General features: G+C 36.3%; 5 protein-coding genes and 1 long non-coding RNA gene across 7 annotated transcripts in view; 3 read left to right on the plus strand and 3 right to left on the minus strand.

The window, feature by feature from the left end:
- Positions 1 to 10,226: 10,226 nt before the first annotated feature.
- LOC129740136 (uncharacterized) lies at positions 10,227 to 11,637 on the minus strand. The gene is made up of 2 exons (XR_008736120.1): positions 10,438 to 11,637; positions 10,227 to 10,365 (listed from the first exon to the last, which is right to left on the minus strand). It is a non-coding gene; the product is annotated as an uncharacterized LOC129740136 (long non-coding RNA).
- Positions 11,638 to 12,514: 877 nt separating this feature from the next.
- On the plus strand, positions 12,515 to 18,969 carry LOC129737894 (uncharacterized). The gene is made up of 4 exons (XM_055729060.1): positions 12,515 to 13,686; positions 17,654 to 18,773; positions 18,843 to 18,885; positions 18,963 to 18,969. The coding sequence occupies exons 1-4, from the start codon at positions 13,021 to 13,023 to the stop codon at positions 18,967 to 18,969; spliced, it is 1,836 nt and encodes a 611-aa protein (XP_055585035.1). The 5' UTR covers positions 12,515 to 13,020.
- Positions 18,970 to 23,012: 4,043 nt separating this feature from the next.
- LOC129739737 (protein abnormal spindle) lies at positions 23,013 to 31,106 on the plus strand. Its single transcript, XM_055731242.1, has 7 exons — positions 23,013 to 23,213; positions 23,288 to 23,470; positions 23,699 to 25,501; positions 26,095 to 27,575; positions 27,645 to 30,417; positions 30,487 to 30,606; positions 30,669 to 31,106. Exons 1-7 carry the CDS (start codon positions 23,199 to 23,201, stop codon positions 30,927 to 30,929), a joined length of 6,636 nt encoding a protein of 2,211 aa, XP_055587217.1. The 5' UTR covers positions 23,013 to 23,198; the 3' UTR covers positions 30,930 to 31,106.
- A 236-nt stretch (positions 31,107 to 31,342) lies between these two features.
- Positions 31,343 to 32,247, minus strand: LOC129739047 (UDP-N-acetylglucosamine transferase subunit ALG13 homolog). The gene is made up of 2 exons (XM_055730421.1): positions 32,034 to 32,247; positions 31,343 to 31,957 (listed from the first exon to the last, which is right to left on the minus strand). Exon 2 carries the CDS (start codon positions 31,949 to 31,951, stop codon positions 31,439 to 31,441), a length of 513 nt encoding a protein of 170 aa, XP_055586396.1. The 5' UTR covers positions 31,952 to 31,957; positions 32,034 to 32,247; the 3' UTR covers positions 31,343 to 31,438.
- An 11,742-nt stretch (positions 32,248 to 43,989) lies between these two features.
- LOC129739739 (60S ribosomal protein L13a) lies at positions 43,990 to 52,570 on the plus strand. The gene is made up of 3 exons (XM_055731244.1): positions 43,990 to 44,118; positions 44,319 to 44,828; positions 52,331 to 52,570. The coding sequence occupies exons 1-3, from the start codon at positions 44,098 to 44,100 to the stop codon at positions 52,508 to 52,510; spliced, it is 711 nt and encodes a 236-aa protein (XP_055587219.1). The 5' UTR covers positions 43,990 to 44,097; the 3' UTR covers positions 52,511 to 52,570.
- An 11,384-nt stretch (positions 52,571 to 63,954) lies between these two features.
- Positions 63,955 to 72,089, minus strand: part of LOC129739741 (gamma-aminobutyric acid type B receptor subunit 2) — a 56,857-nt gene continuing 48,722 nt past the window's right edge. Inside the window, exons 5-11 of one of the 2 annotated variants that reach the window (XM_055731247.1) lie at positions 72,047 to 72,089; positions 71,652 to 71,987; positions 71,278 to 71,581; positions 71,143 to 71,212; positions 70,710 to 71,085; positions 66,201 to 66,345; positions 63,955 to 66,135 (exon numbers count right to left, since the gene is read on the minus strand). The exon at positions 72,047 to 72,089 is cut by the window's right edge and continues 321 nt beyond it. In XM_055731247.1, the coding sequence (XP_055587222.1) occupies positions 65,390 to 66,135; positions 66,201 to 66,345; positions 70,710 to 71,085; positions 71,143 to 71,212; positions 71,278 to 71,581; positions 71,652 to 71,987; positions 72,047 to 72,089 (2,020 nt within the window). In that variant the 3' untranslated portion in view covers positions 63,955 to 65,389. Of the gene's footprint in view, positions 66,136 to 66,200; positions 66,346 to 70,709; positions 71,086 to 71,142; positions 71,216 to 71,277; positions 71,582 to 71,651; positions 71,988 to 72,046 lie in introns of both variants that reach the window. The other variant, XM_055731246.1, reaches the window with a different exon arrangement.

A 72,089-nucleotide genomic window follows, 5' to 3' on the forward strand; every position in this document is an offset into this window, starting at 1 on the left:
CTCATCGTCAAGACTGTACAACGGCAACGATCCTCCTTTTGAGGAAGACAACAGCCCCTGGGAGATTGCTTCACTTGAAGCAAATGTTGTTGGATTTCTAACACACACCGAGATAGCGGAAGAAACTGCCAAAGACGAGACACTGCAACTCTTAATACAAGCCCTAAAATCAGGAAATTGGCCTTCACATCTCCGCCAGTTTCAAAAACTTGAAAACGATCTTAGTAATCGCGATGGCGTTGTTGTTAAAACCGGATGCGTGGTTGTCCCAGAGCACCTTAGAAAGAAAGCTCTCGAAGTAGCTCACAAAGGTCATCCATCAGCAGCAAAAATGAAATCCATCCTGCGACAGCGTGTTTGGTGGCCTAAAATGGCTACAGAAGCTGAAAAATGGGTAGAAACCTGCGAAACCTGTGCTGTAAATGGACGTCCTGAGAAACCTACTCCAATGAGGCGCATATTCGCCCCCAAAACTGTTTGGGAGTCCATCGCGTTAGATTTTAATGGGCCATACATACAATTCGGAGGTATTTCTATCATCGTGGTAGTAGACTATCGATCGCGATACTTAATTGCCAAGCCGGTGAAATCAACTAGTTTTCATCACACGAAACCGGTACTAGAAACGATTTTTGAACGCGAGGGTTTCCCTGCAAATATCAGGACTGATAACGGCCCACCGTTTAACGGTAACGAATATAAGAGTTACTGTCTTGAACGAGGCATTAAAACAATCTACACGACCCCACTGTTCCCTCAGCAAAACGGCCTTGTGGAAGGTTACATGAAAGTAATCAACAAGGCAATGTCATCGGCTGCATCAAATAAAACTAACTTTGTTGAGGAGCTTCGTGAAGCTGTTGATGCTCACAATTCAGCGATCCATCGTGTCACAAATATAGCACCTGAGGAGATCATGACTGGACGAAAGATTAAACGGAACCTCCCACTCATGCAGCACGAAAATATCAGCATCGATAACGAATTATTGGACCAACGAGACCGCGAAGCAAAATTAGAAGCTAAGGAACGTGAAGATACGCGACGAAATGCACGGAAAAGCCGTGTTGGGCCTGGTGATGTGGTGATCGTTGAACGGGCATCTCGAGCAAAAGGAGAAACCCGATTTTCCCCAACACGTTATACGGTAGTCGAAGAACATAACGGTAACTTGACAATATCCAATGATACAGGCATAATCCGAAAACGACACATTTCGCAAACGAAAAAAGTCCATCCGTGGCGCAAAGCAGACGATGAGCAAAACTCAGAACATCAGCACTGTCATCAGCAAAACCAAAACATACAACACCAGCTGCGACCAATGAGAGAACGGAACAAGCCGGAATACCTAAAAGATTACGTAGAAGTAGTTGAAATCGAAAATTCCAAATAAAGTAACCTAATTCTAATTAATTACCTGTAACAGAATCTACGCCAATAAAATTTGAACTCAGAATGGTTGAATTCGTGTTTGTTTACATTTTTATTCTAAATTGGTTGATGTGCTGAGAGTTGCACGCTCATTTTCTCTTAACCGTTTATGTCTGTTTTTAAACTATCATGATCAGTTGAATCCATGGGATCAGTAACTCACTTATATATGCCCTGTCGCATTGTTTTAAACCAGGTGAAGGATTAAAGTTGTTATTCTCCTATCGCTATTTTCCGAAGTTATTTCTCGTTTCTTTTTAGGTAGGAAAACTTATCGAGATGGCAATAAAAAATATAAACTAGATTTTCCTTACACTTTGATAAACACTTTTTGAAATTCAAACATTCTAGAGAGGAGGGAAGATGTGAGATATAGAAAGACCCCTCGTCAAGAAGTAGCTCAATTAGATAGTAGGTCATATATCAATTGGCAAACTGGCAACACGTCGTGACATTGGCGAGAATACAGCTGTCAATGATTCGTCCTCTTTCGATCGCTGGCTGACCTCAAGGTAAGACGTGCTTTCCCGATGTGCTGAGTGATTCCCGTGTTGAGTCTAGTGCGCACAGCTTGTACGTCTGTTCTCTGTGATAATACCTTCACATTTACATAATTTGAATGGAAATTCTGAAATAATTTTTATATTTCTTAAATTTTCGGATTTCATAGGACTTAACAGAAACGTCAGGTTGCGGCACCTTGGAAAACTCTAGTTTAATAGAAGTGCCTTTGCCTAGAAGTAAATTTTCGGCAACATATTTCATAAATAAGTCCGATAAAGCCAAACAAGTTATCGATGCGTATCGCAAGACGAAGTATCTCCCAAAGGATCATAAAAAAATTATCACGCACATCGTGGTAGATGAATTCAAAGATAAATTTGGAAAACTAACTAGGCAGGAGCTAGCGGATCGCTCTTTGGAGCTCTACAAAATATTTCCAACTGAGCCTAAGGTATGTCATTTAAAAATTTTGATTGGAATCTTTAATACCAAATCAGAATATGAGACCAAAACTCCGTCTCACAATTTTCCCTTTTTCTTAAACTGCAATTTGCAACGATAAATATTAATTTCATTCTGATAAATTAAACATCTGACAAGCATGTTAAGTTGGAAACCCTCTAATATCGAACATTTTCAAGTTTTTGCTTAGCTAGTGTGAATTTTTCAAAATTTAGAAAATCAACTCAAATGATAAACATTAAGCCAGTATGAAGCTCCGATCTCTGGGACTTTCCAATTGCTCCAAAAAGTTTTACTAAACGTCTCCGGACAGCAAAAGAAGTTTAAAAAAAAGTAAAATCGAGCTTTGAGACCAAGAGTGATAGCTGAAAATAACCAAACGGAATTTTAAATGATTATTACCGAAACCGATAGCGAGCTGCTTTTGCTGTTCAGTACTTCCTCGTTAATCGGACGTTTTTAATAGGACATGCCCGGCAATCGTAGGTTTTTTTCGACGTTTTTTGAATACATTACTTTTATTGGAATATTCTTAATTCTTATAAGTAAATGCAATACAATTAATAGGCAATATATTGCTAGGATGAAAGTCCTCAATACCGGTTTTGACACAAACAATATACCGAATACCGGTATTACCATCCCTAGCCAAGTTCTCTAGCGTTGAACAAGTTGGATCATATGTTTTGGTAAATAATTAACAAAAAGTTTGAAGTTTTTGTATTTTGTTGTTCAATGTTGGAACAGGTTTTGTGTTGCTTGTGTGCCGAAAGAATAATATGGACAAACTATTAGGTGAGTAGTCTTAAATGTATATTTATATTGATTGTGAAAATTAATTTTGTGTAACTCCTGCAATAGGCTGTACATGAACTCATCTGGGCCGTTTAAACGCACAAAATAGGTGAACTCCGACTGGATTACATTTTCCATGCTCGCGTATTTTGGAAAGAAGGCGACATGTCGTGTACTTAATCAAGGACCTCTTGTTTATTGTGTAGCTGAATATGTGCATGGTTCAGAATGCACTGTACTCTAAAAAGCAGATCGACGAAGGTGCATCGAAGAGATTTTCGCTGTAAGTTTTACTTTATTTAAATTTACTCAGTTAAAATATTTTCATGATAAGGTTGTATCACGTTAACCAGAATACCATTTTCCGGATGCATGATATTCCGGACTGCCAAAGGAGGGTTGCCACTAGCAACATGGATTTGCGAAACTTATTTGATTTGGATTTGAAAAACAGATTTGTGTCGCTCCCTGCATTCTCGATATTTGTTAATAGCTTGTCGTCCGGTTAGTCGTTCACTCCCGATAATGGCACCCCCGTAAATTAAAATCTTGTTCAATTTGGTAATTTTAAATATCATAGTTTGTCGGAAAATGGAATTCCGACGAACGTGGCACAACCTCATAAAAAGATTCCCTTTATAAGTTTGAATTACTTTTCAGGTTTTCGGAAAGGTCAGTGAAGCATGAAGGTTCAGTCTTAGGATCGGCAAGATGTTCATATGAGACGGCCACTAGCAATACATAAGCCAGGATTATGGCGAAATTTTGTCGATAAGATGATTCCTCAAATTCAACTCACTGATATTGACAGTATGAGGTAATGCAAAGTTTCCCCCGAAGCAAAACAAGACATCAATTTTGAAAACCCGGTTACCGGAAACGCCACAGTGGGGAAAGTGTGAAAAATAGCCATTTGAAAATCATTCGCATGCATAAACTTGTTTAACGTCGGTGTGTTTGTAATCAAATTCAGAGTTGTTTCAACAATTTAACGAACGCAAAGTATTTGAGAACAAATAATGCGTTTTTAAACCAACATCCTAGGTGCAGTAGCGTAACACCAGAGGACTTTTAAAAATGATACATATTGGCTTAAAAAATAAAAGATATAGATTCGGAAACTGCTGAACCGATTTGCTCGAAACTGGGCTGATGGAGACTTTTAAGGACGGGGAAGGTTCCTGTAATAGTTTTACCACGTTTTACTACCCTTCCCTCACTTGAACAAGGGAATGTATTCAATACCTTCCCTCCTTCAGTGAAGATTAAGGCTTTCACAAAAGAAAATCGAGAGCTGATCATGCAAACCAAAGTTGCATACGATGGTATTTGGGTATATCCCACACCTGCTCTGCGACGTAGTTCTACCTCCCCGTGGTGCAGAGTGGAAACGTGTCTACAGACTTGTCACCTGTAGATGTACGGCCAAGAGAACTACACGTCACACTTGGTACAGTCAGCTGCGACGGGCTGCGTGCCGAGTGTGGCAAAACGTGGTGCGACTGGGCACCTTGGTACCAGTGCTCAGTTGCAGGTGGAGGGGTCGTAACGTGTATCGGGTAGTCGCGACCCCGATATGCGGGACGACCAAGTGTTCGAGCGGGTGTTGGTCGAATTCGCGCGTCGGGTGGTCCTAGCCCTGATTCGCGGATATGACCGACTCACGACGAGCAGAGGGGCCTTGTGCCGTAATATGTGGCGCCCATTAGATGGGCCTCAGTATGAGTCTCGAAGAGTCGAGACGGAGGAAAAAGTGGGATGTGTGGTTATCTCCAGACCCGAGGAGAGGCGAGTTGTTCTCGTCTCGAATTGGGTCAAGAGACGGAATGATCGAGGGCTCTCGAGACGCGAGGAGAGGTGGGTATAGACGCCTCAATTCGTGTCAAGAGGAGGAATGTGAGAGGGCCTCGAGTCACGAGGAGAGACGGGTATAGACGGCTCAAATTGTGACAAGAGGCCATATGTGGGACTCGAGTCACGAGTAGCGGCGAACGGACTGCCAACCCGTAAGTCGTGAATCGTGACAAAGAGTGGTTGAGATTGCTGGTGTAGTACGAATAAAACGAGTATTTGCCGTGGAGCGCATTGCGCGAGTATGGTCTCCCATCATGGGTAAAGCCTTCGTTGCTAGGTCCGGATGGGAATTATGGCCAGAGGCCCCAGGTGGATTTTATGGCGTAGGGGTACATAGTATCATGAGTCGTCCAATTGCACCCATGGACCCAGAGTAGCAAACTGGGGGGACGCGGTGGCTCGCCGTGCCTTGGAATGCAATCCGTAAAAAGGATTTACCACCTGGGTGATCAACTAATAAAAAAAATATCCCACACCTACCACCACCACTAACAACAAATGTTTATTGAGTCTCCTCACTCTGTCCAGTGTGGGGTGATCGATGGACGGGGAGGGGGATGGGGGTCTAAGTTTACTATACTTATTTTTGAATAACTCGCGAAATTTTCAAACCGTCGGATTAGATCGATGGAAATTTCCTAAAAGTAAAACATTTTACTAGGTACATAAATGTACCCTTAGGTATAGTTGGTATTTTTGGAGGTTAATATTTTGTTTCATGAGTGAACTGATCAATTATACTCAACTGAAATTTTATCTTCAATAAAATGTCGCAGGTTCTACCAAGATTTTCGAAAGGATCAAGACATGCCACAAGTTTTCCGACAATCCGGTAGATCTGCGACACATCGTAGCAACTAAATACACTTTTTTAACTAGCTACGACCAAGGCCTCGTTTTATTAGAAAAAAAAAATCTAAGGCCAGTAGATTTCGAAAAACACTAATTGAGGTCAAGTGAGCTTTCCACGATCTATAGATACAGTTGCGTTCAAAAAAGAATGAAATCGCGTGAAGCTGCGCACCCACTTCCAACTTTGACAAGCTGCCATTTCTCTCTCGGTTGATATTTTTTCATGAAAATTTCACACAATCCAGATCAACTATGCAACAAACACTCCACAAAATTTGAAGTCTTTACAATGACGGAAAACAAAGATACAGCTATTCCCGTAAAAAAAGGAAATTTGGAGTTGCTCCACTAAATATGCTGTATCTTTGACAATATTCATTGAAAAATCTTGAAATTTGGTCCAAAGATGAAAAAATGTTTTATCTAATACCAGGCCAAGTTTCGTTAAAGTCGATGAACGTGATCAAAAATGGTGCCGGGTTGAAAATGAGGTTCATTATCGCCCAGCAGACGATTTCATTCTTTTTTGGACGGATGTTTATATGTAAAACAGCGTTATCCAGGTATTCCTGGTATTTTCTTTCACAAAACCAAAATTTATCACAAAGAATGTTGTAAATTGATAGGAACTTTATTCTTGCTTTGTTTAGAAACAGAAATTGTTCCAACAGAACTGGTATTGAAACACAAGAGCGAATAGAATATTCGCTTTAATTGTGGATCAAATTTGTTTATCTGTATAATTAGCAGGTCATTTCTGAAACTCTGTTCTTCTTATTTTGAACTCTGTTGAAACATTTTCTCTTTCGAAACAAGGTACGAATGAAGTTTTTAGCTATTTACAACATTCTTCGTGATAAATTTTGGTTTTGTGAAAGAAAATACCAGGAATACCTGGATAACGCTGTTTTACATATAAACATCCGTCCAAAAAAGAATGAAATCGTCTGCTGGGCGATAATGAACCTCATTTTCAACCTGGAACCATTTTTGATCACGTTCATCGATTTTGACGAAACTTGGCCTGGTATTAGATCAAACATTTTTACATCTTTGGACCAAATTTCAAGGTTTTTCAATGAATATTGTCAAAGATACAGCATATTTAGTGGAGCAACTCCAAATTTCCTTTTTTCACGGGAATAGCTGTATCTTTGTTTTCCGTCATTGTAAAGACTTCAAATTTTGTGGAGTGTTTGTTGCATAGTTGAACTAGATTGTGTGAAATTTTCATGAAAAAATATCAACCGAGAGAGAAATGGCAGCTTGTCAAAGTTGGAAGTGGGTGCGCAGCTTCACGCGATTTCATTCTTTTTTGAACGCAACTGTACATTAGTAATTGAATCGAACATGTAGGTTAGTGGAAGAGGAATGGAAGAGTTTCTCTTCTATTAGCTGTTAGTAAGGAACCAAATATTCATCTACCTATAGGTACTGTATATAGTTTCGTTCATAATTTTATAGAAACGGGACGCATGCTTCGAGTTTCAACTATCGTAACTTTTTACTCAGATGAAATTTTTTATAAAATATCCAGCGTAAGATAAATCAACCGATTACAATATTCTAGGGTTGAACCTAAAAAAAAATTATATAATGTTAGCATACGAAAACCATATTTTTTATTCAAAACCAGTAAAACTGTTTCAATCAAAAACTCTTTCTGATTTATGGTGGAAAATATATTGTCCCCATGAATCGTCCAAAATTCTGAAATAATCGTGTTTTTCAATTCAACGGTAGCTTTTCACCCCTTTCATGAAAATTTTCAACAACTTTAGACATGGTAGGTAGCTTTAAATTACAACAATCACTCTGCAATATTTCCATATTAGGCGTTGCGTGGTTTCTGAGATATTGCAGTTTGAATGCCAAAAGTTCAAAAAGTCATACGCAGAAAATTTGAGTAAAAAGTTATGGAAGTTGAAAGTCGAAGTGACACTGACCGTGCTTCCGATTTCTATACCATTATGATCAGTACTGTACGTACTACCTTAACGATTAACGACTACGGACGGACTTTAAAAATTTTCATGTAAAACATTATCAAATTCTTATATACAATATACACACAAATATATCACTAAATAAGCAGAAATAAACAATATTTCAAAACTTTTTTTTCAGTACACATGGTTTCGCCCAACGTTCGAAGTCAAAGCAGATGGAACGAAACGACATATAGGGAAGTATGCTAAAGGAACTCTATACGATCGCAACGTGAACTATAAACCCACACACAAAATTTTCGAGGCCGAAAATTAGCAAAATTTTGCTCAAATTTGACCAGCTAAAAACTTAGCAATCAATTTAGCAAAATTTTTTTACTAAAACTTTAGCAAAATACCCAAAAGTGTCCGGACTAAATTTTTACTAATTTTTTAGTAAAAAAAAATCATTATTTGCTAACAATTTAGTAAAAGGGTTTTAACTGGCAAACATTACTAGAATTTTAGTAAATTATGAATTTTAAAGGTGCCGTTGATTTGGTTTTGTTAGAAATTGCATTGTGATATCAATTTGAAAATAAAAAGATTTGATTATTACTTTTTTAATTTATATTCTATCCCTTATCCTCGCACCAAATTATCATGTCCGAATATGGGATAAGAGCAAAACATTTTTGCTTCCGGCGCTTATAACATGGAATAATAAGGTTCTTCTTAAGAATCCAGCAGTGGTCGATGCAAGTGGTCGAATTTTAGAAATAAGATGCTCGTTTGGATAATCCTGCATGTTGGCGTTGGGTGATGGAAGCTGAGGATCGAAATAAGAAGTTAGTTTGAATAATACCAACGTTAATTTAAAAAAAAAATCAAAAAAAACCATTATCAACTAAAATGTTGAAAACAGAATAAAATAACATATAAAAATTTAAATTCAACATTGAACTTAGATAACAATTTATTGTTTTGGATTATGGCATCAATGGCACATTCACTTTAACATGTCAGATTCAGAGCTCAGTCGAGGTAATTTTAATTTAAGTTGCCTGATTTTAATTTTCATATGAGGCCCTTGGAGCCAAAGGGGTATAAGTGCATGAAAGCTTATTTCGAGAAAACACGCTTTTAAGTTGTTGTGTTTGGCAATTTTCCATATGTTTTGAGAAAATTTGTATTTTGATTTGGAACGTAAAAGTATGTAAGTCGTAAATATGTAAATAAAATTAAAAAAATATGTAAAAATTATCAAATATAATTTGAAAAATGAAGAATCGTTTGGCGTCATTAACTCAAAATCGACCATTTTGTCACCTATACCCCTTTGGCTCTGAGGGCCTCATAACAGTTACTAAATCTATTCATATTTCACAACTGATGCAATTTTCAAGTTACAAAATACCAACAAATGTGCCTGAAGTCACCTTTAAAAATTTTAAAAATTATAAAAACTATGTAAAATGAAAAATAAAAACAATAAGCACCACAAGGCTTATAAAGTGCAAAACAAACAACGAGAAAATGCCGGATTCAGATTCCAATCTCATAAATATATACAACTATAGCTTGATAAAAAAATCTACAAGAACCTTACCTATTACTCGTTGTTGTGGTGGATCCTCCAATGACATTATGATAAGAGCTTAAATTTACTAATTCAACAATTAGCATCAATGAGCTGTTATCCGGGTTAATGGGACTTATTTCATCTGAAGGATTTTCCAAGCCTTCATCGTCCTCATCTTGGAAAATTCTTCATTCAGATTACGCTCCCCCACTGGTTGCGATCATTTTCATTCATGCCGATACCTTCCTGAAAAAAAAGTTAAATTTAAATTTTGAAATTATCAATGAGTGGGATGTTACAATTTTTAAATATTTAATCGGATTGTAGCATGGACCTGAATTTGAATGCTAGAAATTCAGGTGTATTAGTACGGTGCAATTAGATTATTTAAAGTTAATCCTTAGAGCATCTGTATTCGTGGTCTATTCTTGGGTCTAATTTATACAAGAATTGAACCAAAGAAATTAGATCCGATCCAATGAAAAAACTGGCAACTGCACTCGTGTTCCATTAACTGTCAAACAATTTAGAACTGCGTCAAATTGGATCCACACGCTAACTTTTGGCTACCCCTTAACGAATACTTTCGACCCGTTATTCAATAAGACTGGGAGAACTCCTTTTTAAGGATAAAGTCGCTGTACCCTTTAAGGGGTACTCAGCCTCATAACGCTTGTAGCGGGTCAAAATTACCCCTTATTTCAAACGCTCATACCGGATGAAAATTACCCCTTATTTAAGATGCTTTCGTATGGGAAATTTTAGGAGCTGCTTATGAAAAATATGTTTGCTGAGAAATAAATCACCACAAAATATCATGTTCCATTTTGTTTATTCAAAAATTACAATAAATAAATTTATTCACCATTTTGTATTTACCATCCAACATCCATGTTTCCGGTTTTAGTCATCGGCTTACAAATTTTTACCGTCCTCGTGCGGAACTGTGCTGTTCTGAAATAATAACATGAATAATTAAAATCTCACAAAGGAAGCAAAATAAATATACTATGTAAGAATACTTACAATTTTCCATATCAATGACCGGACAAATAATAACGCTTTCAATGTAACATCTAAATCTACCCCTTTGAAGCGGACTCGAGCTTTTTGAAATAAAGGGTAATATTGACCCGAAAAAATGACCCGTTATTTGACAGATCGTGGAGGTTCTCAATAACGGGTCAATTTTACGCCTTTAAGGGGTAGCCAAAAGTTAGCGTGCAAATCTCATCAGTTTTGGATCAATCCTTATACCAGCTCTAAAAAAAGTTGAGTTGAAACTGGTATAATGGATCACCAGTGTGGTTGCTCGGGTCGGAATTTGGGTCTAAACCGGCTGTTTGGACCACGGATACAGGTGCTCTTAAGGCATCTGTATTCGTGGTCAATTCTTGGGTCTAATTTATACAAGAATTGAACCAAAGAAATTAGATCCGATCCAATGAAAATACTGGCAACTGCACTCGTGTTCCATCAACTGTCAAACGGTTTAGAACTGCGTCAAATTGGATCCAAATCTCATCAGTTTTGGATCAATCCTTATACCAGCTCTAAAAAAAGTTGGATTGAAACTGGTATAACAGATCACCAGTGCGGTTGCTCGGGTCGGAATTTGGGTCTAAACCGGCTGTTTGGACCACGGATACAGGTGCTCTTAGAACCTCAATTTAAAGTATAGACCAATGAAAAAATAGAAAATGAAAGGGTACTTACTGTACTTGCTGCTTGTCAACACCAGTGAACCATTTTTTCCAAGTCCAAGATCCACCAACATAATGAGTCAAGGTCTATCAATTAACAATCCTTAAAAATAAAAATAAATTGTTATTTACTATATTTCATTCAAAAGTAACTGCTTACCTGATGTCGAAAGTCTTGACGTTATTTATTAATCAATATTTCTCCGTCTTCTGAGACCCGGTGTGCAATTCCTACATAGTCCGAGGCTTCAGGAGTTTTGAGACCCCGCTGAATATTACATATTTCACCATCCGGCAGTTCGGTCTTATGAGGTCTCTTAATTTTGTTCTCAAGCATTTTCAATTACTTGCCGCAGAATTTTGGGTATGGTGTTGGCAACAGAAAATGGCTTCCGAAGAAAGATCCCGATCCATGGATGCATATTCGTTTTGCAGTCAACATTCGATGCTGTTGGAGGTATCAGAAGTAAAGTTTTCGCTTCTTTTTTCGGTTTATTTGTACCTTGGTACTTACCAAATTGAAATGCTTATTCCAAAGCCGGAAAATTATAATTTAAAGCCGTGGAGCGGAAGCGCCGAACCCGAACCACAATTTTATCCTGCGCGAAGATGCAGAAAAAACAAAAATGAAATGAACTGACAGGTTCCCGCTTGTGTCACCCATCTAAAATTTCAGCGCCAAAAGACCGCGGTTTGGGTATAGACTAATAGTTCGAGTGCTTGCTACTATAAATGCTCAAATTAGTAGCAAATGGGTTTTTTTACTCAAATTGAGCTAAAGTCAGGACAAAATGGGAAAGTGCTAACTCAACAGTAAAAAAAATTTTTTGCTAACGGGAAGTAATGACCATTTTTTGCTAAGTTGAGGCTCAGAAATTTTGTGTGCATTGCTACTCAGAATCGTCGTTTGAATGTCATCAAACCCGTCGAACCAATCGTCATTTGTAGAAGGGTTTTTACTCCAGTAAAAATGATTATTCCTATTCTTTAATTTCGATTGAACATTTTTTTTGTTTTTTTTTTTCAGAGGAGGCATACAAAGAAACCAAATTATGGTTTCGCCACCACGAAGAAGACTGGGAACAGCTCAAAACTAGATGGATTAGCTCCAGTGACATACGAACTTACGAAATATTAAACAAACCTGAAAGAACCATCGAAGATATTTTATACGAATATCCCATTTTGAGGAATCCACAAGCTTATGGATTAATTCAAATTGATTTTCAATTTCGATTTCCCAACAAAGAAGAATTGTTGTTTCAGACGTGGCCTGGTATAATAAAAAAACTGTATTCAGTATTCGAAGTTGACGTTCTTGATAATGGAGGTAAAAGCCTTCTAAGGATTCTCGAAAAGGAAACTATCAGCGATGGTAAATATTCAAATCATCAGCTTGCCAATAAAAAACTAACAATAACAAAGTTTTTACAGACAGTCGTGATTGCATCATTTTCACGCTTCTAACATACCTTCTACCCAGTCCCATGGTATGTTTGAAAAAAGGCTTAAAGCGTTGGCGGCCGACATTCGCAGAAACAAGAGAAGCGTATTTAATGTTTCTCACCGATCTCTCGGAGGTTGAAGGGTACATTGAAAGATTGTCAACACGCTACCAACAGAGGAATCTCCAGCCGAAACCGCTTCTGATAGCAGTTGGCCCCAGCATCAGTTGCTGCTTGAAATTTCTTGTATATTTTCAAGAAACGTATTATGAATTTCGAACATTTCTGAAGGCGTTAGACATCTGCTATAAACTTTTCAAAACGTATGGATTGAATTTCCCGGAAGAAGCTTCTGGACCCTGGAATTTTTTGGACCATTGCATTTATGATTTCGAGGTGAATTCCATTCCGTGGGAATCGAAAATAATCTCGTTGAAGCAATATATTCAAAATTAATTAAAATGATTCGTTGCATTGTTAAAAATTGTCGGTGGGTGTCGAACACCTTCGATTTACTATTAAATCACGTGAAACGTATGCATTACAATTTAAATTTATATCAATGTAACTACAGCGATTGCGATAGATCTTTTGGCAATTTCCGTACTTTTCGAGATCATTATAAAAAACATTATGGATTGCATGTTGCATTTGAAATTAATAGGAAAAACTGCAACAGTGTAGAAGATGCTGAGGAGTGCGGTAACGAAAAGCATGGCAAAAGCAATGAAAGATTTCTTCAAAGTGGAAGGAATAACAATACGAAGAATAATAAAGATGTTGATATCGATGAACTGACAAAACAAATGCAAAGATCGAGTATAAACTTTTATTTGAAATGGTCAAGCAAAGAGAGCGTACCCAGAAAACTGGTTTTAGATTTACAAAAAGATATTGAAACTTATTTCATCAAACCAATGGAGACAACAGTTTTGTGTTTAGCAGATGGAGGAAACTTATCTGAAGATTTAAAGAACATTTTACTGAGGGTTCTGCAATCCGGAATTCAGGAATCGGAATATAAGTTTCTTCAGCAACTAAAAGTACTAGATGTTTACGAAGATCCTATTGTGTTCACAATCAGCAATCAACTCAAACCTGGAGTAAGGAGCAACGTTCAAAAAATGGTAAGAAAATGTTTGCCATTAAATTTAATACAATGAAATTTTGTCTGACTAGAAAATTATTTCAGATTTTGTTTCAGATATAGATTTCTGATTTCTATTTCAGATTCAGGATTCTGATTCATATACAGATTTCTGACAGAGCTGGGGATTTTTTTTTATTATCTGACAATTTGCGCCGGGAGTCTTCAGATTTTCCCCAAAATTGAAAATTTGGTTCATTTTTGCGACTTAAAAACACATGTATTTTTTCAGATTTCTAACATTTTTATTTTTTGAGTTAGCTTCGGTTAGATTTTTTTGTAAATAAAAAATAACCATTTTTGAAAGCTACATAACTCTGTTGTTTCTCAACGGAAATTATAAAATAGCACATCAAAATGCATTGAAATTTTATCAGCTTTCCAAATAGAATAGTTGAAAAAAATTAAATAATGACCTTCAACATGAAAAGTTGTAAATAAACTTTAAATGGCGTCTAAAAGTACCGTCTGCACCACCGAATATTTTGCAAAAAATACCGTTGTATAGCTCGATTCATGATGCAACTTTCATCTGAAGACACCAAAGTGGGCCATTAACACCTTGAAGAGTTATGAAAGAAATAATGACGATAAATCTCTTTTTTTGCGACGAAAACAAACAATGGTCGAACAACTGCACTCACATATGGAGGTAGCGCGAACTTCTAACAACATGGAAACAAAAGAACTTACCAAAGCAGGTAAAAAACACTACTATTTCGTGCTTTGTAGAGTGTTTGCAGCAAAACTGACTTTAAATTTTAACCAAAATTCTGAGTATCGTATTGTTTATGTGATATAACTAATAATGGGAATGTTGCTTTTACAACCTGGTCATATACTATATAACTTATTAATTTTTCGATCAAAGATCATTGTGAAGCATAATCAATGCCAATAGTAGAAGGTTCAGTCCCTGTGTTTGGGATCACAAAAATCTGATTAAAAAAATGAAATATAGGCGTGCTTTACAAAATTTTTATATCGGGAGCTAAACACTGGACACCAAAATCCTTTCCCATTGATCAAAAAAGTATGAGAAAGTGGCACAAATGTTGTAGAAATAATCAAAGAGCTCAGTATGGCCAGCCCAGGCTGTAAAATGATGAAAATATGATACTTTAACCGTATTCGTTTTCTACATTCGCCCAGTTTTGAGGTTTACCATACTAGAACGAACATAATTCGTCGTCAGTGTTTTGCTACCTCGATCGCTCACACACGAATCTTCAGTGTTCCACCGTCTATTTTAAATCAAATCTGGGGAATTACGAATGTCAAACTTAGCGCATAAACTTCTAAAAATGACAGTAAAATGTGCATAACTTGTTGTGACTCGATGCAAAACTGGGTATGAACGAATACGTTATTAGATTTTTGGATATAACATGAAGTCAGTTAAGCTGCAACAATCTACGGCCCCTTCTTTCATAACAGTCCAATATACAAAAATAAGCAAGCGAGACAATCAGCTCTTTCTGTTTTGGAATATATTATTAAATTGCGACCACCACTTTCAGCATAAACGAAAATCGTTTCTAGGTTGTCATAATAAATCGTTAGACCTGACATTTCCGAAATTGGGTTATTGGTAAGGTCGAGAGCACCATTTTTATTCATTATGGGACTGTTAATCGACCATTTTTGAAACCTTTTTCAAATCTACTCGCATAACAGTCCCACACATAATATTTTTCTCTAACCAAGCTACTTTCTAAGACTTAAATTGATCATTTTTGAGCTTCCTAATGCAATTTTCAGAAAATAAACAAACTATTGGAAAAATATCGTAAATTCCACATTTTAAGTTGAATATTTTTACGATTTTCGATTGCATCCGATAGTTTTTCGCTCAGGAAGTCATTCCTAAGAAAGTCAGACCTGCCTTCGAAAACTAGTGTGCATCATTCGACATCAAGTGAGTTAAAAAAATGTTTAAATGATTCAAAGCAATAAACCAAAGACTATTTCGCCGAAAGAAACATTGAAAAGTAACCAAATCCGTGGTATTTCACATATGGGACTGTTATTCAGGTATATTTCATATAGGACAGCCACGAATTGATATTTTTTTTCGAAATTTCTAGAACAAAACCTCTATTTTTAGTCTTTTATGTTGAAGCCTTATGTTGACCTAAAATGACGAAAATTCATATGGGACTGTTATGCGAGTAGGGGTAGTCTGAAAAGGACGAAAAAATAGTGTTTTTACCAGCTTTGATAAGTTCTTTTGTTTCCATGTTGTTAGAAGTGCTTGGTATCTCCATATGTGAGTGCAGTTGTTCGAACATTGTTTGTTTTCGATGCAAAAAAAGAGATTTGTTGTCATTATTTCTTTCATAACTCTTCAAGGTGTTAATGGCCCACTTTGGTGTCTTCAGATGAAAGTTGCATCATGAATCGAGCTATACAATGGTATTTTTTGCAAAATATTCGGTGGTGCAGACGGTACTTTTAGACGCCATTTAAAGTTTATTTACAACTTTTCATGTTGAAGGTCATTATTTAATTTTTTTCAACTATTCTATTTGAAAAGCTGATAAAATTTCAATGCATTTTGATGTGCTATTTTATAATTTCCGTTGAGAAACAACAGAGTTATGTAGCTTTCAAAAATGGTTATTTTTTATTTACAAAAAAATCTAACCGAAGCTAACTCAAAAAATAAAAATGTTAAAAATCTGAAAAAATACATGTGTTTTTAAGTCGCAAAAATGAACCAAATTTTCAATTTTGGGGAAAATCTGAAGACCCCCGGCGCAAACCCGTCAGATAATAAAAAAAAATCCCCAGCTATCTGATTTATATTTCGGGTTCATATCTCAGATTAAGACTCAGATTTATATTTCAAATTTCAGAAATCAGATACAGATTTGAGATTCGAAATCTAAGTTCAGATTTACGATGTCAGATTCAAATTTAAGAACCAGATTAAGATAAAGATTATTTATTAAGATTTCTGTTTCTGAATCCAGTTTCAGATTTTTGTTTCAGATTCAGATTTCAGATTCAGATTTCTGGTTCGGATTTCTGTTTTAGATTCCATATTAGATATTAGACTTCATATCCAGATTTAAGACTCCAGATTCAGATTTCTGATTCAAATTTCTAATAGAGACTTGTAATTTAAGATTCAGATTCCGAATTTAGATTTCAGATTTTCGTTTTAAATTATATATCAGATTTTTGTTTCAAATTTTAGTTTCGTATTTCAGATTCCGGATTTGAGATTGATATTCTGTTTCCGATTTCAATTTCGAAATACATATTTAGATTTGAGATTCAGACTTCAGCTTTCAGATTCGGACATTCGATTCAGATTTGGAATTCGGGTTAAGATTTCAAAATTCATACTCTTGATTAGGAGCATAAATTTGCATAGATTTGGATTCAAATTTAAGACCTCAGATTCAGACTTAAACTTTCAAATTCAGATTTCAGATTCAGCTTTTTCATTTTCTGTTGGTGTTCTGATTCGATTGATTACTTCAATTTCAGTTTCAGTCTTAACATTTTGATTTCGTATTTCGATTTCTGATGATCGATTACTGAATCATATTTATGCTTCAGATTCCATCAGATTTAGACGTCAGCTTTCGGATTCAGATTTCACATTCAGATTCAGATTTAGGGATCAAAATTCAGATTCAGATTTTATATTCAGTTTACAGCTTTCAAATAAAAATTTCGCATTCAGATTTAAGATTCAGATTCCGCCTTGGGATTCAGATACTGACTTTGTATTCAGACTTAATAATTCTGATTCAGGTTTCTTATGAGGATTTCTCATTCAGATTTAAGATTAACAACAGGTTTAGTTTCTATACCTTTTAAGATTAAGATTAATTTTTGTTGCATTTAATGTTTAAATAAATCAATATTCGTATATCTACTGTTCTTTCTGCATTTTTCTCATGAATATTTTTCTCTTATTTCTATTTTATTAGGTTTGTGATCTTGCTCAAGGTGTTCTTCTTCCTATTAAATTCCATTTAACAAAGTATTTGGAATCTCCTAACATGATGGATTTAATTCTGCGATCCATTACTCCTTCGGATGATTCTGTTATCAGGAGTGTCATCGACGGCACCGAGTGGAAACAAAAAATTAAGAGATTCGAGTCGGGCATAATTTTACCTCTAAATATTTTCACGGATGACTTCAACTTGTCCGACACTGCTTCTACTCACAGTAAAAACACGTCTATATGCGGAATTTATTACAATATCCCGTGTCTCCCGACTTATGTTTTGTCAAAGTTATCAAACACTTTAACGGCCGGTTTTGTCAAAACTTTAGACAAAAAACATTTTGATATTGACATGATTTTTGCGAAACTAATTGATGTTCTTAAAGATTTGGAAATCAATGGCTTAGAAGTTTGTTATAAAGGGTCGAAGTTGAAAGTTTATTTTGTTGTCGCATTAATTCTAGGGGATAATTTAGCCCTTAATGGAATTACAGGATTTGTTGAAAGTTTTAGATCAAATTATTTTTGCAGAGTCTGCAAAAGGACAAAAAAACAAACAGAAGTCGATTGCGTCCAAATAGATTCAGAACTAAGAACAAAGCAAAACTACGAAAGCGATTTGCAGCAATCAGATGTTTCTGAAACAGGATTGAAATCAGAATGTATTTTCAATAGACTACCTTCATTTCACGTAACTGAAAATTTTGTTTTCGATATCATGCATGATATCCTCGAAGGAGCCTTACTATACGGTCTTCAACACGCGTTGCATTATTTCATTTATGTAAAAAACTATTTTACTATCCATGAATTGAACTATAGGAAAAATGTGTTTGTTTTCGGAAAGCTAAGTTCAGGAAATATAGTAGGAGATTTTACGGAAAGAAAAATTAAAAGCAAAGAATTAAAACTAACTGCTAGTGAGGCAAAAGTATTTACTCAGTTCTTGCCACTGATAGTCGGAGAAAAAATTCCACTATCTGATCCTGTTTGGGATTACTTAAAAGTTCTATTAAATATTTTGCACATTGTATTGTTGGACGAAATTCCAATTGATTTAATCAATCCATTGAAAACTTTAGTTGAAGAGCATCATTGTAAATACAAAGAATTGTTTTTTGATACACTAAAACCTAAGCATCATTTCATGACCCATTACCCAACAGCTGTATTAAAAACCGGTACTCTTAGATTGAATTGGTGCATGAGGTATGAGGCTAAACATACGGAGCCTAAACAATATGCAAGGGTTAATAATAATAAAAGTAACTTATGTTTATCTTTAGCCATTAAGTCTAATTTGAAATTTGTTTACCATCTAACAAATCAAAACTTCATAGCACCCAGGTTAACAATTGGAAAAAGAAATGAAGTTGATAATAACCTGACCAATAATCAAAAATTTCTAGAATTAGTTACAGGATTAACATCAATTGATGTGAATTTCATAGATAGTTTTTCGATATACGAGTGGACCTTCGAGAAAGGTACCTTTATAAGCATAAAATTCAAAAGGATTATGATTATCTGTAAAATTGTAGAAATTTTAAGCACAGCAGATCAGCAAATTTTTTTAAAAGGTATTCATTTTCAAAGCGTCTATTTCGACACACACCTTCAATCTTATCACGTTATTCCTGGACAAAACATAATAATTAAAAACGTTGAAAAACTACAAATCAATCCAATTAACCTGCATATGTTAAATGAAAAATTATACTTAAGAAAATGTTATTTTTACGAATTAAATAATTTAATGGTAGATTTCGTACATATAGAATAAAAATCATATATCTATTGAAATGCTGTATAATCACTGGTATAATTTCCAAGCTATGTAATAATTAAAAAACTAAAAAACGTGCCACTTAAGTTAATTCGTCCATCCGAAATTCTAAGAACAAATCAGAATTAGTTTATTAAAGGTCGCATGAGCCAGAAATGTGAGTTTAAAGATGCTTTTGGTATTTTAAATTTCTTTAATTTTTATTCGAATAGTAGATGTATTCGGCTTGAACAGCTGGCAAGTTTACACTTCTTTAGTAGGAAATAAGCTCGTAAACTCAACGTTGGCTCATACGGCCTTTAAAAACTAATTCTAAAATCAATTTTGTCTCCCAAATCCATGTATAAACAAATAACTAGAAAGAAATTATGATTTTGAATATGAAACAGAGCTGTTATTAGATGCAAATATTTATTATTAATTTGATTATTTTATTGTTAATTTTGAGAAAATCACATGGGTTCGTTTTGAATTAAAATAATGTTATTGGCTTTAATCCGTAAATATTTTATAAATCTTAAAAAAAAATCGATTGTTTAAAATTCATTCGTATTTTCTATTTCCATAAAAAAGAAATTTATTTTTAAATCGCGAAAATTTTGTTGTTTTGGTACACAATAAAATTTATTTCCACAAAACAGCGTTAATAATCTCAATAAAAACACTGAGATTGCATCCACCAATATTTTTGACTAAAATTAACGCAAAATATATTTGTGCTTTTTCCCAACCAAAATTTTTATTATTTTCGATCAAATTCTTATCAATTTTAAAATAAATTTTTCTGCGTGTTGATATAAGTCGCGAATGACATAAAGATGTTAAAACGACTATAATCGAAACAAAAAAAAACATTCTTCTCCTGTAAATGATGTATTAGAACAAGCCTTTAAAGCATTACAAGGTGTTACAAGTACGACAAGTGAAAGACTTGATAAAGTTTAATTATGATCAGTGGTTTAATGGTGCTTTAAATGATTGGCCCTTATTCGAGAATGACTTTCGAGTGTCAACTGAGAATTTTAACTTAACAGATTATGGGCCCTATAACATAAGACGAGTCACGAGTCATTTTACTCGAGTGAATCGAGTCAAACTTCAGTCGAGTAGCTCGACTGAGTCGACTGCTTGAAAGTTTGTGACTCAGCTGTCACCTGGGTTGCCAGGTGTCCAGATTTGTCTGTAAAACCAAGACTTTTGACCCTTATTCCAGATATTGGTCAGACACAGATTTTGCCCAGATTTTTGCTGAGTGTACCCAGATTTTCCAGACTTTCAAAATTGAGTGATGAAATCAATATTCGTGTATCGGATTTGATCCGTAAGTGCCAGATTAGACTGAAATCTCGGTTGTATCTATTGTCCATTATCCAATTATCATTAAACACATTTTTTTTTTAAATAAGATCGGCATGGTACGTGGTAGGAAACAGTATTTGTTATATAGTTCTCAACTTAAAATAACCGACAGCAAAGCCCCCCCCTCACACGCATCGCCAAATTTCTTGAATTTCTTGTTTAGTACTTGTTGTGTTCTTCCTTATACACAGACACTCCCAGACTTTTTTTCAAAATTGCCCGGATTTTTCATCCTCAACACCTGGCATCCCTGATCGAAAAACACCATTTAAATATCATCGCTGAACCGCTGAAGATTACCATCTGTTGAATGGGTTTATCTTTATTCATTAGCTATTTATTCGATTTTGTAATAGTTTAACTACAAATTCGATTATATTTGAGAAGTTTTTATGAAAATCAGGACATTTTAAGGACCAATTTTAGAAAATCAGGACAAATCGAGAGTTTTTGAAAAATCAGGACGGTCTTTCGAAAATCAGTACAAATCCTGATAAATCAGGACACCTGACACCTCTGAGACGGTCTCTTGAAAATCAGGACAAATCCTGATAAATCAGGACACCTGGCACCTCTGGTGTTTAGCAAGATCCAGAGTGCCTACAGCTACGGGTGGATGCATATTGAGGAAAAGTAGGCAAGGGGTACCAATAGTTTCTCATTGGTGGGGGTGGAGCCTGTGGCCGATGACATAGTGAAAGCGATGCGATGCGAAACGGCGAATGCGATTCAATGCGGCTAACCACATTAAAAAAAAAAAAAAAAAAAAAACGAACACACACATATAGGATCTCAGTGAAACTTCACGTTTCTTTGAAGAGATCTAAATTCTACTTAAGACTAAGCGTACATCTTTCAAGGATATAATGGCTAGCATTTTACTAATGCTTAACACCACCAACCCACAGAAAGAGTACTATGTATGCCGTGACCAAGACTTGATCTCATGACCTCTGGCTTAGAAGACTTGAACGCTATCCTCTAGGCCACGGTCGGCGGCTAATTTGATGAACATTTGATGAAAATGTATGCGAATCGCTTAAACCTGACATACTCAACGCGGCGAAGCAGATGTCAATTTGTTCCGCCGCTCGAGTTCGCATTGGCCGCGTTCGCCAATTCGCATCGCATCGCTCTTACTATGTCATCGGCCTGTCACAAGATGGACGATTCCGTGTATTGGTATTAAAACACACCCGAAGCTGTACTCGCCCTGGCAAGATCCCACACACAAAAAAAAGCATAGTAAAATTACTAAATCCGTGGTTTGAACGAACAACAGGCGACCATATTTTTGAGTCAAATATGTTTTGTTGTTTATAATACCTTACGCATAGCTATTTTACCATGTGCTCAATTTGGCTGCGCATAGTAAATTCGACTGCGTTTTAGTAAAATTGTCAATGAAATGATGCATTGTTTTACTTCGTCCCTAGTAAAATTAAGATGTTTCATGATGAAACTAGTATGTGTTATGATAAAGATTAGGAGGAGCGAGGAGCTTGATTTAAATAGTAAAATTACTATGTATGTTTGTTTGTTTATTTGCATGCATGCATTATGACATTATTTGAAACATGAAAATTCACACTTCCGACACACGTCGGTCAATGTTAGAGTGTTCTCCCGATGCTCTGGAATGATTTTCAAAGTTATGTAACTATAAAGCAGCTCAAAATTAGTTTTTTTACAAACGGGTTTGATGATAAATGATCCTGAATTAGTGTAAACAACAAGAATGTTTACCATAGTAAAATTATCATACGCACTTATGTTTTTGAGTCAAATATGTTTTGTTCTCAAAAGTACGATGTGCGTAGTATTTTGTTGATATGAATTGGTGCCACAATGTCAAAATTACTATGCAGACGGTAGTTGTGATAGAAATTATGATGAAATTATCATGACCATAGTATTTTCGACAACAAACATTGAGAGTTATCGAAAATTACCAGGTACATAGTAATTTCAATATTGTTTCATGCGCAATTTCACAAAATCGATGTTAAACTTTTCGTGGTTGAAAATACTATAGCGCTGAAATGGTAAAATTATCATGACAGCGTCTTTGGGATGACCACTCAATTTTTTCCGTGCACGTACCTCTTTCATTTTTCCAACTTGCACACAAGTTCAGTTTGAAATTTTCCAGTAGAGTGCGTACCTATCTCATATTGGACTCGAACAAAACAAAAAAATTCAACGACTTTTGTCGGAAGCGCCTTTCAGTTCGGTTGAAGTAATTTAATGTTAAAAAGTTATTGTGGAGGATCGAATAGTTATTATTTATTCATTGCTGTGATTTTTTTTATATTGATCCTGTTCCTAGTTGAATTTTTCTCGAAAAATCGTTTTGAACGTCGGGAATGCTTGGATCATGAGTGCATTTGAGGTAGAAAGACGATGGCCGTTGCAAATTTTCAATAAAAATGTCAGCTTGTAAAACTGAGTTTTTCTTATCTGCAGGTTAACATTACGCCAACACGCGTTCAGGCGCCTATTAAACGGAGAACCGAATCCCGGGAGCCTACCTTGGTACAGTTAGGTCCATTCACGCCGAGGGCGACCGTAATTTTTGACGGTGTTCCGGTGGGGAAAACCGCTCGCCGACAGCTGGTTGTCAAAAACCCGTACGATGAAACGATAAAGGTGAATAACCTCACTTTGAGCCCACTGGTTTTCGATAAAACCAAATTTTACATAATAATCATCATGAATAATAAAAAAGCATGAAAAGGCAGCTTTTGAAAAAATAACAACTAGGTATTGTAAACTTGAAGAAAAAAAAACTTTAAAAGTTGAAATCCCTTTATTTTTTTTTAATTATTCCGCTTAACATTTCAATCATAATCCCATTTCTTTCCAATTCTTTCTCAGGTTCTTGTAACCAGAATACCAAGGCCCGAGTTTTGTCTCGGGCTGGAATGGACATCGTACGATATCCCTCCGCAAGGTGAACAACAAATGGAATTGGTATGGAACCCGAACAAAATAATTGCCAACAAAGAAGTCATCCAGATAAGCGACACTTACGGCAACCGGAAAGATGTGACGGTTATTTTAAAATCGATTGAACTTAAAAAAGTACCTCTCAAAAAACCTGGCTCTAAACCCACTCCAATTATTCCTAAAAAATTAAAACTTAAATCGCCATCTCCGCCGAAAGCGAGTTTGAAGCGGAATATTTTGGCCAAAAAAAAAGAATCACCTCTATCAAAAGGTTTTCACTCAACAGCATCGCCTTCACGAGCTGTCCATGCAACCAAGGGCAATGTTCTGAGATTAAATACAGGCTCCAATATTTTTAGCACTAGTGCTTTCAACTTTTCTCAGGTACCCGATACGGCTGATACCGACAAAAGTAACGGAAAGGAGAATATAAGTCCGGTAGTGTCGGAAAACGTATCAAGAATGTTCGATACGCTTAAATTTACTCCATCAAATAATGGTGGTGGGCACAATATTTCGTACCTTGCCGATTTGCCAACACCGGTGAACTATTTGAATGTAGATGATTTTCGGCTGGACAAAACCAACACCGTCCTTCGTAAACGTTTGAGCTTGTCACCAGAATTGAATCATGGAAATATTATGGAACAAGCTACCACACCACAGCTGTTAAATGTCCACGCCAATCAAAGCTATCTGGCTATGAAGGAAACACCAAAAACCGCCAACAAAATCGATTCAATCGTGTCTCGCGGCGCTCAGTTTACGTTCACCTCCCACAATAAAGACAGCATCGTCCAGAATGCTAATGTCAAGCAAAGGCTTCCGTTTGGGACAACGTGTCATTCAAGCGTAACTCGAACAGAAAAAACGTACGTTATGCCAGAGAAATGCAATAAGGATACTGAACGTCAGTTGAATTTCTCATACGAGATTGAACTTGCGGGAGAAACGTTTAAAGAACCTTCAACAGCGGCCAACTTGAAGGATGAAGGACCGAAACAGAACGAATCTGATTCTCCGTGTAATGAGATTCAGCTGGTTTTTCTCAATGACCAAAATAGTTTCCCAGAAGCTCCAAAAACTCTTAACAAAACTCGAACGGTTTCCCCGTATCCGTCTAGTCCTCAACTATCTATGATTGCGGAAGAAAGCACGCGGGAACTTGGTGTGACCTATCACTCCGAAACGGTTGCAAATGCAACTACGGCAGAGGAAAGAGAGGAACTTCGGATTCATCAGAAGACGTTCAAAGTGTCCAGTCATGAAAGTCTCATGAAATCCAGCTCGGATGATAATATTCTAAAAAACACTACCATCGCAATCCAGCGAGCTCAACGGGCCAGTCAAGGTTCGATGCCAAATCTCCACGACGACGAAGATGCCGAGGCACGAATGATGTTCAAGGAACATGAAATACGTGCCCAATCCAGTCGCTTTAATTTAAACGAAATCAGTCGGATCAGCGACGAAATGTCGTTAATGGATATGCGGAAGAGTACCAAACGCACTTCGACTGATAGTGAAAAGGATGAACCGATGTTGCTACTAGAGCAAGCGCATATTTCCCCACCAAAACGTAGCAAATTCTCCACCTCGGCGTCACTTAACTCATTGTCGTCCATTTCCACCAGCACAACGACCAGCACTAGCATCGGATCCGTTGCAACGGCCATTGGAAAGAAAATGGTTCGTGGGCTGTCTTCAAGTGGAGCTACAAGTTGCTTCCAGGTGAGTTTGTTTCCGTGAAGGAATATATCGATGGCTCAAATTTTAGTTTTATCCTTTTTCAAGGACATTTCTTTCGTTTGCAATGCGGCTTCAGTCACAACACAAATCGACAATCGGGGTTGATGGCAAGGGTCATCGAAATTGATTGAATTTAATTTATTCTTTTAAAATACGGTAGCCTTAAAGTTACATGTAACTGTTGCACAAAGTCAAGGAAGTATTGATACATTAAGCTAGGCAAAAATTTGTATCTATATGATGATGACTTCTTGCATGTTTTTTCCATTTATTGCAAACAGATACATAAAATTAATACATTTGAGTTAGTACTCCAATAGCATCGTCGTTTAAGGAGTTGTTTGGTATTTATCTTAAATTCTATAATCTTTGATCTATTCGTGTATCAAATAATAATGAAGCCGTGAAGTGTTACCATTAAAAATCGACTCAAATCCTTTTTTTTGCTTTTTTTTCGATGTTATGAGGTACCTACTAAGGTTTTTGCAGGAAAATTGCTATGACTTGTGACTTTAAAAAAAAGCAAAATAAGGGCGGTAAATGGTAAGAATAGTGAATCTTCTTATAATCCACAGGTTCCGAAAGTTCCTCGGCCGCTATCGCTCAAGCGTCCCCCTGCCAATGCTGCCAACTTGGTAAAAAAGTTCCCTTCCGAGGAGAGACGGGTATTTCTATACGATTCGGAACATCATCTGAAGACACTCATCAATCCTGATCCTTTTGCGGCCACCACAACTTGCGATCCATTCTTAACGGCCACCATGTATTTGGACGAGCGGGCCTTTGAAAAGTATGAACGCCAGTTGAAAAAGTGGCTAAATGCCCTGGTCACCATCCCGGCCGATTTGGATACCGAACCAAATAAACCACTGGACGTCGGCAAATTGTTCGACGAAGTAAAAGGCAAACAGCTTACTCTCGCTCCAACGAAAGAGTTGATTTCGCGAAACTACTATCGTAATCGGTTGGATCAGCTAAGAAATGCTGGGATTTCGTTGTACCTTAGCGAGTGCATCGCAGAACCTTTGAGGAAAGTTAGGTCGGCTATTGAAAAGAAACTAATGACACTGCGGACGGATCGTGACTTGCATTTGGATTTAGTTCTACAGCGAAGTATTCTGGAGCTTTTACTGTGTTTCAATCCGCTGTGGCTACGACTGGGCTTAGAGGTGATCTTCGGAGAGCAGATCGATCTTCAGTCCAATAGGGATGTTATTGGACTGAGTGCATTTATCGTGAACCGTTTGTTCCGCGACAGATATTTGGAAGCGAAAAGTTCCAAGGCTTATAGCTTGTCACCAGCTTATGCGGAGCACATGAAAAAGTTTACATTCCGTATGTTTTTGTTTTTGATGTTCTTTTTGGATACAGCAAAGAACCGACGGTTAATTAAACACAATCCCTGTTTGTTCGTTAAAAATGCGCCTTACAAGGAAACTCGTGAAATTTTGATTCGCTTTTCATCACTGCTGATAGCTGGTATTGGTGATATAACCAAGCATTTGAAGAGATTTGGATATGTTCTACAGCACAAACAAACGTTCTTAGATGAATTTGATTATGCGTTTGAGAATTTGGCAGTTGATTTGCGTGATGGCATCCGACTGACACGTGTCATGGAGATAATTTTGTTGAGAGACGATATCAGTCAGAATCTTCGAGTGCCTTCAATTTCGAGGCTACAAAAAGTCCACAATGTGAACCTCGCATTGAAGGCTTTAGAAGAAGCAGATTACCAAATAACGGGAGACATTACTGCCAAAGATGTTTGCGATGGACATCGTGAGAAAACTTTGTCCCTACTGTGGCAGATTGTGTACAAATTTCGCTCACCGAAATTCAAGGCCGCTGCAAATTCGATACGCAATTGGTGGAAACGAAACTGGCTCAAAGTAGTCATTGCTAGGCGAATTGAAGAAAAGCGTCAGAAGCGTCGCGAAATTGCAGCTCTAAAGATACAGTCCGTGTACAGGATGTATCGCGCTAGACAACAGTATTTGCAAATGCGCGAGCATAAATTAGAGTCGATCGTTATCTTACAAAAATATACCAGAAGGTTTGTGTAACCGTTTTTTTTTTTTTGAAGATAACGTCCTATGTAATATCATCCTATGCTTTATTTCAGATACCTGGCCCAGAAAAATGCAGCACAGCAGTACTCGGCGATACTTCGTATTCAACGTTGGTGGCTCTCGATTCAGCAAGTTCGAGTTGAACGCGATCAGTTCCTGTTGCAGCGCAAAAATGCAATTGTTATCCAATCATGCTTTCGCAGGTATGCCTTATCCAAACGACTATTGTCAGCATCGATTGTGATAAGGCAAATTAGGGATCAAGCTCGGTTGGAGCACTCGTCGGCCGTCGTAATTCAGAGATCGATCAAAAGCTGGTTTATTCATCGCAAGCTCCAAAGCATTGTTATGGGAATAGTGGCATTCAATAAGCGTAAATTGTTGAGAAACGTTTCAGCGACAAAAATTCAGGCTACTTACCGGAGGTGGCAGGTTCGAAGTGATTTCTTGCGGCGTCGCAGTGCATCGATATTGATTCAGCGGAGATGGCGCGAATGTTTGATGGCCCGAGTTCAGAGAACAGAATTCTTGCTAAAGCGACAAAGCGCAATATTCATACAAACCCGATTTAGAGCACTGTTACTCATGCGTCAGACGATGGCATCATACGAAAAGCAGCGGGATTGTATAATTTTTGCACAGAGAAAGTACAGAGCAAAACTAAATATGAGACAGCAGAGGAAAGAATACATACGTATAAAGGAATCTGCAATTGTCTTACAACAAAGATACAGAGCATTACAAGCAATGCGCGAAATAAGGAAAAGCTTTGTAACTCTGAAATTGGCTTCTATAGTTGTACAGCAAAGATTCCGTGCTCGAATAGCGATGCAAAAAGATCGCAATCGATTTTTGGAGATGAAGAATGCCGTAATCACCATTCAACAACGTTTTAGAGCCCAAGTTGCCATGAAGAAAAACCGCTCGCGTTATCTTCAAATGCAGACTGCATGCATCACGATACAGCAACATTTCCGAGCTACAGTTCAAATGAAACTGGAAAGATTAGAATTTCTTGCTTTGCAGTATCATTCTATTGTTGTACAGCGCCATTATCGAGCCAAAATGGAAGCCAGAAAATGTCGAACAGAATATTTCAAACTAAAAACATCCACAATTTTAATTCAGCAAAAATGGCGGGCTACGCTGCTAGCTCGAGAAACTCAGCAGGCATATCGGAACAAGCGAGATGCCATTATAAAAATTCAACATTATTGGCGAACCGTCCAGATTAAGCGCAGAGTTCGAGAGAACTATCTCGAAAAAAGGACTGCGGCTATTACAATACAGCGTTACTTTCGAAACTATATACTCACAAGAAATGTCCAAAAATATTTCCAGCAGCTTCGCGCTGCAGTCGTTAAGGTACAACGACGTTACCGAGCAACAAAGCTTATGTTACAACAGAGACAGCAATACCAGAATTTGTCTCGGGCAGCAGCCACAATACAAAAACACTACCATGCTCTTCTTGTGGGTCGTCAACAGAGAGCAGAATATTTGAATTTCCGTAACACTACCATCGCTGTCCAACGCCGTTGGAGAGCTATCCTTAGCATGCGAAAATGTCGTATGGAATATCAGAAGGTTCGCCAGGCTGTCATCATCTTACAAACACGTTATCGTGCATTAATGCTAATGCGATCGGTTAGAACGGAATATACATTCATGCTTTCGAAGGTAGTCTTCATTCAACAAAAATATAGAGCCAAGCGAGATATGGAGAGAGTATGCGGCCATTATTTGAATCTGAAAAGTGCAACAATTATTATTCAACAGTATTATCGCGGTTGTATAGAAATGAAGCAACAAAGATCGCGTTTCCAAAACTTGAGAAATGCCACGATTTGTTTGCAGCGTCGTTTTCGTGCAAATCGAGCAATGGAACTTGAATACAACTCTTTCCAGCGACAAAGATACGCGGCCATTAGAATTCAACGACGGTTCCGTGAATATTTAGTCATGAAAAAAACTCGTCAAGATTTTTTGCAACTAAAGACTTGTTGTATAGTTTTACAAAATTATTACCGTGCTCGTTTGGCTATGATATCTAAACAGAGGAATTTCCAAACCTTGAAATCCACGGTTATAAAAATTCAGCATAGGTGGCGTGCAACTCTTGCGATGCGCAAAGAACGTGAGCAGTACAAACGTGTTATAAACGCCGTCACTACTATTCAAGTGCGGTATCGAGCTTATCGCATGCGTTTGACAGATCAAATCACCTATCGGCTGTATCGAAGTGCAGTTATTATTATTCAAAGACGTTACAGAGCCAAGCTCGCCACGCGCCAGCAACAGGCCCGGTTTCAGCAAATTAAAACGGTCACGTTTGGTCTTCAAACTAGGGCCAGAGGCTTTCTTGCTCGTCAAGCATTCCAAGCCAAGCTTACGCCGGAATATCTGGAGCGTCGAACCCGTGAAAAGGCAGCCAAATGTATCCAAGCCCGCTGGCGAGGATACATTCACAGAAAACGCTATCAAACAAAGCCAATGCAAGATGTTGCTTTACGAATGGTTGCCAGCCGACAGGAAGCGGCTCGCGATCCATCCAATCGAGTCAGCAACATCTTGAACTACTGCATGAAGTTCATGAAGACACGATTCGTTGTTCACGAGGCCATTAAGGTGCTCCAGCGCATTGAGCAAATATCACGACTGGTTCCGCATCTTCTCGAGCCGGATGCAATCTTCTTGGCCACATTCTGCTACGGAACAATGGCACAAGCGATTCGCTCCGAACTAGATAAACAGCTGATTGAAATTTGTGCTCGCATCATTCTGAACATGGCGCGGTTCGAGGGCACCAAGGAGGAAGCCTTCCGGGTAAGTTCGGTTGAATTTCACGTGGTTGGTTGTTGTATTAATTGTTCTATAATTTCTGTCCCGAATAAGGAAAGCGGACTGGTAACCGTTTCGCAGATGCTTCTCCGCTGGTGTGACAAAGAATGCGGCATTTTCAACACCTTGTGCTCACTTTTATGGGTGTTATCGCATGATGTGCACAAGAAAAATGTAAGAAGTTATGGCAATTTTTTGCTCCATATTGTCAATAATCATATCTTTTGTTCCGACAGGCTATACGCAGATACATGATATCACGCGAGGCAATTTTCATGCTGCGCGAAACGAAGAAGCTCGTCCAGCGCAAGGAAAATATGCGGAAGAATGTGAAAAAGCCAGTGGGCTGCCTAGTACCACCCGACCCTTCGCTGATGCGGATGGTTCCATGCCTGGCCCCTGATTACGGTGTGATACGCAGCAAACCGTATGTGTTTTACTCGTCGGTGTTTGCCTTCGACACGGTGCTATCAGCCCTAGATGTCGATATTTCGTAACATGTAATGCAAAGTTACGCAGCAACCTGTAAACGCGTTTGTATGTTTTAAATTTTTTTCTTTTAATTATTATAGTACCTAGATAGTTTAGAAGTTTTCAGTTTTGGTGCCGTCGTTTAGTGGCAGTTTGAACATGATTGTTTAGTTTAAATGTAATACATTACTTTTTAAATCATTAAAAAAGGTAGTTTTATATTGAAAGAAATTTTCGCAACAGAAAAAACTTAAAAATACAGCAAAAACTTGAGCAGCTTTTAAATAGTTTAGTTAATGTAGTAGATACATTTTTCAACCATATTATAACTAAAGAAAAAGTTGTATTTTTTTGCTGCTGAAGAACCTAATTACTGAATATGACAGAAGTGAAAAGTTTGGAAAATAATTTCTCTAGAAAACACTGGGAACAGAGCAAATTGATAGGTAGAACAATTTATTTATAAAACATCATATCAATTACTTCAGCAACTATCCTATGGTAACAAAATACTTACCTATTTTGGTATACTTATTCAAAATCCCATGAATGCATCCAAATAACTTACGAAATCTCCGACCGAGCCTGGGGGAAACTTTTTCAGCTTCCCGAAGTCTCCCTCAGCTAAAGTTTTACTCAAAAATTCTGGCGTGCAGTACAATAGATGTCCTTCTTGATGGAGTGCTTCGGCCAGTTCTGACTGGTGGTTGTCCATGAGTCGTTCGTTAACCACGACCACGAGGGGCTTCGCAGCTCCCAGCACCTCTATGCAACTTCCGGCACCAGCATGACTTATAACCAGATCAGCTGAGTCGATGTCATCGGCTATGCTAGCTTTAAGATCAAAATATTTAACTTCTATGTCGCTACCGAAGACTTCTTTATCCAATTTCGGATTCCGGCCACGTCCTATCTGAAGTGTTAGCTTGCGGCAGCCGAACCTCCGCAGAACGTCAACCACATTATGACTGGTTACGGTTTGGATAAGCTCATCAAACTGGGTTGTTCCGACGGTCACTAATATTTTTTCGAAAGTTGGTATTTTCATTTTGGCCTTTGTATATCAGCGGCAAATTCAAGTATCACTGTACATTAGAATAAGAATTTGGAAATAAATTTTCCATACCTACCGCAAAAAGGAGTTCTTTGTGGTTGATGTCAAAAGGCGACCATATAGAGTATTTCTTAACGATAATTGCACTTTAAAACACAGTAATTTACAGATCATTGAAAGCAATTTCGGAAAATTTTATATAAATGTAAACGTTGTACGGATTGCAGAGCTGGCATGCATATATTTTTTGAGCAAAAACCCTCTCTCTCGTTGTTGTTGTATTTTTGGGTTTTATCCGCTCTTTCGAAGCTGCGCTGCTGCCATCTGGGGTAGTACGATGTAGCGTGAGCAACATTCTGGGTGAACGATAAATTATAGACAACTTTACATTGTTCGAGTTAAGTTTTCATAAATCCAAATGATTTTGAAAAAAAAACACTCCTTTGAAAAATTGGAGTTTGTTTTAAAGTAAATTTAAATAAATTAGCCTGGTAGGAGAGTCAATTCTATCTGATAATTCCATTTTAAAAAAGTCAGTCGGTCAGAGAAAACTAAAATGGGGCCGTTCAGATACCACCTGGACAACTTAGGGGGGAGGAGGGGGTATGAAAATGTCCACGGAGAGGGGGGTAGGGGTTTGGGTAGTGTCCACGTGGACATACTTACTTTCAAAACATTTTCTTAAGGTGAATAAATATTAAGATGTTTTAATCAAAATCTTAAAATTGCAAAGCTTTCCAGTTTAAGTTTAAGCAACTAGTAGCCACTTGAAAGCAAGTTATAAATATGATAATTTTGAAATTAATAATAATTATAATTATAACAAATTAGATTAAAAAAAACAATTTCAAATCTGTCCACGTGGACATACGGGGAGGGAGGCAGGGGTTTGCCAAATGTCCACGGAGGGGGAGGAATCAAAAATCTCATTTTTCTGTCCATGTGGTATCTGAACGGCCCCTATGGGAATCAATCTTTTCGTCATTTTATTAACTTTTAATTTTTTCCAATAATCAATATTTTTTATCATATCTTCATATTAAACTTTATGCGATTCTCGTTGGTCTATATAAAAGAACGATTTTCTCGTTGTTACTTTAAACTATAACTATTGGATTTGGTTTAGTTGTTTCATTTTATAAATACGTTATATAAAAATTTAAATAGTTTCAGCCTAAGACAGTATAAAATGTTAAGTTTTAATTTAAAATTTTCTACGGCTAGTGGTTGTATAAATATAATTTTCAATAAAATTTTCCAAAAAAAAATGAGATCATGAGGTCCGATAAAAATACAAAACATTTTATAACCCTTGAACGATGGCAATTGAAAAGCATTTAAGTAAACTTGAATTGTGTAGTAATCCAAGGATATAATTTTTTTTCATGTCAACCACCATCGAATTTAAAAATCCGCTTTCCAGCTTTAAAATTATTACGCCTGATTGTATGCAGCTGCAGAAGGAAACCTAATAGAAAATAGCAAAAATTTATGTTTTTTCGAATAAAAAATTCTACCTTACCAATTATTGGGTCTTTCCCAAATTTTAAAGGAACGTTAATTGACTACTCTTTTAACAAACTGCAATTGAAAATGTGCATTTGGCTCGAGTTTTCATTCAAAAATATGTGAAATACTGAGAATAGTTTTTGGAGTAGTAAAAAATTGACCTTTTTTATGTCGATTTGCGATGCTTCACGGTACATACACATTTTCTCCTATAGCTCACAATAACCTCTGAACCTTCTACTCCAAATCTGTATCCGTCATTTTCTGAAAATCCTAACCAAATCAAAGAAATTAATGATTTATTAGAAGCTAGTATTTCCACCCGTTTGTTTACATTTTCTTGCACACACACGAGCTGTCAAAAATTAGCTTCGAAATCGCGAATGGCCTGCAGGAACGGTGCCTCATATAGCCATTTCGTCTTGTTTTTGTCATTTGACGGCTCTTCGGTTACGTTTTTGTGACGATAAAATGTCACTCTCTCTCGTTAACGAACAGGTAAAAGTTCTCTGTGGTAAAAGTTCTCAAAAATGACACTGGATTTAATCCAAGCGCTAGCGTCGCTTGAAATATCATGTACACTGAAATAATTTTCACATAAAATATAAGTGACCTCTTCCCTTTGGTTTTACCACTGATCACACTGACATGACACTTAGAACAAAAATTAAACCATTTTCTGTCTAATTTTTTATTGTCAGATTTTGCAGTTTCGCAATACCGACGGCAGGTGGCGAAATTGAAAAATTTGACAAAAAAATGTCCTGTAGGAAAAGTGGTCCTGTTTAGCCCGATTTTATCGTAGAAATTGCGTGTTTTATTTTTAAAGTTGGGTGGCATTTCCTAACTGGGATAGCATTTCTTCAAACCGATCGATGCGCACTCTGGAATCGACATTGCGTGCTGTTGAAAAAATTATCCAGAAAACGAAATCAAGTGTCCAGTCAGTATGCTCAGTGGTTTTACCACCACTGACCATACTGACTGAACGATCGATTTGAACACGGAAAATAAAAAAAAGGTAAAATTTACCTTTTTGCGAGGTGAATTTTTTCCACCCCTCTTTCAAGGTAAATTTTACCTTTTTTTCATTCACCTAGCAAAAAGGTAAATTTTACCTTTTTTTCAATTCACCTAACAAAAAGGTAGATTTTACCATTTTCTCATTCACCTAGCAAAATAGTAAATAATACCGTTTTCCCATTCACTGATTTAAAAGGTAAATGCTTGTTTGTTTGATTGGTTTCTTCAATAATAATTAATTTAAAAAAACACAATTCATGAAAAAATTGGTATTTATTTGAAATAAATAGGGCGAGTTACCTACACTGCAAAAAATCCACACTTAGGATGTATGTTTCCCCCACACATACGTCTTCAAAATTGTTCTACGTTTAGATTTTATATGATTCATATGATTATCATATGTCACACATAAAATTTATTATCGAAATATGAAGTTTATATGAAATTTACACATAAATTACCCAAGTAACCATAAGCACTAAAAACTAGCACCAACTCTGCTCTAACATCAGCTATAGAGCTTGATTCTGTGCATCATATTAGCCCTGTGAGCCAGATTTGGCGAAATTAACTGCGGCTTTAGTGCAGAAACTGGTATAACCCTATAAAAGCACTGTGCTATGCTGAATTGATGCTATAGCGTTGGCGGGCAAAATGCTGGGAAAATGCAAATGGCGTTCAAATGAGGTACAACCATGCGGGTAAAAAAAAACTTCGATTTTTGTTTGGCTCCATTTTTTCTGCCATGATAATGAATTTGACTTATTTTGATATTCGCTGATGCATATTAAGGGGATCTCTCGGTTTGAATTTTCAATATTTTTATTTTTTATTTTTCGGGTGAAGATGACCTGGAATCGAACTCATGACATCCATATGGATCGGACATTTTTCAGTAACTCTGCTTGTGGACCTATCAGGTCCGCGTTAAATCTTTGAAATTAAAGTCCTATTTGAATCAAATTTCTTGCAACCGGTGCCCTAAATTTGCATTGATTCAGCATCAATCAATGCTAATGCTCTTTGGCCTAATGCCAATGTAGTGCTCAAATAGTGCAAAAAAGTATTTAAGCAAGCTTGTTTGATGCGAATTTAATGCTTAGAAAATATAGCATTTGTTATTCTGTTTTAGAGCTATGATGAATTTCTAAAGCATTGTGTAAAGCTGATGAAATGCTAGTTGCATTTTAAAAGAGTGGTATAATTCTAATTTCATGCAGCATAGCACTCGAAGGGCTGTTGTAATGCAAAATTGCACTTGGTATGCTGATATAGTGTAATTTAGCACTTGAATGCTGGAGTAAAGCTATAAAAATGCAAAGCTTTAGTGCTTATGGTTACTTGGGTATATGATTTTAGTTTTTGAAAATAGTCATGTTCTAAAAATGGCCGACCTGAAGAAAAAATTTGGAGTACCCGTTGTGTTAACAAATAAGGTGAGTAAAAGTGTATAAAAATTAAACCAGTAAATATTCATTGATCTATTCTATTCTCCCGCAGGGAACTGGCTTCTGACTGTGATGCTGAAATTAGTTAGTCCCAGAAATTGGTCGCCCGAAAATGGTCCTCGCATCCGGTTTCCAGCTGGTGACTTGCTTGCGGTCCCCGGTTACACACAGGCAGGATGGTCGGCCCTTAATTGATTTTGGAGACCTAGACCGACAATCTTTTACACATCCTGAACAATTCAGAAGGTGAGTTTATAATTTATTTGATCGAATTCAGGTTTGTAACACATATTTTGTTTTAGGAAAATCCCGACAAAGACTCCCGGAGATTGATGATCCGACTTCCAGTTTCCGTTATGCAAGGACGAGGAAGAACGGTATTCATCGTTATGAAATTTTCATGCCGAAATCAAAAATAAATATTTAAACAGGAATGTATAGCAAAAATCAATTAATATTTTCATCCGGAAAACGAATTCGAACATTAAAAATCGCCTTTGAGTAGGCAAGCATGTAAACGCCCTAAAGTAGGCAGATATTTTAGTACAATGTAGGCTCATAATAGTTATGTGTGGAATTTTATAACTTTTATGTGACGCATATAAAAGTTATAATCTTGAATTCTATATGTGTGGGCACGTATTTTCCAAATGGGAATCAAATTGCAAAAATCTATAAGGCTAACACATATTCCAAATATGTGGATTTTTTGCAGTGTAATATTTATTTTTGAAATATATCACCGTGTTCTTTAAAAATTGTTGAGGCAAGTCCTTTGTTCGCCAAGCTTGTCAGGTCCGGCTTGTCCGGAATAATATCTGAAGGCTGACGGGAATACAACACGAAGCTCTGTGGGCCGATCTGAAACAAAAGCAAAGTATTATGAAGAGAACCAGAACAACTAAATGAAATCTAAGAAAACACTTACCATTTTGTTCCGATTTTCACATATTGTGCACGAAGCAGAACTTGTTCCTCAACGGCAAAACAGCTTAACCTCAATAAACGGATTCGTCAAATCGTTACTTTTTTTCGAGATGATTTGTACCGTTTTGTTGAGCTCAATCCAGGTCAACTTCACCTCGCTACGAGGTAAGTTTTACCTTATTTGGATTTACCTTTCTTTCTAGGTGAATTATACTTTTTGATACAGCTCAATTCAGGTGAACTTCACCTCGCTACGAGGTGAAATTTACCTTTTTTGGATTCACATTTTTTCTCGGTGAATTGTACCTTTTTTCATTCTTCGTTTCAGGTATATTTTACCTCGCTTTGAGGTGAGTTTCACCTCGAATAGGTAGAAGTTACCTTTTTGGCTTTTGCGAGCATTCACCTTTGCTGTCTCGGTAAATTTTACCTTTTTATTATTTTCTTGCGCTCAATAAGACCGGGAAAGCACTCGCCGTACTTCCTCGAGAAGATACGGAATATTTTGAGTGCTTTAACAAGACGTCGCTTTTCCATCATCTTTGTTTGGGTTCCCTCCCGCATACAAAAAAACTATATCTTAAATAATCAATACGATACATCTACGGCTCTAGCAATAGTGATTGTTTCGGTAAACGTAGCGATTATTTTAAACTTTACTTCGACAACGATAAGAACGAAATATGAACGTCCATGTGAATAAGTGACGGTATCTGAAAAGGTGAATGAAGGTTTTAACGATTTACTTCAATTTAAAAAATAATCGTAAAACTGCTCTCGAACCTTAACGCATAGCGTTCATGTCATATGTCAAACTCACGCCAAAAACGACGGAAACGCGGGTCAGAGATGCCAGATGGTTAAAAAAAAAAAAACTTAGCACTGATTTGTGAAAATTTATGTATTTTAAATATATTTATTTATTGATTTTTTTTTTAAATTTTATTTGTTCCAAACAGTTAGATAAAATTAATACATTTTTGTTATCTCTACAATGGCCCGCCGTTTTAGGATTTGTTACTTTTAATCTTTAATGCAACAATCTATTATCTGATCATGCATCAAAAAAATTGTTATAATTATTGTTACTTGTTCATTATAGGAAAAATCTATAGATTTTTGATATATCATTATTTGTTATGGACAAAAAATATAGTTATGAGCCATTTCAAATAAACAAGTTACAAAAAATATAGTTGATGGTGATACATACATACATGGATTCAAAATGTAATTTCAAGTTTTTTAAATACCGACAAAATTATCATTTGATATTCTATTTTAAATTCTACTCATGTTGTTGAGCCTTGAGTTGAGTTTAGCATGTCGCATCCATTATAAAAAATCCTTTTTTGTTACTCATTTATTATGCTACATTCACAAATATTGTATTATTTGACCGAACGAATATACATCGGTTTTGATCTTTTCGTGCATTTTCAATCATCTCATGAGACGACAACAGAGATAAAAAAATTAATCTCCGTTTTTTATTTTCACATTTTTATTCCATACTGGTACAATTTTGAAAAACAGTCTAGTTGACATCACTGCCGTCAACACAAAAAAAAAACAAGTCCTCGTTTTCCGCGTTCCAAATCAAACTCCCGTACCGGTACCAGCACCAATAATTCTTCTCCGATTGTGGTTAGCCGGACGGCAATCGGCAGCGGCATTCGGATTTAAAGGACATATTTACAGGAATTCTTTCCAGCGACGTTTGCAGCAGGTAAACTCAATTATAAGCATTAGCAATAACAAAGATGAAAAAGGTATTATTTTTTTTCAGCAACATTTTCGCTGGCGGAGCAATGCGTCACGCTAAAAGGAGTCAGGATTTTGGATCCAGCAGCGGCCCCAACGTTCCGCCCGTGTGTCGGAAATGAGACCTGGTGAAAACAAATTCAATCCTTCAGTCGGAAGGGTGTGGAGCGGTCGCCGTTTCAGGAGGATTTGTTTTCCAATGGATCACAGTTTCAACTTGTAAATCCGGTGTTGGGTGCAAGATAGTTGTGGTAATTATGATTATTATTAGTGTGATAAGTGTATTGTTACGTAATTGATGTGAATAAAATGTATAATAAATATAAATTTAATAAAATCTGAAAATGTTTATTTTTATTTTTCACGAATAAGAAAATTTTCTTTTGTGTGTGTGCGTGCTACATTCCCGTACGATTCAGAATACGATACGCAAAACGTTGGAAAGCGTCATATCGGATCGTTAAACAACTTTTACTCTAAATGTTCAGTTACAAGAGAACATTAAGAATAACTGTAACTAAAACAGTTTGATGTCCGGAATACGTTTTCTGTGAGCGGTTTTCGTATGTTATCACAACTGTTTGCAGAACAGTCTCCCCATACAATTGTTTTAACAGTTTTAAACAGTAACATAACTTAACGCCATATTCAACAGACCGTCGTTTTGGAATTCAAGATAAGTGCAATGTTTTTTATTATTTCGGATATCATTTTCTAAAAGTTTTTTTACACTGTTTCTTAACGTTTTCTTACTACTACATGAACCGTTATGTTACAATATTTTCGTATTCGGGCTCCCATTGCTCAATAGTGGGTAATGAGAAGGCAGACTCTCTGGCAAAGGTGGGGGCGACGGAAGGCGACACGTATCAGCGTGAAATCGCCTTCAACGAATTTTACTTTTTGGCTCGAAGAAACTCCATTGTCAACTGGCAGCGCAGATGGGACGAGGATGAAATGGGTCGGTGGCTCCACTCGATTATCCCAAAGGTAAGCCTTAAAACCTGGTTTAATAGGTTGGACCTGAGTCGGGATTTTATTCGTATATTTTCCCGTCTCATGTCCAATCATTATTCCTTAGACGCGGTACTCTATCGTTTTGATCTTGCTGGCAGCAACTTATGTGATTGTGGCCAAGGTTTCCACGACATCGAGCATATTGTTTGGTCGTGTGAGGACCACCTTGTCGCCAGAACGAATTTAATAGACTCCCTTCGGGCCCGAAGTAAACCACCCAACGTTCCAGTGAGAGATGTACTGGCTGTGTTAGATTTGGACTACATGTTCGAAATTTACCTTTTTCTCAAAGCTATTGATCTTCATCTATAATTCTTCTTAAGTTCATTTTTCCCTTTCTATCCTCCTTTTTCTTTAAACAAATTACAAAAAGTGTTAAGTTAATCAGAACATTGTAAAGACAAAAAAAGGCTTTGGCTCCTTAAAGCCTAAAGGCTAAAGGTATGAGCCGTTTCAAATAAAGATATTATAAAAAAAAAAATATTTTCCGTGAAGAAATGCTATCCCAGTTAGAAAGTGCCACCCAACTTTCGAAAAAAAAACAGGCAATTCAGACGATAAAATCGGACTAAACAGGTACATTTTTCCTACAGGGCATTTGTATCGGAAAAATGGTGGGTTGGCCACCTACCGTCGGTATTGCAAACCTGCTAAATTTGACGAAAAAAAATTGCCAGAAAATGATCGAACTTTTGTTCTAAGTGTCCTGTCAGTATGATCAGTGTTACCACAGAGCACCTGTATCCGTGGTCCAAACAGCCGGTTTAGACCCAAATTCCGACCCGAGCAACCGCACTGGTGATCCATTATACCAGTTTCAACTCAACTTTTTTTAGAGCTGGTATAAGGATTGATCCAAAACTGATGAGATTTGGATCCAATTTGACGCAGTTCTGAACCGTTTGACAGTTAATGGAACAGCCAGTTGCCTCGCTTACTTACTGTGAAAGTCGGAGAACCTAGTGTATCTAAAGACCTTGATCGGATCTAATTTCTTTGGTTCAATTCTTGTATAAATTAGACCCAAGAATAGACCACGAATACAGATGCTCTAAGCACTGATCATACTGACAGGACACTTAGAACAAAAACTCGATCATTTTCTGGCTAATTTTTTTCGTCAAATTTAGCAGGTTCGCAATACCGACGGCAGGTGGCGAACCTATAATTTTTCCGGAAGAAATGCCCTGTAGGAAAAATGTACCTGTTTTGCACGATTTTATCGTCTGAGTTGCCTGTTTTTTTTTGCGAAAGTCGGTTGGCACTTTTTAACTGGGATAGCATTTCTTCAAATCGATCGATGCGCACTCTGGAATCGATATTGCGTACTATCGATTCCAGAGTGCGTAAATTATCCAAAAAAACGAAATCGACTGTCCAGTCAGTATGGTCAGTGCTCTAAGAGCATCCGCAGCAATCGCGAGCAAAGTGAAAATGCTCACGAGTTTAATCACTTTTATACCGCACCGGGGGTTAGTATATGGGTGAGCAAAATAGGGCCGTTGCCGTCGGGACCGACAAAGTCACCAAATTTGCTCACAAGAAAGGGGCGAGAGCAAACATGCACTGAAAAATTATAGACTACTAAATGTTTATTGATGATATTCTTTATTTTACAAAATGTTGAATAAAATGCATGATAAATTCAATTTAAAATAACAAAATAGTAATGATCGCATGGTAACTTAACGGGAAATGTGCTTTGGGATTTTTAATGACTGTCTGGGTGGCACCATATGCGAATTATTTTTCTAAAGCTCTCTTAACAGTTTAGAACAGTTAAGATTTCCTAAACAGTTTATAAAATACTATAACCATTTGTGAACGTATATCGATATAAGGTTTTTTGGAACTTCTTTATTCATCACTTTTTTTAGAAGAGGAAAAGGTATATTTCGAAAATGGGGCCCAAGTCACGGCCATCACATCTCTCACTGAAACATAGGATGGTTTTTTCTAGGGCCCGAAGGGAGTATCGATATAAGGTTGAATTTCATGATTATTCCACGTACGATATTGTACAATTTCTTAAAAATAAACAGAACGAGTTCGTAAGAATCTAATTTAAAAATTTATCAGGCAACTCAACTGTTTAAAAAAATTTTTAAACTATGAAAAAATTCAATGCATAGCATTCAATGTATCTTTTTAACCATAACACAGTGCAATATTTGAATACAATTGAAAAAATAATTTATTTTCGAATGAATAAATAACTGCCGCTTTGAATTTATTAATATGAATGATTTTTCAATTCCCTTTTTCAGTGTAACAGTTAAGACTCGCCCGCGATGCTCACCCAACTGGTGCGCGAAAGAGTGTGTATCCTAAAACTGGGCCGCTGAAATGAGTAAAACCGGGCCGCGTATACTCACTCATTGGTGCGTTTGCTCTAAGAGCGGCCAGTAATTGGGAGTATTGCGGTTACTGGGAAAATTTCTAATCGCGCGACGGTAGCCTTCCGTGCGGTAGGCTAGCCGGAGCAGTAAACACAGTTAAAAAATTCACTTTTACTCACTAATTTCATTGAAAAGATAAGAAGTAAATTCTTGAATCAATCTTCAAATCATTATCTTGCAAGAGAGGACAAAACATGAAGTCATCGGAATGAAATATTATTATTCTTAGAATTCATTGAGATTGAATTAATTACGAGCGTTAAAATCCCAGACAAAACAAAACACAATTGTGGTAGAGTACAGTTGGAATTATTGAAAAATTAATAAATTTCGAAAAATTATAGGAAATAACATCCGATAAACCAAAACAACAATCTAATTCTTAAATGATATTAAATGTCTTATTCGACACAAAAGCAATTCACAATTTGGGTTTATGAAAATAAGCATTAACACAACTTTCTATTTTATTCTATTTATCGTGTATATCGAAAAAGACCATATATAGCTGTCATAACAGTAGCGCAAGCGCATGTACATTCAGACGAATGTTTACGCACACATCAAAGCTTGTTTCGTATTCGTAAACGAGGGACGAAAACAAGAACTGAACCGAACGTGATTCTCATAACGATTTCCGACGAGTAAAGTTGCGCGGTTGAGTGGTGCGTTGATTCGCGAGGGGCCTTATTTAGGTTTACCACAACAATCTACATTATTGAGAACACATTTTTCCATAGCCTGAGAATTAACGAATTTGGCATGACGAAGATTTTTGATGCGATAAATGCGTCTTTGATACTTTATATGCTGGTCGTGATTTTTTTCGTGATTTTGTCCGCTGATTGACCCCATCGCAAACAGGTTTTTTGTATTATTCATTTTTTCGTGATTTTGAACGCTGATTGACCAAGCTCAAGGCAAACACATTTTTTTGTTTTATAAACAATAGATAATCCGATAATAATATTTGATATACATGTTTGTTTGACAACTTTTTATTAAATCATCATTCAATGTTTTCCGCTTGTTCATCCGATTTAATTTCAGTCGATAAATAATCCTTATGTAGAACAATGCTCATTTTTTTCTTGAATACTGTAATTTTTTTTACAGTGGTACCCTACGGGAGCCCAAATCAGCTATCGCAGAAATAGAAAAAAAGAGTGGATCAGCAATATTTCAATGTTGTTTTTTCTCAGTGCAGCTGCAAGAAAACTACACGCTCTTTTATTTTAACTCAAAATTAAGTACGACCGAGGTTCAAAACATAGTTCGATTCTATGAACTTAAAGTTAAGTACCCTTTTTCCTCCTTGCTATGGTTCAAAATGGAGTTCGAACTGCGAACTCAAAATTGATCCGTTTTTTTCCTTCGGCGAGGGAGCAAAGCTGAGTTCGACCTTATGAACTAAAAATTGAACTCTCTTTGTTGGACTGAAAACACTTAGCGAGTTCAGTTCGAGCCGGAACAGCAACCAACGAACACGTCGCAAAATTTTGTCGTTCCGGAACAATTACCGGAAGACTATGAAGGAATGCTTGATCACCGTGTCAGCGTAAAATTCTGTCCGTCATTGTCATCATATGGTGAGCGGCTAGGAATGTCCGGAAACTTCCGGATGTTGTTTACTTCCCGTAGGAAGTAACATCCGGAAGTTTTCTTTCCACCGCTCTGCAATTGCAATGCAATGTACCGGAACAGCAACATCCGGGTACAACAAATTTTAATCATCCTTTAATTCCCTGAAAGTAAGCTACCCTCGAAAAAAAAAGGATAAATTCGAGTTCGGCTGCCGAACTTAGTATTGAGTATGCATATCAGAACTTAGTTTTGCTATTGCCCAGACAAACTCAAAGTTGAGGGAAGCCACTGAAGTGCTGTTTTGAACCAAAAATACTTAATTTTGAGTTTAAAAAAAAGAGCGTGTACAGTTGGTAATAAAATGTCATAAATAGCTTCACGTCGATAAGCGTGTAACCCTTTCTTGAAAGCATTTTTCCATAACCTAAAACTCATTTTTCCTTCCTTTTTAATACGACTGCGAAAGATGACGGGTCTATCAGAAAAGGTATTCTTTTGGTTTTAATAGATTTTAGATAGAAATTTTCTCGCGTAGTGTATATTTTCTGTTTAAAAAATGATCTGATGGATTCCTTCACCATAAGTGTTTTCGAAAAAAGTGATCCCCTCTCAATGAAACTAAAAATTTAGTTTGATGCTAAAATGTAGCGTGACATCATGGCTAACAGTGTTCATTTTTCTTTTTAGCCGATTGTTATCGACGGCCGTGGCCATCTTCTGGGGCGCCTCGCATCCATCATTGCTAAACAGATACTTAGCGGTCGTAAGGTTGTTGTGGTCCGATGCGAAGATCTGCAGTTGTCGGGACATTTCTTCCGAAACAAAATTAAGTTCTTAGCATATCTGCGTAAACGGTGCAATGTGAACCCAGCCCGAGGACCATTCCATTTCCGCGCCCCCAGCAGAATGTTGTGGAAGGCTGTCCGTGGAATGGTACCCCACAAAACCAAGCGTGGAGCAAATGCCCTGCGTCGTTTGAAGTTGTACGAGGGTATGCCGCCACCATACGATAAGCAGAAGAAGCTGTGCGTTCCCATCGCTATGCGACAACTTTGCCTGCGTCCGGACAGGAAATACTGTGATGTAGGCCGTGTTGCCCATGAAGTAGGTTGGAAATATCGGGATGTTGTGGCCAATCTTGAAGCCAAGCGGAAGATTAAGGCCCGCCTTACTTATCTGCACAAGAAGAAGTTGAAGGTGAGTCGCAAGATTTGTTTATTATTGTGGGATACGAATAATTTTTATCTTCACTTCACTTTTATCTTCAACAAGATTTACAATGGACCGAGTTTCTTTAAAATAAAAATGAAATGCAGTTTGGCAAAAGCCTATTTGTTAAACCTAAATTTGAGGCAATCTATCTGTTAAAGCAATCGCTGTAGTGATAATTGGTTACAACGGAACTTTCACAGACCTGGGTCTATACAGGACTGTCATCACAGCAGACACAAGTTAAAAAAACGGGAATTTTTATTTCCTCGGAAAGGAATGTCGGTTTTAAACACCGTTGAATTTTAATAATTAAAGGCCCATTTACACTTCACGTGAAAAAATTTATTCCGTCAATAACTCAACACCGTGATGAAACTAGGTTTTGTAATATAGTGGAATCAATAAGGAATGGTTGAAAGATGAAATTGCAGTTGAACTCGTCCTTTTGAATAGAACTGTTTTTAATCAGATTTCCCCGCCGTGATAAAATTTTCGCGGTAAAAACCGTGGGAATCGAAATTCAAACAATGCGGGCTTAAATTTCATCTTTCAACCATTCCCAATCGATTCCACCCTGTTACACTAAAGCCCTAAAATAAAAGTGCGCCAGACTGTCACCGCGGAGTTCCAATCGAGCATAACCATTTTTACCTTTTCAAGATCGTGGGAGGTGTTGTAATCTGTGTCACTGTGGCTTTCAATTTTTTAAGTGAAATTAATCAAGAATGCATAGAAAATTCATTGGAGCAAAACGGAAAGAAGCATGTCATTTTTATTTTAACAATTGACACAACGGAGAACAAATTAAATAATATTCACTGAAAGAAAACAACTTTACAATCTGCGGCACATCAACAAGAAGTCATGCGAATGTTTACGTTATTGGCAGTGTTGAAAGATTTTAGAAGCTTTTTGAGTGCTGCCAAATCGGTGGTAAATTCCTTTAAGAAATTACAGAAAAAATAAGAATCAATGGCCCTTATTCTGCGGCGCGCGTGAGGTGACTATAGTCGAGTCACTCGATTCCAGGAGTCGCTTTAAGTGAGGAACGTTGCTTCGAATGAACTGTGTCACTTCACTTACATCGACTATCGGAATGATCGGAATAACCCAGTGATTTTTAAGTTCATTTTCCGCTTTGCTGCGAAATAAATCCGAGGCGGAACGGCTCTTTCCGATTTTTTTTTCTTGCTGGGAAGGTGACTCAAGTCTCGGTAAGGTAAATCGACTATCCCGAGGTGGCTGATCTTCGTTCAGAATGATTTTTTACACCCATCCTAGTCACCAGCGATTTAACTCCTCAACACCGGGTTAAGGTTTTTTTTTTTGTTTCGATTATAGTCGTTTTACCATCAGTATGGCATTCGCGACTTCAGATCGGGTCAAGTGCAAACGCATTTCACCATAGTTCAACTTTCACATGTCCTAGAAAAACAGTAGGTATATGTTCAAAAATTATCAATTATCGTTGCATCACTAAAATAGTTCTCACAAAATTCCGTTGAAAGTAAAAATTGAAAAATGTTGGTGAAAAGCAACGGTATTTTTGTGAAAAAAATTCTAAATTTGCACTTGCCCCGTTTTATGGTGTTTGTTGTTATTCAGCAGACCAGAGGTTGCCAAGAAAACAGTAAACAATCAAGGAATATTTAAAGAAGGTAGTGTCGAGGCAGCCCTGCTTTAGTATTAGTACATACTGCGACGTCACAATCACGAAAAATCTGTTAATTTACTAGGGAATTTGCCTTTTTCGTTGATAATTTGAAGAATTTTTTGGAAATGTTCCACTTTTTATACCTGTTATTCCAGAAGGATTTTTGCTCTTCAAGATCGGTATGAAAGAAGTTGGATTTTCGAGTAATTTTTGTATGAAATAGACCATCGAATTTAGAAAAAATGGTGGATTTTCCCTACTAATCATGGCATCACTGGCCTACAAAACGGACGCTTGTTTTTTTCACTCTTCAAATTTTAGCTTATTTCTGCCTTTAAAACAGTTTTTAACTATTGTAATTGGAATAACTCGATATTTCAACGATTAAGTTATAGGCGCGGAGTGTTATTTCAACAATCTACATAGTTTTTGTGGAAATTCACTGAAATTGTTCTGCTAAGTTGAACCTAACCTTACTCTCGAACTTGACTCTGTTTTGGTTGCTGATGTGCCATTGAATTCAGCAGTGTGAAGTCGTCGATTTGTGCCTGTGTACTGTGTTACCGTTTGTTTCTGTTTGTTTTGTCGAAATGAGTTCCGATAATATTTGCTGCTGCTGCGGCCGTGACTTTCCTCCCGTGCCTAGAGGCTCGAAGAAGCTGAAGAAGAAACAAAATGATTCGATTTCCATCGGATGGGTCTGTTGTGATATTTGTGAGGGTTGGTACCATACGTCTTGTGTTAAAATAAGTGATGCACTCGTGTCGGAACTACCCAACCTGCTGTTCTCTTGTGAGAAGTGTTGCGTTCGAGGCAGTTTAACACCCAAAGATGTACCAAGACCTACTGTCGATCTGGAGCTGATTGCGAAACTTGAAACGCGTATTGACAATATCACCACCGATATTCAGAAATTAAGTGCTGAGCTTGATTCCAATCGTGTCAACTACAAGAAGCAATGGGACCAGCTGAAAATCCAGATTAAAAACATCAACATCAACCGATCTGAAGGTGAACGTGCATCAGAAACTAAACTGCTCAATAACATTAGTGAAAAACTAAATATCATCGAGACTGGAGCGAAACTCGCCGACGCCTGTACAGCTAATGTGAATAGTCGAAGACTAGCTGTAAACCGAATCCCATACAACTCCGGGGAAAATGTTAATTCCATTATCGAAAAAGTCTTTCTTACTCTTGGCGTACCTGGACTCTTCTGTAACGTAGTGAATTGTTTCCGATTACCCGTTAAACCGTCCAACTGGTCTGACCGTACCCTGAGTCCCACCATCCTTGTTGTTATGGATCATGAGGAAAATCGCAACACAGTACTTAAACATTACTATCAAAAGTTCGAGGAAATGAAATTATCAGCTCTCAACAATCGAACTCCCCTCAATTATCGCTTCACATTGAATGAAGTTCTATCTGCCTCTTCTTTCCGTATTCGTAATCTTGCTCTTCGGCTCAAGCATCAAAAAAGAATTCAATCTATCTTTATACGTAATGGTAATATATCGGTTAAACTCCCAGGACAAAAACGTTACTGCTCTGTAAAAAATACTGATCAGCTACTACAACTGATCGAACCCACGAACTCGGCAGAAAGTCCCAATGAGTCATCTGTATTCTACGATGCGGAAAATTCCGACATTCCTGGAGATATCCTAACACACATTAACGAACCGACGACTTCTTCCTCTCTCAACCATGTCCAACTTTAACTGTTCTAATTTGCGTATTGGTCACTTAAATGTCCGTAGTCTTGAAAAACATGTAGATGAAGTTAAGCTTCTCCTCGATAAAACTCAGTATCATTTCTTCGGATTGTCAGAAACTATGCTAAAAGCATCAGCACCTGTTGGCCCAATTCGCATTCCATCTTATAATTTTATACGTCACTCCCTCACCACTAAAAACGAACGGCGCGCTAGAACGCATGGAGGATTGGGGTTGTACGTTAAAAATGGCATAAAGGCTACACCTATCTTGAAATCCACTAACGATCCAACCACCCCCGCGAACCAAAGATTTGAATTTCTTGCTGTCCAGACAAAACTAAATTCTCTTAATATTTGTGTAGCTGTTATATATAATCCCTGCGGATCTAATCCGCTTTTTGCCAAGAGTTACGAACAATTTCTAACCGATCTGACAGCATTTAATTTTGACAGAATCTATTGCCTAGGTGATTTTAATATCAATGTGTCATCAAACCTACCTTCCGTCAACTTAAATGCTCTTAATTGTATTCATGCTACGTTTAATCTTACGATCTTACCCACATCTCCCACTAGAATAACCGAACACTGCGCAACCACTATCGATCTCATGATCACTGACTCTCCTCAACACATATTGAAAGCTAAAACAGCTACCGCTAACTCTATCTCTGACCATGAAATTATTTATTGCATAACAGACTTACGAGTACCTAAACCACCTCCACAGCGCGTGAAAGTGCGCAGTTTGGGAAGGATTGATGTTACGCAGCTACACTTTGACTATCAAGAACTCGATCTAACACCATTTTACAATACTCACGATATCGATTACAAAACCTCTTATCTAACATCCCAGCTAAAATCTCTTCTCGATATTCATGCTCCTGAAAAAACTATAACTGTCCGTGATAAACGTACTCCTTGGATCACTAATGAAATTGAGCGAACAATTGCGCTTAGAGATTTAGCGTACTCTCTCTATGTTCGTAATCCGAACCGGTTTAAAGGTGATCCTCAATGGATTGATTATAGTCGTATCCGTGACAGAGCAAAAACCCTAATATCTCAAGCGAAAAGACGCTATGCTGATAGGTGTTTCTCTCGTGACATGCCAGCCAAACAACTATGGTGTAATTTGCGCAGAGAGGGAATTCATAATAGTTCCAAAACAAACGACACAAGTCAAGACTTCAACGCAGACGTGTTGAATACTTTTTTCACCTCTGGACATTTACAGCTGTTACCACCGTCTACTTGTCTTCCACTCCTTAGTGATGACATACACTCTAACAATATGAATAACCGATTTGACTTTCAAAATACATCCACCAATGAGATTTGCAAAAGACTTTATGAGATCCATTCCAATGCAATTGGCTCAGATAGCATCCCTATCAACTTCCTTAAACTATTGTGTCCCTTCATCCTACCAGTATTGTGCCACCTTTTTAACAGTATAATAGCTTCCGTAACATTTCCAAGTACATGGAAGAAAGCTATCGTGACTCCTATCCCGAAAATAAGTAATCCTACGGCTGCTAAAGATTACAGACCAATAAGCGTTCTTCCAGCCATGTCCAAAATACTGGAAAAAGTACTACTGGCACAAATAACAGAACATCTTAACCAACACGATCCTCCTCTCCTTGCTAAACATCAATCTGGTTATCGTAAAGGTCACTCAACTACAACTGCCTTAGCCAAGGTGACACACGACATACTCAGTAATCTCGACAATGATCATTGCACAATATTGGTTCTTGTTGACTTCTCGCTAGCATTCAACTGCGTCAATCATCGATCGCTAGCAAGGAAGTTGATATCCGAATTTTGTTTCTCGTCACCCGCATGTAATCTCATATCGTCTTTTCTCACGAACCGATGTCAGGTCGTGCGCTGTTCTAATGCGACATCAGCTGAACTACCACTCACAGATGGTACACCCCAAGGCTCATGCCTGAGTGCCTTGCTCTTCAGCTTATATGTAAATAGTCTCCCTACCATCCTAAAATGCAGCTATCAACTCTATGCAGATGACTTACAAATTTACATAAATGGTCCTATATCTGAAGTCGATCAACTTGTCCGAACCATCAACGAAGACCTGGCGAGAATTGAGCTGTGGAGCAAGAATAATTATCTCTCACCCAACCCCAGTAAGACCCAGGCGATTGCCTTCTCCAAACGAGATAGTATCAGTCCTAACATTGACATTATCTTCTGTAATCAAACCATCCCTCTGATGAAAAAAGTGAAGAACTTAGGACTTACAATGGATCACAACTTGAATTGGACCGACCACGTGAATAGTATTTCATCAAAAGTCTTCCTCACTCTCAGAACTTTCCGTAAATTCCAATCCGTTCTCACTGTTCCAATTCGTTTGAAACTGGTCCAATCTATTATTGTCCCTATTTTCTCATACTGCGATACAGTTTACTTCCCAGGTCTCTCAGCAGCCTGTAAAGACCAGCTGCTAAGGTGCTACAAGTCTGCGGCAAGATTTGTCTTCAATCTGAAACGAAGGGAGACTACAGAGACCACCAGAAGACTTATACTTGGCTGCGATCTCCTTGAGAACTATCGGAGGCGTATATGTTGCTTCATGCGCCAGGGTTACGACCAAAAGCTACCTGCATATCTCCTTTCTCACCTCCAGCGAGGGAGGAACGAGCGATCTAAATGCTTCATCATCCCCCAACATACCACAACCTCTAGGAAGAGTATACTGGTGTATGGCCCCTCCTGTTGGAACAACTTGCCTTTGGCGACAAGACAAACCAGCTCGCTAACAACCTTCAAGACCGCGTTGAACAGAGCTACATAACGCAAATATTATATTCGTTATCAAAACATTTATTAATATTCCACGCGTTTTGTGACACAAGTGATTTCCTTAACCTGAACTAATAGTTAATTGTAACCGACAGGCTGCGTTAAAGTTAATAAATTACAAATTACAAATTACAAATTACTAAAATTTGCAAAACTTTAAAATTAGTTCAAAGTCTTTCATGAAAATGATCAAGTTAGTGCAGTTTAAGATCCTTATTACAAAAAAGTTATCAAAAAAACAAACTTTTATACAAAACCACAATTATTTATTGGTACTTTAGTAAATCGAGTTAACAATCATCAATTGATGTTAATTGTTCTACATAAGAATTAAATATGGTAAACCGATTAGATGAAAATCATGACAATCAGTTGAACACTCAATAACTACCAGCTAGACCTTTTAAAAGTAGATTTTTCTTCGTTTTTGTACGTTTTAGCTTCAAGATGACATTGCGTTCATTATTAAAATGAGAAAAAAGGACCAGAAAATTTCATAACATAGTGAAATAGAGGTCTTACAACACAATCAAAATGAAATTGGAATTCATTTGCGTTCTAAAACACGTTTATCTTCGAAATTTCTGCCATTCGCATAGAAATTCTCGATACATTCGTTTTTGTGACGTCACAAAAGAAATCCAATATGGCTCTCGGCACTACCTTATTTAAATATTCCTTGGTAAACAATGAGAAATCAGCTGTTCGTTTGACAAATAGCTGATTATCAATCAGTGTTGCACAGACAGAGGATTTAATTTCTTATGTGACAATCGGTGCTATAAGCTAACTGGACAGATGCATGTTTGGAGTTAAAATTCCAATTTATGGCATCTAACGCAACCCTACGAGCGACTTTTTTCGCTCAAGGTTTTAAAAAGGCCTGAAGGATTGTTTGACGTCGAAATTGAAGACAATGATTGTGGCATTGCGGGAAGTTCAAAGCATCATTGAAATTCTTTTCTGCTAACTTTTCAGTTTCTTTGTTTCACTCGAACAGTGAATATAAGTGGATTCACTTTCATTCGAGTAATGAAAGTAAACTACTCGAAATTGAAATTAGTTGAAGTGGGACGAATGGAACAAAAATTTCAGTTTTTCATTGTTTCTTTTCGATGATTCCGAGCATAAATTAATCTGCAAAAATAAACACAAAACTTCACGGCCCTTAAAGATTTACAAAATAAATAAATAATAAATAAATGAAACCTCTACAGTGCATAATACTATTTCAAAGAAATAATTCATTGCGTATCGTTTTTTTTTTATTTCAGAAACTCACATGGAGAGCCAGATCTAGCGTTGCTGATAAGATCAAGGATCAGAACACTGTTCTTGAAAGCTATGGTTATTTGACTTCTGAATTCCAGAAGAAATATACCCGACCAGTGTTAAACGCGAAGGCTGTCAAGATTGGAAAGAAAAAGCGGCAAGCAGCTGCTGGAACCGCTTGAATGCTTTTAACAATGTAGTTTATTACATTGCTGGAATAAAATAAAGTATCAGACAATTAATTCCTATTTATTATTGTTTAGTACCAAAAAGAAATGTGGCTTGGATTCCGGAAGATGGACTCAGTTAACAAATCCTCAAAATTTATCGTGGGGATAATTTAAAGCTACAATTTATTGAATGGTTTTAATCATTAAACTCTTGTAAGGTTGGAACAAATATCAATTTCTTCTTTTGTCTGCACACCACCCCCCCCCCCCCCTCTCCTTCGAAATTTTAAAAATGGAAATAATTCCGAAATAAAATTCAAATTTCCGAAAGATTACACATGACAAAAAAAACAAATTTTGAAAGATGGGAGTTATTTCACCTTTTAAATTCTTGATTTTATTGAACTTCTTCGATAAAAAAAATTACTTGTTTATAGGTTTTGTGCAATGATATTGTATGCAATTTTGTTTCATACGATCTTCCGTGCATTTTATTCCAATTTATTGGTTTTTCGGATTATTTTTTATTATAAGCATCATTGAGAGTTTGGGAACCCTGGATCGAGAAGAACGCGTTTTTTAATCGAACTAATTTTAAGTTGAATTTTGTACATTAAAACTGTATTTTTGTTAGTATCATTGGGATGAAATAACGTGTGAAGTGTGGGTGCATCCGGATATAATGGAGTTTTAGTGTTTGGTTCAGCAGATTGCAGGTAATTTATGTTTTTATTTTGTTTTTTGGCATGCTTTGGATTAACGATGACTACGTTTGTTTGGATTTTCGAGTTCGAGCTATCTAGATAAGCTCGAAATTTAAAAACAAATAGAGATGGCGCGATTCAAACTTTGAAAAGCTCATCACATTTACCGATATCATTACAATGCGTTACATCATTCGACATTCGCTTATACCGACATCTGGTGAGTAAAAATATTTTTTTGTTTAATGACATCTGGTGGATAATTGAAAATAAGTTTTGAATTTCTAATCGATGCGACTATTACGGCCCCCTTCCTTACTAACCAGTGAAATGAATACCCTCGGCACATTTAAACTTTGTAAAAGTAAAAGGCCTTTAATCAACTAGTTGTAAATAAAAAAAAAAAAAATTTCTAATCGACTAATAACATTTTGAAAATTATGTGATTCTAGATAAAAAGTATACGGTTAACCATTTTCGACTTAATTATATTCATAACAAAAAGTGTGATTACAAAAATATGACAGTTTATTAAAGCTAATATACCTGGCAGATACTTTAATTTCAAAATATTAGTCTTCGGTTTTTGGTAATGAGTAGAAACTTTCTGATGATAACAGCTTTCCGAAATATATATTGGCAAAATTTAAAGAACGAATCATATTTTAAAACGGATACACCGTACTATTCTCTTGACAATTTCTTATACTGTGGGAAAACCTGTTTCGAAAATGTTTTGCTAACAGCAAACCTTAAAAGCTATAGCACAGAGAACAGAGTTCGAGCTGGAGCTCAACACGTGTGTTCGAATACCAACCTAAGTTTCAAACCCAATTCGTAAGTGGACTAACATCCATAAGATGTCGCAACCGGTACACCTATTTTTATTTTAATTTTTTCGACACGCTTAGAAATTAATACTCATAGCTTATCTCAAATGAGGCCAGTGCAATGTATGACAGTAACACAAATTTTGGTGTAATAAATTTTAAAACATCATGATTTAAAAAAAAAATGCAAATCATATTTCAATCACACTTGAACGCTGTCATATGTACCAATCAAACAATTTTGGCGCTTAATTGAAAGTTGAATTCCAAGTGTTAAAGTATGTGTTGGGATTTTACTATCAGTTAACAGTTTACTAGAACAGAAAATGTGAACATAAATGTTATAATTGTAAATTATGGCTCTATATTATGGTTGATGTTACCTGGGATCGATACATGAGGACTTGTAACTCAGGGTTAGTAATCAGTAGAAATGAATAAATAATAACTAAGGTACACATGAGTTACAAGATAACATCAACCGGAATACCGACCCATAATTAACAATTATAACATTTATGTTCACATTCTCTGTTCTAGAAAACTATTTACTGACAGACATACTTTAAAACTTGGAATTCAACTTTCAATTCAGCGTCATTATTGATTGAACAATATGGGGCATATGCTGGGACATATGACAGCGATTAAAATGTGATTGAAATATGATTTGCATTTTTTTTAATCAAGATGTTCTTAAAATTTATTACACAAAAAGTTGTGTTACTCTCATATATAGCAATGGCCTCATTTGAGATAAGCTATGAATATTAATTTCTAAGCGTGTCGAAAAAATGGAAAAATAATTGTACTGGTAGCGACATCTTATGGATGTTAGTCCACTTACGAATTGGGTTTGAAACTTAGGTTGGTATTCTCACACACGTTTTCAACACATTTTTGTTCGGGGCTCGATGTCTGTTCCCTGATTCTCTGTGGTTCTAGAAATTCAGGAATGATTTTACGTTTATAATTTTCATATTTTTGTGAAATCTCACAGCGTAAATTGTTGCACCTCACTAGAATGTAGATTAAATTCCCTTTTCAATGGATATAGTTTTGATTGCTTCAAACGGCGAGAAAGCACTGGAAATCCGGGTACAACCTGACGGAGGACCACAAATACAGATGAAATTTCAATTAGTGAAAAAATCGCGCTAAGTACCCAACTTTGAAAAATTCCAGTAAATTCAGTTTTTGTTGCATCGAAAATCTAAAGACACAGGGTGGCCACAGAACCGGGAAAACCGGGAATTGAAAATCGAACCGGGAAAAAACCGGGAATTTAGAACCAAAACCGGGAAAATTGACAAAAGGAAACCGAAATTCAATTTTGGTTCCAAGATCAGAGATTCAATCCAAAATTCAAAATTAAGAATAATAATTTTAATTTCCAAGACAGAATTGAACAGTTCAAAAAATGTGTAAAAGGAATATCATAAGTTTTTAAATTTATTAACTATTCTTATCTCTCTTCAATTTCCCCTCTAAATTGAAAAAAAAATCATAAATTTTACCGAAACCCAGAGTTTAAAACTGCCTTGAAGAAAAAGATGAGAAATCCAAAAAGTCATTAAATTTTTTCAAGTATCGCACATCATGATTCATAAAAAAAATCTATCAATCATGTAAAAACAAACGAATCAAAGTTAAATTTTTGTTTCAAATTTGGAAATTTCAAAAAGATGCTAATATTCTAATTTTCGAGTGATAAAGTTTGATTCGAGAGTTTAAAAAAAAACCCTCACGGGGTCCAAATCATTTTTTTAAGTTGTTCTTTCAAAATTAACATTTCCGATAATTTCGAATAACACTTTTTAAATCTTGGATTAAAAATTTTCACTTTTTACACGCAGAGAAAACTTGGATTTTGAAACAAAACAAAACTGACTTTGATTCAAAACACTCAGTTTTTTTAATCAAACTCCTGTTTTCTTCGAATCAATGAATTCTCGTTCTGATTCAAATGAATAATTTTTGAAAGAAGAATTAATTTTTTGTACTGAAAAATTTTGGACTTTGATTTTAAACAAATTCTTTGATTCAAAAGACATTTTTTTTCAATTGCATATGTCTTTTGAAACAAACTAAATTTTATTTCAACCAAAGAAAAATGTTTTCAACAGAAAGGAATAATTTCTTCAAGTTAAAACTTTAAACTTAGAAGATAATTTAGACTGCCCGCATACTAAAAAACTGTATTTCAAATAGTCACTACGATACATCTACGGCTCCAGAAAAAGTGATTGTCTCTGTAAACGTAGCTATTATTTTAAACTTTACTTCGAAAACGATAAGAGCTTAAAATTAACGTCATTGTGAATAAGTGATGGTATCTGGAAAGGTGAATGAATGGTTTAACGATTTACTTCAATTTTATTAATAGACGTAAAACTGTTCTCGAATCATAACGCAAAGCGTTCATGACGTCTCTCAAACTCATGTCAAAAATAACCAAAATGCTGGTCAGAGATGCCAGACGATTTGAAAAAAATAAACTCAGCACAGATTTAAGAAAAATCTTTTGAACGAAAAAATTTTTTTTTCGATTATTGAGTCGATAACAAGCAGCATTATAGTGCATGGTGGTCAAATGATAGATACAAAGTTACAATTTCTTATAAAGCTTATGATATTGTTCTAGATTTTACACACCATGCTATCCACAATAAGCTTTTAGTTGAGTTTAATATCGCTTCCTTAAAAAAAACTTTTTGTTTCTTAAATATGCTTAATTCACACATCTATATATTCTAACCTTTTTAACGAACAAAGATTATTTAGGTTTGATCTTTTTGAAGACTTTCCTCTCATGAGGCGATAAAAAGATGAGATAAAAATTAACCCAACTATGTAGAACTCATTATTGTTTGAGTTTAGGGAATATCACCTCTATTTTCGTTTAAAAAGTTTTCAATAAAAGTTTTATACTCTATGTCCTTGAAATTAACCTGTTTCTAATAGCTACTAATTACTCTTTTTTATTTTCACATTTTTATTTCATATTAGTACAATATTTATAAATCAGTCTCGTTGGCATCCCTGCCGACAACATAAAAAACAACAAACGTTTTCCGCGCGCGTTCCCCCAAGAAGTCCTGTGTGCCGTTCCAGCAGCAAATCTCCACCGTTTGGCTGTCGACTGAAGGGAATCGGTAGCCGTCGTGATTATCGCAGGACAGACAAGAAAAAAGCCAGCGATGTTTGTAACAGGTAAATTCCACATACAAATATTAACATCAACAAATTTTAGAAAGGTTTTTTTTTTATTTCAGAAACATATCCGCTGGAGGAGCTGGAGGAGCAATTTCACTCTGGAAGGAGCAATCCTGACTTCGGGATCCAGCAGCTGATCCAACGTGTGTCGGAAATTAGACCTCGTCCTGGTGAAGGAGCGATAAGAAGATATCAGTCCGAGTCGAGAGGGTATAAAGACGGCAAAGACATGGTTCTAAATTGCGCACCCGCCGCTGCAGGAGGATCTTTTTCCATTCCACCACTGTTTCAACCCCGGTGTTGGTTGAAAGTTGATGGGTAATTATATTTTTCAAATATCAGGTCGATAGTATGGTGTACATAATTAAAGTTGATAAAATAAAGATTTATAAAATCTAAAAATCGCCACTTTTTATTTTTCACAAAAATGAGAATTTTTTTGTATGTGTGCGTGCTCCATTCCCGTTTACGATTCAGAATACGGTACGGATAATGTTGGAAGAACGTCATATCAGATCGTTTTATAATTATTACTGTAAATGTTCAGTTACAAGTGAACTTTAAGAATGACTCTAACATAAACAGTTTGATGGCAAGAATATGTTTTCCCTGAGCGGTTTTTGAACTTTATCTCAACTGTTTGCAGAACAGTTTCTCCATACAATTGTTTTAACAGTTTTAAACAGTAACATAACTTAACGCCATATTCCACAGACCGTCGTTTTGGAATTCACAATTAGTGGAATGTTTTTTACGATGTCAGATATCGTTTTCTAAAAGTTATTTTACGCTGTCCCGAATAGTTTTATAACTATTATAGTGACTGTTTGGTAACAGTATTTTTGTATTCGGGTGAGCAAGTACCGAATTTCGAATAAATATTGGCCGGTCGTGTTAAAGATCAAAATTAGTGAATCAGCGATAGCTATTTAGGAAGATTCAGGATAAGGAATGCTTACCATAGTAAGTGCGTGTTAATCCGTTAGACAAAAAGTGATTATTTAAGATTTTATATAAACTTTTGCATTGTTACAGGAACACGGCTGATTCTGCCCAAAATCCAGCGGTCTGATTATCTTCGGCCCGTTCTTCAGCGGCAATCACCAGTTGGATGACCAATAAAGCTAGCAACCGGAGTTGCTTCAGGAAGTCTATTGAGCGGCCCAAGAAGAATGCCCACAGGCCAAAATTTAGGACCGGTTAATTCCATTATAGTGAATCAGTGTTTGTGTTAAGTTTGTGAATAAAAATGAATTTAAGATGTAAATTGTTTTTTATTATTATTCAAAATTCCTAAAAGGAACTTATGAACAACAGAAAATATATCTTCCAATTGGAATAAAAGGAAAATGGTTCAATGAACCAATCCTTTTAAATCTAAATCTAAATAACATTGTAGCAAACGAAAACTACTTTGCATCAAATGAAACTGTTTTTCAAAGCATTCAGATTTTGATTCAAAGATTTTTCAAAAGAAAAATTCTTAGAAACAAAGGAAAATGTCCTTGAACCAAAGGAATTTTTATTTTTCTCAAAATCAAAGGAAAAAATCCTTTGTTTTTGCGGCACTTTCCTTTGAAATAAAAAATCTTTTTTCTGCGTGTATGAGGGTGTGTTTATGTCGGTAGAAGACACTAAGCAAATTCTTTAAAAATGTTTAAATGATTCAACATTGCATGGTTAAACAAAATAACAAAATATTGCGATAAAATTGATTATTTTTACTTTTTTCTTTTCGATGGTACAAGGCAACAAAATTTACGTTTTTCCGTTTGAAGAGGGTTTAAGAGCTGATTTGGCTGATTTGAGGGCGACATATCCAAATATGCAGTTTGGTTTTTTCTGCTAGCTCTAGTTTTTGAAATGCAAGGGTGATTTTTGAAATTTTTAATTAACATTTTAAAACTTTTCTAAGATACCTAAATCGAAGGTTTCGAATCAATGATAAACTTTTTCGAAGGTCGCGAGTAGTTTAATCTTCTGAGAAAGTATGGTAAAATATGAGAATTAAAAGATATTTTGGGATTTTTTTAAAATCAAATTAATGTTAACCGAAAACGTTGAGATTTTTTTTAGTGCAAAAATATTTTGTTTTGCAAAACAATAGATCTGTGTAAATTATGTATGAATTCACTTTTTTTTTTTTATTAAAAATATATTTTTCAATTGTTTAAAGAACTAAGTCATGCTATAAATTTTTTTTAAAAAAGTTCTAGACAGTAATAGAGGATTTAGAAATTTTCTTTATAAGATTTATGGCTGCTACAAAAATTACATTGTTCCTTTTTCAAATTTGCAATTTCAATTTTAAATCAAATTTTATCTTGAACTTAAAATTCAATTAAAACTACAAAATTATAAATTACAATTACAATTACAATTTTACTACTCTATGAATTTCAAAAATAAATGTTTCTTATTTTTATTGATTTACGATAATAAATTTAGATAACATTATTTTGATTTTTTTTGCATTTTGTTTAAATATCAATTTCCAAATTGAAATTCCTTAATTTGAATTAAAAAAAAATACAAAAGGTGAATCCGAATTGAATAAATGTTTTTAATTTTTCTTCATCTCAAACTTTGATACTTATGCTGTTAAATAATCCCTAAAAACGATAAATCAAGACAGTAGGTATGAGTTTTCAGTGTCTGAAAGTTAACTGTGCTAAAACTCAATTGTATAAAAAAAATATAGCAACGATTAAAAAATTTAATTTTTTTTTTTTAATTATTGGCCTTTTCAATATAAAAAATCTTTACTGAATATTAAAGAAAATCTTTTATAAAATTGGCAGAAAACAAAAGACAGATTTTTGGGAAAACGGTATGGTCAACTTGAGGGTATTATGAACAAAGATTTTTTTTTTATCTTATCTGTTCATCATTACCAAGATGAATTTGGGGTAATAATGAACGCTGTTAAGATTCTTCTTACGTAACAATTTATAGTGTTGGTAATATTTCTAGATAAATCTAAACACTGCGTCTAGATAGGAGTAATGGTTTTTCAAAATTTACCCTTAATTAGTCATGGGCAATTTTTAGATTCACAAAGGAACAGGGAATCATGTCCTACAATCTCATATTTACAGATTTTTAGAAACTGATAAAGTTATGTATGACGGTTTATTCTCAAGATCTTGATGATTATTGATACACATTTAAACATTAAAGATTAATTTAGATAATCAATCAATGCCTATAAACAAGTGTTCATAATTATCCGGTATTTTGAAAAAAAAATGGGGAAATTATTAACGATCCTCTGTGAATCAGTAAGATAACTTTTTAGTAAAAATTTATATTACACTTGAAGATGTATTTATTACTGAATGTAAATCCCCTGGAAACAACATTTTAACTGAGATTACTGTGACGAGAGAGTAACATGATTGAACGTCCTCAGAACAGTTTCGAATATTCTCAGAGACGTGGATTTTGTGAGCTGTAGTTTAACGCACTTGGTATCTGTAACGTATGAAAAAAATGATAGAATTTCACATGGCGGATGATTGTTTAAAAAGTCTTGACATACCATTTTTATTTTTTATGTTTTGTAAACATGACTTAACCCATAACGGTTTTGTGAAGAATGTTTTTTATGCTTTAAAAAAAAGTGATGAAAACCTTAAAATAGAATCGAGTTTGTCTTAGTGTTCAATGATTTGAGTGTTATGAAACAACCAAATCAATTAAATAGGTTGAAAATTTTGCTATATTCCGACGAAAATAGATAATAAAAGTCTGGAAAACCTTGAATTTTTGACCGGAAAAACCGGGAAAAAACGGGAATTTCAAAATGAAAATGTTGTGGCCACCCTGAAGACAGCAAAATGTTAGAATTTCAATAAAGTTTGTAGTCATATTTTTTAAAACACTCTACCATCACTCAAACAGTATTTACTAGCAATCGAATGAAAAGTAGGTTTTCTAGACCACTTTTTTAACTTTTTGTGACCATTTCATTTTAAAAAAAATTAAAAGAATATTTCTTAACTTCATGATGTAGGCATCAACTTCAGCATTCATATGCATAAGGCAAATCTTTTTTTGGACGTGTAATATATGAACTACAGCAGTTTTTCTGAGGCATGTTTTTTTTCGGATTTTTTTCTTTCATGCTGAATAACGAGAAAACTGGTAGCTTGAGCTATATATAATGTTATAAACATATTTTACTGACATTCCAAGGTTTCTATTGATATAAGTTTTATATGAAGTTAATTTGATTCAAACGACTTCGATAGATTTTACTTTTGGAGTGTCAAATTGACACTCTAAGTCGGAAAAGGGAGTTTTTTTTTTGGTCCAGGCTTCCAGGACTCGTCCATAAAAAAGTAAAGATACAATATTCAAGAACTTTTGAAATCATTTGGGGTCCCCGAAAAATTTTTTGTATTTTGAAGCTTCTGAAAAAAGTTACAAGCCTTCAAACTTGCAATAGTGTCAAAATGACACTCTAATGCGGATGAGGGTTAAATGGTTTGCTGGTAATTAACTGATAATTTTCTTTTTTATATTAATCATTTAGATTTCAAGCATATTTTTATATAGGTTCATAAAATGAACAAAACATTTCCACACGAATTTGAGTATGAACAAAAACATGTTAAAATATTTTTACTATACATATTAAATTACATTAAATCAAATAACATATTGACATAAATTTCTTAAATAAAAAAATAACAAAACAATTTATCAGTGATATGATTTTTTTTTTCATTTTATAAATGTTTAATCGACAAAAAGTATCAAATATATTGAATAGGAAAAAATGGCCGAATTGACTAAATATACAAAATTGACGATATTGGCAAAATTAAAAAAAAACATGAAATGAAATGACATTCAATGAATTTTGTGTTTATTCCAAATTTTTACGTACAGATTATAACTATATTTGGCCTTTAATTTAGGGAATGGGTTGAGGCCCAAGCAACCAAAAGTCGCGTTTTTACTTAACTCCGAACTCCGAAGTTCACATTTGGCTGAAAAAATGTATTACGGGAACCTCAGGTGACTCTTGTCGCGTAAAAGTTACTCAGGAACTTCCATCGCCCTTTGAAAGGTTAAACTATCGATAACAGAACTTCTAAGCGCTTTTAATGGAACTTCTTTCAAGAAGGTCGATAACGTTCGCGTTACATTCCAAAACGCACGATTAAGATACTTGAAGGCGTTTTAAAGAACCTGTATGGGAAATCTAAGCGACATGTCAAAAATGTTTTTCAAGAAGGTCGATAACGTTCGCTTAACATTCTAAAGCGCACCATTAAGATACTTGAAGGTGTTTTAAAGAACCTATATGGGAATTCTAAGCGACATGTCAAAAATGTTCTTCAAGAAGGTCGATAACGTTCGCGTAACATTCTAAAGCGCACCATTAAGATACTTGAAGGTGTTTTAAAGAACCTATATGGGAATTCTAAGCGACATGTCAAAAATGTCTGTCAATTTCTTGTCATGGTATTTGTTTTGTTTATATCTGTACTGATATTTACAAATGGAATTCAAGATTTTTTCGAATTTTTCTTATAAATGTTAAATAAGATATTCGAATAAATTTTTGATGATGCGAATTTTTGTTATGATTCATATTGTGTACTGAAAGTCCTTTGAACGAAATAAGGTACCTTCTATTGACCAACCCACTCAATCATCTCAAATGACATAAGTTTAAATACTAATCATTACAGTGGCAATTAGCTATTGCTGGATTGGTCGAGAGGCTGGTGAGTTTCATTGCAACCTAGAGAGCAGCGGTTCAATTCTCTAGGCGTGTAAGCAGCTTTTGTAATCAAAACAATATAATTAAAATCAATGAGATAGACCATGATAGACCGGCAACCTAGCAATCTGACATGTGGTTGTCAGAGCAATCTGTCAATTGGATTTTTTTTTCGGTGCGTAGAAGTTTCTTGACATTCTCTTAGAAGCTGAATAGCGTTCTCTACAGCCCCCTAAACGAACTTGAAAGTAGCTTTAAGAACTTAAATTTTGGGCTGATTAGCATTCTCTTCAGACACAAACGAGAGCTGATTAAGCTTCTATGGAACCTTTTTAAGGGAATTTTGGTTGCTTGGGGGTTCATCGTGAACAAACTGCCTCGAACATCCAGGAAATAGTCCAAAATGTGTTTAAATGGTAATATGCTATGTTTAACCCATTAGTTTATCTATGAAATTTAAAATCAAAATAAAAAGTTGAGAGACAACTGAAAGAAACACCCGTGTATGAAATAACGAAGTAATTGAAAAAAGATTTAGAGGTCAATGACCCCATTTCCTGAAGCAACAATATTGTTGAAAACGTCGAAACGTTAATGACGATTGTCTATGAATTTTGTTATGTTTTGATAAATTTGTTATCTGAATCCTACACTCTAAAAACGTCTGAGAAAAAATTCAAAATTTTAAAGTTAATTAAAAAATCGTAGCTCTGAACAAAAAAAATATCAAAATTCAATATTGTGATAGAATATAGCTTTTAAATTTTTAATTTTTTTATCTTATTCAAAAACATAAATCGTTATGTTTTTTGAATAAGAATAAAAAATTAATACTAGCAACTTTTCGAATACAAATACATACAAATACATAGTAGACTTAGTCGGATTTCCGAAAAACCTCGAAAAATGACTAAGCCTTCTTAAAAGTGTTCAACTGTGATATTTTTTTTAGTTATTTAAAATGTGAAATCATTTAAAATGGATTTATTTTTTTTTTAAATTACATTTTCAATAATGATTTCATTATTTCTAATACAATATCGGTAAATTGATTATCGTTTCCGATATATCTAGCTATATTCCTATATCCGTCGCGGTTTTGCGTATTTCTAGTGAAGTTTTTCATGATTTGCTTGAGATTACCTCATCATCTAATAAGGATCACTATTTTACATCAGTTACATCAGCGTCTTTTATTTTCTGTTAGATATAGCCATTGAACATGTTTGTCATGCACTATTATGAACCTATTGTTGCAAATAGATGATTCATCTTCCTGATACATTACCATTTTGAATTGAATTTTATCTGCGCTAGTGTAAGTGTGTTTCCTGGAGGCCTTCAAAATATTTTCTCAAGATTTAAATGTTGGGTCCTAATTTCTATGTTTTCTTCACATTGATTTGAACGGGGGTTCCTACAAAAAGTGCTACGATTGATTATTTACATTTTCTGATTTCGAATCTCGTCGTATTTTAATTTATGGACTTTTCTATCGCATGTAAAGGAAATAATGTTCTATATTTACAGATTGCGTGGCCGAATGGGTGAAAAGTACGTAGGTTCCTATAATTACGATCAACGTTTCTGTCCAGCATATTCTGTGCTTCGGGGGGTTTGTGATTGATAGTATAGCTTGCTCTACCATTCATTTATGTATAAAAGTAAAAAACGATTAATTACGCAACTCTACATCTACGTCAGCTGAAAGGGTTGCCACTCATTTAAACATAATATAAAGGTAATCTATTTATTAGAATGAACTGATTCAAAATTCCGTAGCACCTCATATAGACATACTATGGTTGCAACCTAAATTTACTCTCGAAAATCAAAGCTGATCAATACTAAAAGCCCGTATTCATCAGAAGATATTGTATGAGGGTACGAAATATAGTTGAAAATTTTTCATAACATTTATTAAGAGAATACTCTTTATAACAAGAAAAACTATAGTTTGATGATATTATTTTGCTCATTTCTATGAGAACAACTCAGTTCTGAAATATATAAACGAACAAGGTGAAAAAATGACTTTTTTTTTCAAAAAAAAACATTGTTGTGTCTAACGTTGCTCTTTTTGGATACGATGATTCAAAAATTTTCCGATTTTTGCTTCAAACCTTAAAGGTATGAATTCTTTTTAATGCCATTAAGGTACAAGGTTTTAGTTTGATGTTAAAAATTTCAAATGAAACAATGTGAAACGTAGCTTCAAACTACAAAACGTATTCTTTCGTTTCATGGATAAAAAAAGACATAAAACATCGAAAAAAAATTAGCGACGAAATTTCGAGCAAAATTAATCATAATCAAAACAAATCCACCACTCCGAATAGCGCCAGTTTGATTTATGAAATCAAACAATTAAACATCAAAAACACAACCCAACGATTGAACCGTTTTACAGATATTCAACAATATCACATTTTATCGATATATTTGGGCAGCTAGCACCAACGGTATTCCTATATCTAGAGTCCTTTTCGTTGAGAAGTTTCCGAAAGATCGGCAATATTGCGGTGTCACCATCCAGCAGCTCAGATTCCGAGCAAGCGCCGTACAGATTCGGCTTGGAACTTGATTCCTTTTTCCGATGTCGAATGTGCGTACTGCCGCCAGGACCTGACAGGGAATGTTTCTTCTCCGGAGCCACATTTGGCGTCGAATGGTGGTGTGAATGTTGCGACTTCGACAGTCTACGTGAACTGACCTTCGGTGGTGTCGCGCTGCTGACTGGCATTGATACAATTCCTGCAGTACTTCCGCTAGAATATACCGACGAATAGTCTCGCTGTTCTCGTTCGCTGTCCGTTTCGCTTTGACATGCCGTGCTTTTCTGCTTGTGTCTATGCTTTGTGCGATTCTTCTCCGATACGCTACGCTGGATGGGACCCGGCGAAGTCGCAGTACCGTTTTCTCTCTCACTCTCGTGCGGCGCCTGCTGCTGTACAGGTGCTGACGGTTGTTGCGTTTGTGCGTGACTGTGATCTGGACAACGGTTTTGTCCACGAGAAGACTGCCGCTGGTGCTGCTTGGCGTAATTTAGAGTTTGGGTGTCCCAAAGATCACTTTGCGAAACGACAAAGTTTCCTTTGAGCGAATTAGATGCTTGAACGCTGACTCGCCTAGCCTGATCGTTGCTTGATTCTGTGGAATACAGATAGTAAAGAATCGAAACAACTTAAATCTTGAGTACACTTTTTGGTACTCACCTCTAGTTTTTTGATTAGGCTTATTATGATGGCAAACTTGATTAAGCTCGTTGTTGGAATGGTTTAATGATGTGGCTGATGTGCAGTTTACTTGAGTACTGGACTTGGAGATGTTTTGATACGTACGATCGTCATCATAGCGGTCCTGAAATCGGTATGAATAATTGATTTATCGTTGCTTTGAACGGTTGATATTTTTTGCTTGTAAAGGGTGTCCACGATGAAATTGCTCTAACTTTTTAACCGTTGGGTAGCATTTAATGAAAATTTGGGTGGATATAGTTCATAGTGCGTTGTTTACATCCTGCAAAGTCATGTGATCAAAACTCGTGGAAATGGAGCTGAAAGATCAGCTCGTGCGTGATAAAATCTTGTGCATTTATCACGAGTTCATCGCTTTATCAGTTTCATCGCTAAAACGTTGGGAATCGCGAATTTCACGGTGTCGCGAGTGATTAAGCGGTTCGAGGAACGATTGACCACCGATCGGAAGCCCAGAAGTGAAAGAAAATGTATTCCGTACAACAATAAAAAGAGAAGCTGCACCGAAGCCGAAGTTTTGTCCAGAAGGCCAAACCTAAGGCTGGGCTTCGAACGTTCAAGGTACAAAAGGCCCATAATCGCGACGAGAAGCAGAACAAGTCCGCCAAAACCCGTGCCAGGAAGTTGTACCTCAGCATGCTGACAAAAGTTGAACGCTACATCATGCACGACGAAACATATGTGAAGGCCGACTTTTTCAAACAGATGCCCGGCAATCTATTTTTCATGGCCAAGGATAAGTTCAGCGTTCCGGAGCATGTCCGCACTCAGAAGATGTCCAAATTTGCGAATGAATTCCTGGTTTGGCAAGCCATCTGCATTAGAGTGCCCCAAATGACCCGACTTTTGAAAAAGTTATGCGCTGCAGGCTAAAATTGATCCTAGGCCTAGTACAAGATCTCATGCCAAATTTGGGCCAGATCGGATCACGGGAAGGGGTCGCTCAACGAGCCTGAAGTTTGTATGGGATTTTGAGACATTTTGTTCGGGAGAAACATGAAAAACCAGTTTTTCATCAATAACTTCCCAAGCAACCAAAAGTCGCGTTTTTACTTAACTCCGAACTCCGAAGTTCACATTTGGCTGAAAAAATGTATTACGGGAACCTCAGGTGACTCTTGTCGCGAAAAAGTTACTCAGGAACTTCCATCGCCCTTTGAAAGGTTAAACTATCGATAACAGAACTTCTAAGCGCTTTTAATGGAACTTCTTTCAAGAAGGTCGATAACGTTCGCGTTACATTCCAAAACGCACGATTAAGATACTTGAAGGCGTTTTAAAGAACCTGTATGGGAAATCTAAGCGACATGTCAAAAATGTTTTTCAAGAAGGTCGATAACGTTCGCTTAACATTCTAAAGCGCACCATTAAGATACTTGAAGGTGTTTTAAAGAACCTATATGGGAATTCTAAGCGACATGTCAAAAATGTTCTTCAAGAAGGTCGATAACGTTCGCGTAACATTCTAAAGCGCACCATTAAGATACTTGAAGGTGTTTTAAAGAACCTATATGGGAATTCTAAGCGACATGTCAAAAATGTCTGTCAATTTCTTGTCATGGTATTTGTTTTGTTTATATCTGTACTGATATTTACAAATGGAATTCAAGATTTTTTCGAATTTTTCTTATAAATGTTAAATAAGATATTCGAATAAATTTTTGATGATGCGAATTTTTGTTATGATTCATATTGTGTACTGAAAGTCCTTTGAACGAAATAAGGTACCTTCTATTGACCAACCCACTCAATCATCTCAAATGACATAAGTTTAAATACTAATCATTACAGTGGCAATTAGCTATTGCTGGATTGGTCGAGAGGCTGGTGAGTTTCATTGCAACCTAGAGAGCAGCGGTTCAATTCTCTAGGCGTGTAAGCAGCTTTTGTAATCAAAACAATATAATTAAAATCAATGAGATAGACCATGATAGACCGGCAACCTAGCAATCTGACATGTGGTTGTCAGAGCAATCTGTCAATGGGATTTTTTTTTCGGTGCGTAGAAGTTTCTTGACATTCTCTTAGAAGCTGAATAGCGTTCTCTACAGCCCCCTAAACGAACTTGAAAGTAGCTTTAAGAACTTAAATTTTGGGCTGATTAGCATTCTCTTCAGACACAAACGAGAGCTGATTAAGCTTCTATGGAACCTTTTTAAGGGAATTTTGGTTGCTTGGGTTTAGTTCCCGTCGGCCGATTTCTTTCAAAAACGGGTTTTCTTAAAGCCTAAATTATGAAAAACATTTCATCCGAAGACTGCATATCGATTAGAGTTAAGACAAAAGAGTTATTGGACTTCCAAAATGGGCTAACTTTTTTTACGGTGGTATTCATCACTGCTAATGATGCGTCAATAAGTTCGACCGGCCCGACTTATTTACTGTGATGAATACCATCCTTAAAAAAGTTAACCCATTTTGGAAGCCTAATAACTTTTTTGTCTTAACTCTTATCGATATGCAGTCTTCGGATGAAATGTTTTTCATAATTTAGGCTTTAAGAAAACCCGTTTTTGAAAGAAATCGGCCGACGGGAACCAAAGTTATTGATGAAAAACTGGTTTTTCATGTTTCTCCCGAACAAAATGTCTCAAAATCCCATACAAACTTCAGGCTCGTTGAGCGACCCCTTCCCGTGATCCGATCTGGCCCAAATTTGGCATGAGATCTTGTACTAGGCCTAGGATCAATTTTAGCCTGCAGCGCATAACATTTCACAGGTTTTGAATTTCCCATACAAATTTGGGGCAGTCTAATCTGCATGTGCGGGAAGCGGAGATGTACATGAAGGAGTGCCTCCAGAAGCGGCTACTTCCTCTCCTGAAGGCCCACAACGTCCCAACAATCTTGTGGCCTCATGCCACTACTCCAAGTACGTGCTAAAATGGTATGAGTAATGGTATAAGGTCAATTTCCTGCCGAAAATGTTCAACCCTCCCAACACTCCGGAGCTCCGTCTCATTGAGAAGTACTGGGCGATTATGAAGTAGCACCTTCTTAAACGACCTAAGGTAGTGAAGACAGTCGAGAAACTGAAGAAAGTGCAAAAACGGTTGATTCACAACTTATGCAGAATCTTATGGCGGAGGTTAAGGCCAAGGTGCGGGCATTTGCGTATGGACTGTAAATAAAATACAAGTAGAATAGTAAAATGAAGTTTAATAGTTATTTGTCAATCCCTGAAAAATTTAATGGCAATCGGATGAAAACTCGAATTTTGCGAATCAATTTTATGTTCGGCAATTTCATCATGGACACCTTTTAGTTCGATGAAAGTTTCAAATTATTTTTACATTCACTCAAGGGGTTAAAGTATGTTAATGTGTTAAATGCAACTTGAAGATTGTATTTTTTTATCAGTGAAACTGTGACTCAAACTATCTAGAATATCACATCACTTTTCGGATAAATCGGGCAACTTCACTTGAATAGTTCGTAGGGTCGTCATACTTCATACAATGTTTGGTCACCATTTACTTAAATGTATAGATATGGGAGAGTGGGGAATCATGGGCCACTTCTTTTCGTTGTTCCATAACTTCTTTATTATAAAAGATAAAATGAAAATAAAAAATGGTATGATTTTCTACATTTTCAAGGTATCATAAGGTATTTTTTTTAAATTTTTAATAAGTTATTTTCCCCAAATTCAGACTGTTTGAAAAAAAGTAATATTTTTTGGATTTTGAAAAATGGTGGGGAATCGTGGGCCACCAAATCCAAATTGACCAAATATCTTGCAAAGTTTATGAGTTGACCCAAAACTGTGATTTCCTAATTCATTTCGTTCTTTTAAAGCAATTTCAGATGATGAAATAAAAAAAGAGAGCTGTTTATGATCGCATAGATTCCAAAACCTGGCTCGCGAACGTTTTGGCAAAATTTCTTATATAGGATGGACAAAATATTTTTCATAACTCTTCATTTGGCATAAGAAAACTTTACAGATAGGTAAATCATATTTTAAGTTCTGAATGAGTATAAAAACATAAAAATATAGGTGATTCAAGATGTGTGGCCCACGATTCCCCACAAGTTATGATTTGCAAATTGGTTGTGTTTGTGTTACTTATTGATGTTTCATCAAAAATTCCTTTTCCACGTGAAAGATCATGACAAAACTAAGATCATAAGCGTATGAGCATATTTTTGTTATGCACTTTAGGTTCCCCATCGATGAAATTAGCGGGTATTTTTTTAATTATGTAAGTAAATTTTTCTATCTTTTTAAAGCTTGATAAATAAAAGAAGCATATGATGCGTATTTCAATCAACAACACATAGGAATATATGCTCACGCAAAGCGACGACGATGACAGTTGGTTTGAGATTTTTATCTCAACACACATCTGAGATATTAAAAGTGGCCCACGTTTCCCCATGGCCCACGATACCCCACTCTCCCCTACTCTTCAAATCAACGAAGTGAGATGGGAAGATATTTCAATAACATTCCACAATACTGACCTTGATTTGACCTGGTGACCATTTCGAACTCGATACAGAGTCTCGTCGAACATCGTTGAACATAGGTTTGTTAGGATCTTGGGGTACGCTAGTACAGGTACCGACGATATTGTTTACTGTCGGGATCAAGGTTTTGGGCGTGCCAGTTTGTGCGGCAGTTGTGACAATCGTTTGTGCTGCCGTAGTTGTGGTATTACCAGGCGCTACAATCGGTAGAGTCGAAACTGCTACAGCTGCATTGGCAATTCCTATCGTTGTAATGGAGTTTGTATGAACTAAGTTACCCTTGGGTAATGAGTTGTTGGTGATCGTAGTAGATACTGCTACCTTAGCCGGAGGTTCTTCCCCAGGAAGAACCACGGTGGTCTTCTTTTTCCTGAAAATTTGAACATGTGATTACCATGAATGGCTAAATAGTGGTTTTCTTCATTACCTTTCCGGACCAACTGAATCCAGTGTATCATTGCTGGACACTAAACTTCCAACCGATGTGAACTCAGTTCCTTCTGAAACCAAACCAACAATATATTTATAATCGCATTAAACTTTTACGTCCTAGTTATTTTACCACTGGCGTAATCCTTTTTTACTTGTATTTTGGCCGATTCTTTGTTAACATCCGGTTCGGATGCACTGGTTTCCAATCCTATCCACGCCCTAGCATCCGGCCCGAGTCGCTTGATCAATGCTTGAAGTTCAGCTTCTTTTTCCATCAGTACTTTGCGGAAACGGCAATTAGTTTGCTTGACGTCTCGCATGCGCTGTTCCAGCTCGCATACCGACGAATCACGACGATTTTTTGACATGGGTCGCAGCGTCGCACGAACTTTCTTATCCACTGCTCCACTTGGGTTACGTTTCAGTTCAACAAGCTGGAGAAATATAACAGAATTTTGGGTAAGTTTTTAAATATTACTAAGCAATAGCATGTAACAGAACTACCTTTGGTACAAAAACTAAACAGAGAGTTGCCGTAGTGCAGAATATGATAAACAGTGATATCAGTATAAACACTGCATCCTTTCGATCCGATAACACCATTGCGATCGCTGCTCCCATGACACACATAATCACACAGTTGTACACCGACATTCCTACGTGTTTGGAATCATTGAGCGCCGGAATAGACACGTGACGGGTCTCCCAAGCTAGGAAGGCTCCAAATATTAGTAGCAAACCCTTGTAGGCGTAGATAACCCCAACGAAAATAGTCATTTTACTCGACTGACAGTATTCGTTTTCCTGAACGATGATCACATCTTCCAATGTGGGATGTTCCTGAAAGTTTCAACTACGATTACTAAGCTGCTCTGAATTCACATAAACATAAGTATTACCGAAGGTTCGATGTGTTTCGTTTCGCGGTAAAAAGGGTCGGCT

This window comes from Uranotaenia lowii, chromosome 1, assembly GCF_029784155.1.
Source record: "Uranotaenia lowii strain MFRU-FL chromosome 1, ASM2978415v1, whole genome shotgun sequence".
Classification (NCBI taxonomy): Eukaryota; Metazoa; Arthropoda; class Insecta; order Diptera; family Culicidae; genus Uranotaenia; species Uranotaenia lowii.

Bases quoted from the DNA above. Each gene is read 5' to 3' on its own strand.
- LOC129737894 (XM_055729060.1), top strand. From the start codon at position 13,021: ATGATTCGTTGCATTGTTAAAAATTGTCGGTGGGTGTCGAACACCTTC. The intron at 13,687-17,653 runs GTAAGAAAATGT...CTATTTTATTAG, and splicing joins GGAGCAACGTTCAAAAAATG to GTTTGTGATCTTGCTCAAGG. The intron at 18,774-18,842 runs GTAAATACAAAG...ATTACCCAACAG, and splicing joins TTTAGTTGAAGAGCATCATT to CTGTATTAAAAACCGGTACT.
- LOC129739739 (XM_055731244.1), top strand. From the start codon at position 44,098: ATGACGGGTCTATCAGAAAAG. The intron at 44,119-44,318 runs GTATTCTTTTGG...TTTTCTTTTTAG, and splicing joins TGACGGGTCTATCAGAAAAG to CCGATTGTTATCGACGGCCG. The intron at 44,829-52,330 runs GTGAGTCGCAAG...TTTTTATTTCAG, and splicing joins TGCACAAGAAGAAGTTGAAG to AAACTCACATGGAGAGCCAG.
- LOC129739047 (XM_055730421.1), bottom strand. From the start codon at position 31,951: ATGAAAATACCAACTTTCGAAAAAATATTAGTGACCGTCGGAACAACC.
- LOC129739737 (XM_055731242.1), top strand. The intron at 30,418-30,486 runs GTAAGTTCGGTT...GTCCCGAATAAG, and splicing joins CCAAGGAGGAAGCCTTCCGG to GAAAGCGGACTGGTAACCGT. The intron at 30,607-30,668 runs GTAAGAAGTTAT...TTGTTCCGACAG, and splicing joins ATGATGTGCACAAGAAAAAT to GCTATACGCAGATACATGAT.